Raw genomic sequence first — 72,089 nt, 5'->3', positions numbered from 1 at the left:
CATGGATTGAGGGGTGTGGGTAGCCAAGCATGACAGAAGTGGCAGCTCAGCATGCAATCCTCAGCAAGCAATTTGCGAAAGAGATCTTCCGTATGTGCACCAATATGAGACAGAGTGTCATCCTGCATAAAAGTCATACCTTCCAGCAAGTGTTTATCAGACAGGCTGGGGATGATGCGAATCTGTAACATATGGATGTACCCCACACCCATCATACTGACGATTCTCATGTGGTGTCACTAACTTGTTGCTGCCCAGTGTTTTTGTTGGCTGGTATTTCCACTCTTTTTGGTTTCAATTAAACCCCACGTCACTTCAGACATGTGTGACAAGTTTTGCCTCTATACCCACGTTATTCCGCGAATTAGTGCATTTTCAAATGTTAACAGACTTCTGGGTCACCCTGTACTAGTGTCAGAGATAATTTATTATTATTATTAACACTTATTTTTCAAAGAAATGTAAGGAAGAAAAACTGTTTGGACTTCCAGTTGAATAAAAAACGCAATGGTGCTACATTAAATGCCAGTGTTGCTGTAGTAAAATGTGTGAATGAAACCATATACTTTGGAACGAATGTAGGCTCTCAGTTGAAATGAATGTAATACGTGTATATATCGTCAAGGAGAATACCTTCGAATCCTTGTTCCAGAGTGCAACATTTCCTATCTCAATGTGTCATATATAGGACAAGTATATTCAATTCTCAGTTTTGGGACCATGTTTTGGCAGTATGTAAGTGTTGGGAATATACATACTGTCTTCAAGGAACAGAGAAGGGCTGTGTGAACAACAACAACAAACAGCAGCGGTAGGGCCCATTGGGGTGAGCTGCTGAAAATGCTAGAAATTCTAACTGACCAATGAGAATATATCTTTCAGGGTATAATCTACACTCCTGGAAATGGAAAAAAGAACACATTGACACCGGTGTGTCAGACCCACCATACTTGCTCCGGACACTGCGAGAGGGCTGTACAAGCAATGATCACACGCACGGCACAGCGGACACACCAGGAACCGCGGTGTTGGCCGTCTAATGGCGCTAGCTGCGCAGCATTTGTGCACCGCCGCCGTCAGTGTCAGCCAGTTTGCCGTGGCATACGGAGCTCCATCGCAGTCTTTAACACTGGTAGCATGCCGCGACAGCGTGGACGTGAACCGTATGTGCAGTTGACAGACTTTGAGCGAGGGCGTATAGTGGGCATGCGGGAGGCCGGGTGGACGTACCGCCGAATTGCTCAACACGTGGGGCGTGAGGTCTCCACAGTACATCGATGTTGTCGCCAGTGGTCGGCGGAAGGTGCACGTGCCCGTCGACCTGGGACCGGACGGCAGCGACGCACGGATGCACGCCAAGACCGTAGGATCCTACGCAGTGCCGTAGGGGACCGCACCGCCACTTCCCAGCAAATTAGGGACACTGTTGCTCCTGGGGTATCGGCGAGGACCATTCGCAACCGTCTCCATGAAGCTGGGCTACGGTCCCGCACACCGTTAGGCCGCCTTTCGCTCACGCCCAAACATCGTGCAGCCCGCCTCCAGTGGTGTCGCGACAGGCGTGAATGGAGGGACGAATGGAGACGTGTCGTCTTCAGCGATGAGAGTCGCTTCTGCCTTGGTGCCAATGATGGTCGTATGCGTGTTTGGCGCCGTGCAGGTGAGCGCCACAATCAGGACTGCATACGACCGAGGCACACAGGGCCAACACCCGGCATCATGGTGTGGGGAGCGATCTCCTACACTGGCCGTACACCACTGGTGATCGACGAGGGGACACTGAATAGTGCACGGTACATCCAAACCGTCATCGAACCCATCGTTCTACCATTCCTAGACCGGCAAGGGAACTTGCTGTTCCAACAGGACAATGCACGTCGGCATGTATCCCGTGCCACCCAACGTGCTCTAGAAGGTGTAAGTCAACTACCCTAGCCAGCAAGATCTCCGGATCTGTCCCCCATTGAGCATGTTTGGGACTGGATGAAGCGTCGTCTCACGCGGTCTGCACGTCCAGCACGAACGCTGGTCCAACTGAGGCGCCAGGTGGAAATGGCATGGCAAGCCGTTCCACAGGACTACATCCAGCATCTCTGCGATCGTCTCCATGGGAGAATAGCAGCCTGCATTGCTGCGAAAGGTGGATATACACTGTACTAGTGCCGACATTGTGCATGCTCTCTTGCCTGTGTCTGTGTGCCTGTGGTTCTGTCAGTGTGATCATGTGATGTATCTGACCCCAGGAATGTGTCAATAAAATTTCCCCTTCCTGGGACAATGAATTCACGGTGTTCTTATTTCAATTTCCAGGAGTGTACATTAAGAAATTGCCTCTGCACATGTCCCGCCGTCCCACATCTATAACACCTCACATTGTTGGAGAACACTCCTCTTAACCCACATCCCTTTTACTACATCAGTTTCTTCAAACACTGTGACTAATCTGACCACAGAGTATAAATCCTTCGGGGTACCCCTTCTTACTCTCCTTGACATATCAGAGGGTAAGCTCCTTAAAATGCGTCGACTGCCATCTGTTATGGAGTATGACTCTTTTTGCCTTGTCGCTCTCCTCTAATTCATGCGTCAGTACATACAGTTTCCGTACTTTGTCTGTAAAATTCTCTACCGACTCATTAAGCTTATTTGACAGATTACCCAACCGCTCGAGAAAAAAAACATCGCACTGTTTTGTTTCTCATACCTTTGTAGCAGCCCTTTTTTCAGTTCATCAAATGTCTGTGCACTTCTTAGTCCCTCTATACAACTGACATACGTCTTGGCTTCCCCTGCCAACCATAACTTTGTCATCGATAATAACTGATCCCTTGACCACATCCTAATATTGGTTGCACACTGCGGGTCATCCAAAAGAGACATTATGTCATCAGTCATCTTTCCAGAGAAGGGTGCGATCAAACTGGTTGTGGCTGGGTCTAATAAAGAAGTAGCTTGCTTGACTAATTCCAGTTTTTCATCCCTAGCTGCAAGCCTATTGCCCAACTCAGTATTATCTGCTCTGAACTGCGCTATTTCATTATCCAATGCTTGAAGTGCCTCGTGACTAGTGACAGCCAGCGTTTAACACTCTTCTGTTGCAAAACCTTAATCTTCAATGCACACTAACAGACACAAAATACTCTCGCAAAAGGTCACAGGACAAATACACACTTACATCTTACATACATCTACATCTACATAGATACTTAGCAAGCCACCGTGAGGTGTATGGCGAAGGGTATTTTGTACCACTATTTGTCATTTCCTCTCTCGCAGGCAGAGCGAGTGAAAAACGACTGACTATACGCCTCCGTATGAGCCCTCTAATTTCTAATATGTTACCTTCGAGGTCCTTACCCACGAGGTATGTTGAAGGGAGCAGAATCGTTCGCGTACAGCTTAAAATGCCGGTTCTCTAAATTTTGTCAATAGTATTTCCCGAAAGAACGCCGCCTTCCTTCCAGGGATTCCCATTTGTGTTCACAAAGCATCTCCATAACAGTTAAGTTTTGTTCGAACCTACTAGTAACAAATCTAGCTGCCCATCTCTGAATTGCTTCCATGTCTTCCTTCAATCCAACCTGGTATGGATAACAAACACTCGAACAGTACTCAAGAACAGATCGCATCAGCGTCCTACATGCAGTCTCTTTTACGCGTTAACCACTCTTTCCTAAAATTCTCCCTGTAAACTAAAGTCGACCATTTTCCTTCCCTACCACAGTTTTCACATGCTCGTTCCACCTCATATCACTTTGCAACGTTACGTCCAGATATTTAAACGACTTGAGTGTGTCAAGCTGGACACTAGTAATACTGTATCCGAACATTACAGGTTTGTTCTTCCTACTCATAGGCATTAACTTACATTTTTCCACACTTAAGGGTAGCTGTCATTCATCACATCAACTGGAAATTTTGTCTAAGTCATCTTGTATCTTCCTACAGTCACTCAACATTGACACCTTACCATACACGAGGGGTCTCCAAACTACGGCCCGCAGGCCGAAACCGGCCCGCGAGGGCCGGTAAACCGGCTCGCGTTAGCTGACCGGACATCCCCGGTATCCGGCCCGCCAAATATTTGCGGTGGTACCTACACTGCCAACAACTGAGTTTTGAGGCCTATCGCGACCAATACACCGCGACATTGTCGGAGCTCTATCTTTACAAAGCAGAAGGTCATGGTTAAACTTGTGGCTATCCACAATAAACAGACAGACCATTCTCCGTGCGATAGTGAAAAAAAAGAACGATTAACAGAGTAGTTTGGCGAAAACATTTTACGTAAAAATATTCTTTGCATTTTAATCTACTCGCGAGTCTGGTGCAAGTCTTTTAAATGGACGCCACTTCGGCGACTAGCCTTAGTGATCAGTCATTATGGAAGATGCTTCTTAAGCGAGGTTTCACTTTCTTTTGATTACATTGTAAAATACACATAGCAAGTAAATTGTATAAAATATTTTTATTGAAAGACAATTTAAAGAAAATACAATACCTGGTGTACATAATGATATTGGATATTTTAGTTGTAACTGATGTATAAAAATAACTGTAATTAATTAATATCTTGAAAACTCACAGTGTTAGAGTATTCACGTAAAGATATTTAACATCTTAGTAATAATTAGTGACTTTTATGTAGCTGTAACTTTCCTTTCATAATTACCTCCAGTTGTGGATCAAGTTTAATGTAGAGATAATCATCAGCGACTTCAAATGCTCATCACTTAATTTTGATCTGTAAATACTTTTTGCATGTTTCATTTTGGAGAAAGTTTTTTCACACAAATAAGTAGTCCCAAAAGCGGAAAAAAAGTCACGGGCAAATTTATGTAAATTTGGAAACTGTGTGGATGGAAGACACTTATAAAATTCTTGTGATGTTGACTTTGAATGTTTTTCTTTAAAAAAATCACTACATTGCAAATCAATAATTTGAAACTGAAGTTCTACGGGTAAGGCTTCTATATCGACGTCAAAGGGATTTTGAAATATCTTGAAATCGTTTGAATTTGCATCGATATCTGAAAAACGTGATTCAAAATTAATTTTTAAAGCAACCAAAGCTTCAATTGCGGAAGTTACAGGAAACGGAATCTCAGTTTGCTGACTGAATGTTTGTCATATATTAAAATGCGTGAAACATACTTTGTTCAAATGAGATAAAAAAAGCAATCTTTTGTCGAAAGGACTTAACATGCGTGTATAAATCAGGCAGAAGCTGGTTTTCACCTTGCAATTTTAAATTAAGGTCATTCATATGTTTAGTTAAGTCTGTATAAAATGTTAGCTTCCATAACCACTCACCGTTCCGGAACTCAGCCAGACGGCGATTCCTTTTGTTCAAAAAAATTTCAGTTACTGTTCGGAGTTCAAATAAACGGGTCAGAACATTAGCGCAGCTAAGCCAGCGCACTGTAGTATAATATGGCAAGTCGCTTTCCTCAATATCTTCAAGAAACTCGCGGAACTGGCGATGACTGAGTGCATGAGATCTGATATAATTAACAACTGAAATAACTGGCTTTATAACTTCTGACATATCTAAATGTTTTGCACACAAAGACTGTTGGTGAATAATACAATGCACTACTAATGGTTTTGAGCCACCGTCATTTTCTACGGCCTTAGAAAGTGGTTCAAATGGCTCTGAGCACTATGGGACTCAACTGCTGAGGTCATTAGTCTCCTAGAACTTAGAACTAGTTAAACCTAACTAACCTAAGGACCTCACAAACACCCACGCCCGGGGCAGGATTCGAACCTGGGACCGTAGCGGTCTTGCGGTTCCAGACTGCAGCGCCTTTAACCGCACGGCCACTTCGGCCGGCGACCTTAGAAAGGAGAGCAACAACACCTTTATTTTTCCCACACATGTTTTCGCCACCATCAGTTGTAATACATTTTAATTTCTTCCACTGAAGATTGTTTTCCTGAACTGCCCTTTCAACTCCTTTAAAAATATCTTCGCCAGTGGTCGTCCCGTTAATACCGTGTACATCAAGGAGCTCTTCATACACTTCATAATTTTTGTCAATCCCTCGAATAAAAAGTAGTACTTGAGCAATATCTGATACATCTGTTGACTCATCCACGGCCAAAGAGAACCAGTCAAAGTCGTGATTTTTGTCACGCAGTTGTGCTGATATGTTTTGTGCAATGTCATCTATTCTTCGAGCCACAGTGTTTGTCGACAAACTTATGTTTTTAAATAAATTAACTTTTTCTGGACACATTTCTTCTGCTGTTGCAATAATGCAGTTCTTAATTAATTCACCGTCGGTAAATGGCCTACACTGTTTCGCTACTAAATGAGCCACACGAAAACTAGCACGAGTTGTTGCATGTTGTTCAGCATTTACTTTCTTAAACAGCGACTGCTGGGTTTTTAGCCGGCGTTTCAGAGACTCATACATTTCTAATCATTCACATCCTGTAAACTTGGAGTAATTCTGAGAGTGCTTAGTCTCATAATGACGTTTGATATTGTATTCTTTGAAGACTGATGTTGCTTCATTGCAAATAATACAGATTGGTTTGTTGCCTGACTCCTCCACGAAATATTGACATCCCCAATGCTCTTCAAAAATTCTACATTCACTGTCAACCTTTTGTTTCTTTTCCACATTTGTACAGAACTTCACAAAAGATTGTAATCTGAAAATAAAATTGTGCTGTTTAATACTAATAAAACCAGGGAGTAGTCTGCCTAAACAAAATGCAATGAATTTTTTAAGGTACTTTAATTACTAAATTAAACATTCACGATTACACTGTAGTTCCACTAAAAAATACAGTGAAAAAATACTCAAGTCGTGCTATACGTATTTCGATTTTCAGATTTTACTTGTCTCTTCGAATTCAAACTTTGAATTGTCCCACACTTCGTTGTCTCACCTATTAGTACAGCGCATAAAACACTAAAAAACTCGTAAGACATTCGCAACATAGACACAATCACGCAACACAACTATCAAATATATGCTCTGGCTCTGCTACTCGCTACAAGACTACATAACTAAACTTATTGTTGCGCCGCTTGAAATGACAGTGCGTTGACATACTCTACCTCTGTTACGTCTTGCTGTAATAGTGTTGCTAACAATGATTTTGAGATTTCGTTAACTTTGCAGGACGCTTTCGTGAAGAATGTGCAGTAACATACTTTTTGCCGGTGAAATTCGCCAGTATATAATACGCCAGAATTTCGGTCAGGTACGTCCACCAATCAAAATTATGTAATTAAATAAAAATCGTAGTTCGTTTCAGTGCTGGCTATTCCCACAACCTGAGATTTTTGCGATTTCATTTTTCCTTTAGCCTTACATTACGGTGATCGTGGAGTGCTAGGGTGCTTTAATCCCACTTTGTAGATCTCGGCCCTTATGACTTTGTGGATGAGTCAATGTGGCCCGTGGACTAAAAAGTTTGGAGACCCCTGCTATACACCACGGCATCACCAGTAACTGCAGACTGCTGGCGACCCCAAATAACTTATGTATACAGAGAACAACAGCGGTCCTACCACACTTCCATGGGGCACTCCTGACTATATACCCTTGCCTCTGATGAAAACTCGCCATCGAGGATAACATATTGGGTTCTATTATTTTAGAAGTCTTCTAGTTACTCACACATCATATTCTCACACATCATATTCCCATGACTTTGTTAACAGCCTACCATGGGGCACTGTGTCAAATGCCTTCCGAAAATCTAGAAATATGGAATCTGCCTGTCGCTCTTCGTTCATAGTAGCTAATATGAGAAAAGGGCAAGCTGAGTTTCGCACAAACGATGCTTTCTAAAACCATGCTGATTTGTGGACATAAGCTGCTTAGCCTCAAAAAAGTTTATTAAATTCGAACAGAGAATGTGTGAATTCTGCAGCAAACAGTAATTATGGATATTGGCCTGTAATTTTGCATGTCCGTTTGCGGCGGGGAGGGGTCGATCGTATCCTTTTTTGTTAATGCTACCGTGCAGTATACGTAACTCGATAGGATTCTTGCCGATGTCCCTTCACTCTGTGGTAGCAGATACGTGCTAGGCAGTGTAAAGCAGCGTTGATGAAACCACCACCTAATACTAATCTCACAAAGGCCGAGTAACTCTAGTTGAAAGTCAGTTCTTCAAAGTTCATGATAAAAAATCGGGCATTTGGGATCTTCAGTCTGCTTGCAGAAAAGCGTTTAAAATTAGATTAACTCTGCCTTTTATTCATATTGAAACATATCAAATGGCTGTCAAGTCCGTATTTAATAAGTAAAACGTCATCATTTAAAGTTCACCGTCTGTATAACAAATATTCAACTGAAAAGCAGCCAGAATTTTAGTAAGTCCGACCTGACTAATTTTCACGTTCTACAGTCACAGATCCATAACTATTCGTGAGTTAAACATTTGGTCGTTTCAGTGGTCTTCTTTGTAAGAGGTGCTCACCAAAATATTCCGTACAGAGCACGAAACACGCCATGTGGAGTTGTTACGACGACCAGAAAGTTCACACACACGCTCATAGCTCTCAAACTATTTAATTTAGAAACACCAAACTTTCATTAAGATGTTCGTAACTTCAGTCGCTTCAGTCACGATATGTTCAAACCGAAATTAGCTCACTATTTCCTCATCTTACAGAGTATTTTTAGGGAGTGATCTGAAGGCGGTGGGCGCGACCACTTCTGACACCAAATCTGTAGGCGCCCCGGTGGTCCCGGTCGCCTACGGTGGACTGGATGGCCAGTTGTCAGGATGCTAGGAAATGGCTGTAGAAGCGTCAGAAACGCCAAAGAAACATTATTAATTCTTAACACCTTTATTCCTGCCGAGTACAATGTGGCTTGGTGATATCAACGACCTTCCCCGAGTCCTCGCTGACTCGTAGCGAAGACACCAGATCCGGGCCGCACAGTCTTGCTAGCGCAGCGCCGCGTGCTGTGACGTAGCAGAGGAATGCCCTTACTTCGGTCGCGCGTGGCTGGCGGCGTCCGGCTGAGCGGTCGGCCGGCTCGGCAGCGGACAGCAGATCGTTGCGCCTAGAGGCTCCGGGTTGGAGTCCCGGCGCTGTCGGCACGAGAGGCGTTCTCGTAGTGCAGAGTGTACTCTATCCCACCCCGTCTTCTTCCCTGCTCCTCCTGGTGGCTCGTCCGCGGTGGACGGGCGGAACGGGCTGCAGTCCCCCAGCGTCGTTGGCTCACCCGGTTGTGACGGCGGATGCACAGGGCCTAGGCCCCGCACGATCTCGACGACGGCTCACTGATGTGGTCAGCATTGGCGGCGAGCAAGTCTGCCGCAATGTCTGCTAACCCTGGGTTGATGATTGACAGCGGCAGCAGAGAGGACCAGAGCTGGTACTGTCCCCTCACGTCTGCTGCTGGATGGGCCGCCCTTACTGCAACATCTCCTTAATAAAGATTAACACGTCGATCACCGAGCTGAGCGCTACGCAGCGACTCAGTACACATCTAACTGCAAGTCTAAGTGCGAGTGTCTTGTTGCTGTCCAAGCTAGCGTATTTAAAGGAAGCACGAGCGACGTCCTGATGTCATGCTCGTTTGTAATGAACGCATTCGTTCCACTTATACTGCTGATTCATCTGTCGTACTCGCCCCTTAGGTGTTCTTGCGACAGAGTTACGTGTTGTTGCGGCAGACTTTCGCGAAGTTGTGAAATGCAGTACAGCTGACGCTATACCTCTGTCTTGCACTATACGAAAGTCTCCGTCTAACCCAAACCCGCGTGCTAAGCAATTCTCTCTTGCCTGTTGTGCGTAACCAGGCCATTGCCCCTGCGTGACGACACATTCCGATATATGTGCAATCCTCTTAGCTCTTGGCTAACCTACTGCCACTGGCTCTCGGCATAGGCAACGAAACTTTGACAATGTTCCACGTTTCCAAGTCTTTACTATTCCGCAACACTACAGATCTGACATCATGTTATCTGTAGACCGCCTAGCAAGCGACTCTTCCCGAGGTACTCTCCTCGTTCCGTGTGGGAACAGCTTAATTCTGATTGGCTGTTGATCTAAACGACCAAGCAGAACATTCCTTCCAGATCATTCTCGTGGAAAATCTTGTCTTATCCAATCACTAATTTGATAGTAATTAATGTCAGCAAAACTTCAAATTCTTGTATTTTGATTAATCAAAATAAACTAAATGCGAAATAGTCTTCAAATTGATAAATAAACTTATTCCGCCTCTAACTTTCATTCTGGTTACTTTTATACAAAAGCAAGCACACACCGACATACGTCACCTGAATCGTTGTTGCAACATAACTTTCTCATGGTTTGTTTGTACAAGGTTATACGTAAAATGAAATATTAAATTTTAACGTATGTCCGAAATACACCCTCTCAATCATTCTCACGTACTTACGTGGCAAAATATAATCAAATAATAATTTTGACGTATTTTTGTATTACATAATCCACAGTGACTAAAGTTTAAAAAAGAAAATTCTAATTAATTGGTTTTCATGCACTGATAACTTTGGAATGGCTTGAAATGACAGTGAAAGTCAATCTGTGGTTGTTCCTAACTTGGTTTAAGAAAAAGCGTCGGTTTTAGGAGTTTTACGTAATTCTTTTTATCTTCAGAACTATAATAAATAAAAATCTGAAATTCTGACAGCATCATTCCATTAATAGCAAAATGCTGTGTACCAAATTTGAACAAAATCGAATAATAACTAACATGGATTATTTAGATTCCTAGAGGGTATGAATCTTCGTATCGACTGTATGTTACGCTATGCAGTTTTCATGGCAGACAGCGTCAGCTGTGCTGTGTGCAAAGCGAAAAAAAAAAAAAAAAAAAAATCCACTCTACAGCCGCCGTACTTGACGACTGCGTGCCCTACTGCAACGAACGTCATCTCGTGATAACTTGCTGGGTTACACATTCTTATACCTTTCTTATATACTAGATCCACCTGGGCTTTTTTCCAGTCCCTTGGGACTTCGTGCAGCACGAGAGATTCACGACAAATGCAAGGGGCCAGTGCCGTTGAGTACTCTTTGTAAAATCGAACTGGGATTTCATCCGGACCTGGTGATTTATTTGCTTTCAAATCTTTGCCTCTCTACGCCAGGTATGCTTATTTCTATGTCGTCCATATGGGAATCTGTCCGACGGTCAAAAGACAGTATGTTCGTATGGTACTTCTGTGTGAACGATTTCTTGAACATGAAATTTAAAAGTTCGGCTTTCATTTTGCTATCTTCTACTGCCACGCCAGGTTGGTCAACAAGGGCCTGAATGGAAGACTTAGACTCGCTTAGTGATTTTACATACGACCAGAATTTTTTCGGGTTCTTTGCCAGACCTTTTGCTTAGGTGTGACGGTGTAGTTGTATGCTTCGCGCATAGATCTTTTCACAGACGGACAAACCTCTACTCTCTTTCGCTTATCGTCGTTTGTGCGTCCCCTTTTGAACCTAGAGTGCAACAGTCTCTGCTTCATCAGCATCTTACGAATTTTGTAATTAAACCATAGTTGGTCTTTTCCATCCATTACCTACTTACTAGGCACGTAACTCTCCAGACCACGATTTACAGTCCGCTTAAACTTTGCCCATAATTCCTTTACACCCATCTTACTGGTACTAAGGGATGCCATTTCACTGTATAAGTAAGATGTTAATAACTGCTTATCTGCTCTATTTAGCAGAAACACTCTCCTAGCTTTCAAGACTGTTGTATTAACTTTCGTAATGAAAGTTGCTATAATGACATCATGATCGCTGATTCCCGTTTCTGTACTGATATTATCGATGAGATCCGGCCTATTTGTAGCTACGAGGTCTAACATATTTCCATATTATGTGAGCTGCAGAGCTAACTGCTCAAGACAATTTTCAGAAAACGTGTTCAAAAGTATTTTGCATGACTGACTGTCTGCACCCCCAGCTGTGAATCCATAGACATCCCAATCTATACTCGGCAGGTTAAAGTCGCCTCCAACTAGTGAGCATGGTCTGAGTATTTACATGCTATTGACCGCAGACTTTTCTTGAATGACTCTAGAGCTGCCATAGTGGAATCGGGTGACCGGTAAAAACATGCAACATTTGACTTAGTTTCACATACACCTGTTACACGCGACCAGACGACTTCACTGTCACACTCAACTTCGAACTCAATAGAGACAATATTTTTGTCAATTGCAATGAAGACTACTCCTCCTATGGCCTTAAATCTGTCTTTCCGATATACGTTCCACAACTCGCTAAATATCTCAGAGCTTTCCAGTTCGGTTTTCAGCTAGCTCTCAGTGTCAAGAATAATTTCGGTGCGATAATTTTCCTGGTTTGCAGCAAACTCGGAAACTCTATTAGGAACACTTCGACAGTTTACTGATAAGATTTTGGCAGTCGAAGTGCCTTTATTTGACTTGTCTTGCTGTGAATCGACTGGCGAGTGTTCATCAGACCACCTCAAACTACCGCCTTGCCTAAAAAACGCTCATGTGCACTCCACAAGTTCTCTGCTACCCGAGTAGCCGTTTCCTTACTGTAGAGCACCCCTGGCATATCAAAGGGAGTCCTACAAATCCCCACACGATAACGCAGCTCCAGAAATCTGCAGCCAAGACCATCACAGAGTCGACGAAGCCCTTGGTTGAGATCTCCTATTCGGCTCCAAAACAAATAACCTCGATCAACTCTGGAAACGATCCTGCAAATTACGAGCTCTGCTTGCATCCCTCGGGCGAGGCCAGCAGTCTTCACCACCTCTGCCAGCCGCCTGTACAAATTGAGGATCGCCTCAGAACCCATGCAACAGGCGTCGTTGGTGCTGGCATGAGCCACGATTTGGAGATGACTGCACCCTGCACGCTCGATAGCCACTGGCAAGACCGCCTTCACATTTCCAATGAGGCCTCTCGGCAGACATATTGAGTCTTGGCTTTCTTTCCAGTCCTGAAAGCTATCTGCTTAAGGGAATCCATAATGTGCCTAACATTGGAGCTCCCAATAATCAGTAAACCCCTCCCCCCATGTGCCTGCTCGGAATCAGGGAGTTGCCACCCGTCCACTCACAGAATTAATGTGCGACGCCAGGCAGTCAGTCTCCACAATGGCCTCCTCGAGCAACTCGTTACCATCCGCCAATCACCCTACTGTGAGGGCGGAACCACTGAATCGTGTACTCGACGAGGTGCCTCGGATGCAGAACTCATGGGCAAAACAAGTGACACCTGAGGTGTTCCATGCGACACGCTAGATTCTCTGCCACCACTACACCCTGAGGCATGCAGCATGAAGGTGACAGACCATAGCCAACAGCACATTCAGCTGTTCGCGAACTGTGGCCAGCTCTTTCTACGTCCGCACACAGCATGCACACATCCTACTCATCCTAGCAAGACTAACTGAAGAAGTGAACTATAAAAGCAGACAATCCTAGATATGCGACTTGCTACCCTTTTTATGTGTCACCAATGTACACTGATGCGTTAAAGAACTATGTAGCTGCCTGTTCAGTCAGCAACTATTACGCTAAAGACTGAATAGATTTACACTTACAAAAACGCGAGATTAACCTTCTTAAACAGAGAAACACACACGAAATTTTATAAATATATTACGTGGAAAACACAGAAAAGGATAAACACTTAACTTGCCGCTCTGTAGACGCGCTCGTATCACAGTCGAGAGCTGAAGCCTTATCATCGTCCATCTTGACTCTATGCACCGACTAGCTATATGTCCGTACCAACAACAGTTAACACAAGCTACTGGTATTAACTCTGTACAATGTCCAAAATGCCTTGACAAATTAGACTGACCACACCTCGCATCTTGTAAATATTGTCCCTTTGTATTATAATGGAATTGTGGAAGATCAGCTGGTTCCATGGCTGCACAAACGTAACCCTCAAATCCCTCTTCATCTCTTAGACTCCATGCCCTTTACACATAAAACAGGGAAAACAACCGCGAAACCGCCTATCTACTGACCCCTCAGTTTGACGAAACTGTGTGCTGTGGTAGCGAGGCCCTGATGTGTGGAGGTCGACTGTACTGGCAACAGCTGCCAGATCAGGTCCACTGATACCAAAATACTTCTGACACCACTCTACAGTGACCCAGGGAGAATGGGGCTGCTAAGGTGTAGAGAGGCGTGTTGTGGAGTTGGTGGTGCTGGTCAGCAAAACTCCACTGCAAGATAAAACTTATTTAATGTAGCCTTGAGCAACAATGTTGAAGTGCTGCAATGCCCCAAAATATGCCCCCTGCAATCGTGTGTTCTACCTGTGGTGCCACTGATGTTGGCAGGCCATGGTGGCAGGATGGCCTCTTGACTTCTTGCTTGGCTGAAACCGTGTACCCCACCCAGCAATGCATGCCTGAGTTAGCACTATGTGGCCCTGAGTGAGCAGTACCTGTGATGGTGACGTCCGCTGAATTCTCATAGGAGTCTACCAGTACCAGGTTAGAAGCTCGCCCTCTGCACACAGATGGTGGCAGTACTGCCCTGACTGCGAACTGCTATCCTCCAAGGTAGGAATTAGGCTGCTGCCATGGAGCCTGGGGATGGCTTATCCATCTTGTCATTCTAAGTCCACAGAGGTCTGGTGAGTTGGTTGCCCAGACCAGCACCAGTTGCTGGCTGGCCCGTAACGTGATGGAGACTTCTGTGGACCCAGTGTTGTGGAGTGCACTCCCAAACTGCGTATAACTGTGCTAGAATCAGAGGGTTTTTATGGTAATTAATTGCTGTGCCAATACATTACTTCCTGGTAATGTCTCAATGGTGCAGAAATACAGTGTAGGCTGATTTATAGTGGCGTGGCCTTTCTGCAATGTCACCATGATTTCGCAGCTTGGCCTGGCTGCCTTGTGGTGTACAAACAGCCTCACTTGTGAAATTACATATCAGTGCCTTTGTGCTTGCCTGCTTTCCTCACACAGAGCTGCAGTGAAGTTACTTTTCACCCAGTAACGCCCAAAATTAACAACAGCGTACACTAGTATTGTCAAAGTGTTTTCCAGTATTTTAGTGACTTATAGATCAGCAAGCCTTCATCCACATGAAGTGGCAGGCCTGTATCGCGTGTTACAGTGTGGAAACTGCGTCTTTCCACGTTCAGTTGCTCAGTTGTCAGAAACTGTACAATTTTTGATTCCAACAATGTGGTGATCGAGTAGATACAGACTCAGATTGCAAACGATATTTGAGTCTCTTAAAACAAATTCTTTTAGTTTCGCCATGTAAACTTCTTTCACATTCCCACTGACGAGTGCATTATTAAGTTCAAACTGGCTAATTTCCATATCTTGCGAAGCTGCTGTTGCTAATAAAACACCGATCGAGTTGTATCGGACCATAGGAGAGAAAAACTCTTCACAAACGATGCCTTCCCCTTGAAAATGCCCTTTTGCACATATTCTAGCTTCAAAGCGATCAGTTGCTCCATCAGAATTCTGCTTCACATGGTACACCCACTTAAACTTCCCCTGTGCAAAGGAAATGTTTTACAGCAAATTTTTACAGGCAAAATGACTTTATAGAAAGCATGTAGAAGAAGCTAAAAAGATAAGAAGTTATAGGTTCATTGAAGGGAATCACAGCCTGTGCAAGGCAGTCTGGGACCTGATCAATGAACACAGGAGAAAACGCACCTCTCCATTAAGCTTCTATAACTATTCTATTGACATTGTGAGAAACACTGTAAGTCCAATTCCTGCTTTGAATATAGAGCCTGCAGCTGCTGTTGGAAACAGAAACAGGTGCACCTTCAGGAACTGGAGGAAATGAGAAAAAAATGAAATGGTAAGGATTGTAAAATCTTATAAGTTTTCTGACAGGCAGGATATATATGAGATGCCCACTAATGGCCTCAAGAAAGTTATACATAATAGTAATGAATCATGGATTATGGTAATTAATAAGTGGTTATCCGCTGGTGTATTTCCAGACTTTCTGAATTTTGGAAGGAGAGTATCAGTTCATACAAAGCGTGACCCAGTCATGGTCACAAGCTTCAGACCAATCTCAATAATTCCAATCTTTGCTAAAGTAATTGAGACTGCAGCGAAAGACCAAATCTCAATTTACTTCAAAATTAATTAACTCTTCTCAGATGCACAGAATGTTTGGAAAGGCAAATCTACAACAACAGCAGCGCTAGATGTGGTTATTATGATAAAGCATAGTTTTGAAGAAAAAGGATCTCAACACTGATATTTTGTGACCTTAGTAAGACGTTTGACTGCATTTCTCATAAGGTCCTTCTAAATAAGCTCAGTCAGTGCCGAGTTGGAGTTACTGTTCTAGCAATCATAAAATCTTACCTGGAAAACAGAAGGCAGATCGTATCAGTCCAAGAAGCGCTATCATGTGAACAAAAGTTGGGATCCGACGTGCCACAGGGATAGGTAATGAGCCCGTTCATATTCCTAGTTTTTGTTGATGACTTAAGCTCTCATGAACAGTTCTTGCAATTTGTGGATTGCACATCTTTGTACTCAAAAGACATCAACTACTTCTTCAAAAGTTTGAGGTTCACAAATATTGGCACAACAGACTGTATCTTGGTCCCAAAAGTGAGCAGTGGGTTGAAGATTAGACTGAAATCTCAGATCCATCGTTTTATTTTCGCGGACTTGTTCACTATTAGCATCCTCTTCAGATTCCTGTGCAGCATGATCTCTCAGGTAAAATCCAGCATACATCTGTTCCACATCTAAGTTATAGTATTCTTCTTCCTTGAAAGAGGCACTGCAGGAGATTGTATTTTTCTTCGACTTAGGATTGTAGAGACGATAATGGGTACAACATTCATTATACCCAACCATGATCAGTTTCTTCGGTTTTCTGTCCCATTTGTATCAAAACTGATCAGGAACGTGTATGTATGCTACTGAACTAAGCTTCCTCATGTATTTTAAACGTGGATGTTCTCCAAACTAATTTTCTTGCCACGTAATATTACTACTTGCTTTACCATGGGCGTCGATTTAAGGTATACGAAGCACAACTTACTGCTTACGCCCTTAATTCGAGAGACAAGTGTGTACACAATAACACAATGTGTGCTCAATCAACAGTAGTTGTCTTGATCAATTTAGCCACTCTGCTATGGTCTGTAGGGACTTGTTTTCTCATGTGTTGTTCCATTTTGCTTGATATTCTTCAAATTGCTTATTTATGCAGTTCAGCCATTCTGCTGTGGTCTGTAGGGACTTGTTTTCTCATGTATTATTCCATTTTGCTTGATATTCTTCAAATTGCTTATATATGAATTCGGTCACTTTGTCACTTCTCAGAATTCTGATTTTGTTTCCAGTTTGCCTTCCAATCAGTATAAAAAATTCCAAACACAGGGAAAGTATCATATTCAAATTTAAGAAAATACACAAATCTGTGTGAAGCATAATCATCTTTGAAAACTGTACAAATGTGCACCTGCAAGAGACTCTTTTCTCATCCATCCACTCGAATCTACATGAATAAAATCGACAACAAATTATCATCTTGAATTCAAAGTTAAATTAAACGATTTGCTCTTCATCTTGACATACTGACATGATTCAAAATGAGGATTTCATCTTCCTTCGTTTTTAAACCAGGAACTAAATTCATATCAGCCACAGTCTTCAGACATTTGAAATTGATGTGTCCAAGTCTCTCATGCCAGATGATTGTGAAATTCAAGGAATCAGGATTCGCCTGTATTACATCTGAACATTTAAACCACGTTTAATAACTATAGTTCATCTTAATTCCTTCCGCAACTAGACTTGAAATGTGAACTTTCAGTATCTTGTCGTCGAAAAATAACTTTCAACCCTCCTTATCATGACTATTCCCACTGAAAATCTTTAGCTTAGGAATGTATAACGGATTCTCCAAAGTGCAAGGTTGTCATTTTCCCTCAAAAAACAATACTTCAATGGATCCAGTATCTTCTGTTTTAAAAATCAAGTTGTCTGCAATTTGAACATAGCAGTCATCAGACTGAATTGACTTAAAGGTATTAAACCAATATTTGTGTGGTGTCATACGTTTTGACGCAGCACTATCAGTTAAACAAATATTTTTGCAACCTAGAGCAAAAACGAAACTTCCTAGCAGATTAAAACTGTGTGTCCGGCCGAGAATCGAACTCGAGACCTTCGCCTTTTCTGGGCATGTGCTCTACAGACTAAGCTACTCAAGCACAACTCACGACAACGCCTCACACCTTTACTCTCGTCAGTACCTCATTTTCTACCTTTCTAACTTCACAGAAGGTTTCCTGTGAACCTTGCAAGACTAGCACTCCTGGAAGAAAGGACACTGCGTAGACATGGCTTAGCACAGTCTATGGGATGTTTCCAGAATGAATTTTTCACCTTGCAATGGAGTTTATATGAAACTTTCCAGCAAATTAAACCTGTATACAGGACAGGGACTCGAACCCAGGATGTTTGCCTTCTGCAAGTAAGTTCGAGCCTCCGTCTGGCATACAGTATTAATCTGTCAGGAAGAGTAATATCAGCAGACACTCCGCTGCAAAGTGAAAATTTCATGTCAGAATAGAAACATTCGGTTGTTCTGCACTCAAAGTCTGGTGCTCATAATTATCGGTTTTTGTAACGATTTTTGCTAAAATTTTTCTGTACATAGATTTAAAATGGCCCATTTTGACACAAAATTTTTAATTGGCCATGTTAGAAAATTTGTTATTCTTTGATTTTTGTCTTACCTGTCTTGTCCTATAAATTATGTGTCCTTTGGAAGTCAGATCTAAAAGCTGGAGAGCGCTGGAGAGATTGAATAAGAGTCTCTAACCGTTCTTTTCATCAATCTGTCGTCTTCCCCAGCGCAGAAGACAGTTCGTCGGTCGTGGGATCTTCTTCGGCGGAGGCTGTTATGCTGTCATCTCGAACCTCTGATTGTGCTTTTTATATGGGATGTCACTTGCGCAGAATAGTCTCTGTATTTACAGAGGGGGAGACCGGTAGAACTGATAATGATGGTAGGCGACACTTCTCATTAATGTATCCTGTTTGGTTATTATTTAAATATTCATACAGTTTACACTGGCTTTTACAACGCTCGACATAGCTTTGTTAATTGTACGGTAACTTTTCCATCCAACTTCCGATATAGAGTACGACATGTACGTCCCTGCAGAACTCCAAAAACAGAGTGAGTAGCACAGCCAAAGCACTTCGTCTCCCAGGCGCACCAAAGCGACCCGAAGATGTCCGAAATACTTCGGTTGTAATATCGTTACTCTTATGTTTCTCAAAATTAGTGAAATATAATAAACAAAAACGATAGACTCGTTGGGTAATCATGAGAGATCGTCATATTAAAAACTCGGTTAAATACGGCGAAAAGTATACTAATAATTAATAAGAGAAGTTAGTCGTTTTGGCCCCTAACACTCGAACGTGCCGACCAATCAGAAGCAAATTCAGTACAATTGGAGAACTCTCCCACGGGACTGGTACATACTGTACTATTTGTCGCTTGTACCTCACTCCACTTTTGTATTATATGCTACTTCACGTGTATCAAGCTGCATCCAGGCGAGCTTCTAACAACATAAAATACAGGCGTCCACAGCCAGGAATATCATTGTTGACTTTAGTTGTTGGGAAGGCCGTTGACGTTTCATCACGTTGTAAAAGTTCTTGTTCCTCTTTCAATAACACTGCAGTCAAATCACCGAACGTTTATTAATCTTTAGCAGATGAATCCCAAGCAGTGGAGAAAGCTCAAATTTTTCTGGCAGACTTCCCAAAATTTTAACCATTTTGTCAGCGTCTGTAACAGATTGTACCAAACACTCAACTTGACTAAGATGATGTGCGATTGTGTCTGTTGGGGACCTCCAATAAAATCAACTTTTGGTTCACTCAGCTGCATTTGTGCATGTTATAGCACACTGCTATTGACCAAATTCCATCAGAATAGGTAGAATGCCCATCACGTTTACATTTAAGTCATCACAGCTGTTTCATTCTCAGCAGCTTTATTTGTCCTCATTGTCCCCTTCACGAAATCGAGAACTTTTACATAAAAAAAGATTGGTAGCAGATATTTTCATCGATGAAAATTCTCACCATCAGATTTCTGGATACTATAAGTTTTCGCTTTATCCATATTTGTATAATTCTGAATGTAAATCAGACTTATGGCACTTTGTTTGGAACAATGAAGAATGTTTTCCATATAAGAGGAGTAAAACATGACGGTTCAAGAATTTTAACATCAGAAGTTGAGTGTTCCAACTGATTATCAAAATGTACAGGCAATTTATTTATATAGCATCTGTAATCAAGAGGATCATTTTTCCATAGAATGTCTAATTGCAGCATCAGACAGAAATGAGACAAATTAAAAACCCAATCATACAGAGGCAGGAAGTTCCAAACTTAGAGGGTTAGCCATTGTTTCATTATTTAATCCAATATAAATGTGATTCGATCAAGGAAAGTTTCTAATTTGGAAGCAGCTTTATCTTTCTTGTGCAGAAAATAAACAGCTAGGAAATGGGAAAATCATGCTTAAATGACAAAAAATACCTTGTGCCCCTCTATCAACAAGAGATTAGGCATGAAAGTCAACATGAATTATATCCAGAGTATACACTATTCTGGCACTCTTTGCATTGAAACCTATAGTACCGTGATTGGGCCACCATGCAACACGTTGATTTCATCTGGTGACATTTCTGTAGAAACTTCTTCCCCTGATGCAAGTAGTGCAGCAAAGGGAGTGTGGGAACACTTTTGATATGAATGTCATATCAAAACCTACTGTGTGTACATGAACCTACTTTCTGCTAAGTGCTTTTTCGTGTAACCTCTGCTCCTCCTTGCCCCTGGGGTCCCTCAACCATTGTCCTGCTGATTTCCCTGCATTCTCCCCTTCAACCATCTTCTTCCCCCACCTCTCTCAGAAAAAGGACAGTTGTTCAGATCTGAGTCACTTGCACCTCTCCTGGGAAGTCTTATAGCCCTCCCTTATCCCACTCCCCCCCTTCCCCAATTCCCAGTGTGTGCTGAGCTGCTGGAAGGATGTAAGATAGTGTCTTTATTTATTCACTTTACTTGTATTTGAGGGTGTTGGATTGTCCACCACACACCGCTGCCCCTCACCCCTCCCTTTCCCTTTCTCCACCTCAAGCCACTTGTTCAATGCTGATCCTCTTGTCCCGTCCTGGGAAATCCACCTGCTCTCCTGGTCCCTCCCCCACTTCCTCCCTTCCCTCCCCCACTTCACTTGTGAATTGATGGAGAAAAGACTCGGTGTGTGCTGGAGAGGAAGGATGTCATGACACAAAATTCAAATCAATGCTAATAAGATATTATTCAATTCAGTTTTCATATTATTTATTTAATCAGTTTGTAGGAGACAGGGCCCCCCAATTTCCTTGATGTAAACACCGAGGAATGGAAGGAATGAAGTGTGGTATATTAGCTGCTGTTTTGGGTTGCCCACATGTGTGTCAGCTGGATGGGTGGTCGGCCCACTGTCTTCCATGCCTGTCAGCTGGTCATGGAGTGCCGAGAGCACACATGTCAGACCACTACTTAGACTAGTTTCACGTGTCATCGCCAGGTGGCAGCAATGTTGCAATTGGCTCACATCCCTAAATCTCTCAGTCTGTGTTGAGCCGTCAGACAGGAAGGATATCACTACGGAACACTCATGTGATGATGAGAAAAAAAGAGAGCTATTGTGATATAGTATGCATTTAGAGGAAGAAACAGGATCGCTGTAGAAGAGATAGGGGTCCTGGTACTAGAGTCAGAACGTAAAAGAGCTATGGAGGACTTACTGTAAGATAAAATAAGGCAGAATGGATAGATAATATTCCAGCTGAATTTCTAAAATCATTGTGGGTGTGGCAACAAATCGACTGTTCACGCTGGTATGTAGAATGTATGAGTGTGGCGAAATACCATCTGACGTTCAGAAAAATATCATTCACACAGTTCCGAAGACTACAAGAGCTGACAAGTGCGAGAATTACCGCACAATCAGCTTAACAGATCATGCATCCAAGTAGATTAAAAGAATAATGTACGGAATAATGGAAAAGAAAAGTGAGGATTTGTTAGATGCCAATCAACTTGGCTTTAGGAAAGGTAAAGGCACTGAAGAGGCAATTATGACGTTGCAGTTGATAATGGAAGCAAGACAAAAAAAAAAAAAAAAAATCAAGACACGTTCATAGGATTTATCGATCTGGAAATAGCGTTCGATAATGTAAAATGATGCAAGATGTTAGGAATTCTGAGAAAAATAAGCCTAAACTATTAGTAGAGACGGATAATATACAATATGTACAAAAACCAAGAGGGAATAATATTAGTGGACGATCCAGAACGAAGCACTTGGCTTGAAAAGGATGTAAGACAGAGATGTAGTCTTTCGCCCGTAACATTCAATCTGTACATCAAAGAAGCAATGATGGAAATAGAAGAAAATTTCAAGAGTGGTATTAAAATTTAAGGTTTTAGGATATCAGCGATACGATTCTCTGACGAAATTGCTGTTCTGAGTGAAAGTGAAGAACGATTCGTATTCTGCTGAATGAAATGAATAACCTACTGAGTACAAAATATGGATTGAGAGTGAATCGAAGAAAGACGAAAGTAATGAGAACAGCGAGAAACTTAACTACAGGATTGATGGTCACAAATTAGATGAAATTAAGGGATTCTAATACCTAGGCAGCAAAATAACCAATGACGGACAGAGCAAGGAGCACATCAAAAGCAGACTAACAACGGAAAAATGGCATTCCTGGCCAAGAAAAGTCAACTATATCAAACACCTTAATTTGAAGATTTAATTTCTCAGAATGTACATTTGGAGCACAGCATTGTATGGTAGTGAAACATGGCCTGTGGGAAAACTGGAACAGAAGAGAATCGTAGTTTTTGAGATGTGGTGCTACAGACGAATGCTGAAAATTAGATGACTGAATAGATAAGGCATGAGGAGATTCTGTGCAGAATCGGAGACAAAAGGAATATGTGGAAAATACTGACAATGAGTAGGGACAGGACATGAGGGAATGACTTCCATGGTACTTCAGGAAGCTGTAGAGGACTAAAACTGTAGAGGACTAAAACTGTAGAGGAAGACAGAGATTGGAATACGAAGGCCTTCCCGGCGTAATAACTGATAATATTCTTCTCGGGTGTGCAGCCGGATCATAACGTCATCTTCACACATATTTCTTCGTCCAACTGACCGCAATCTTCAGATGAGAGTGGTGGTACACTATCTCGCCGGAACTAACTTCTCAGCGCTTTTTTTTTTTCTTTATTGTTATTTTAAACCTGTACAACAGGCAGGCTGTCGGCAGCATTCTACGCCGCTCTTCAGCCAGAGGATACACAAAGAGAAGAAACACTGAGAAGACACATAAGTTACAGAACGGTGGGCAATAAAACAGTAGACACATAAAGACAAACACGGAGCCGTTCACACTCGACGATAATCCACACTGCAAACTGTTGATACGACGCACAAACACTGAAGAAGACGATGGCACTGGTGAACGATGGAGTGTGACGGTGAACACTGAACACTAAACATGATGGCACACACGAAACACTGATGGCGGTGATCTCCGGCGCGCGAATGTCCACTTAGCATGTGCGAGTCCGGGGACCTGCCAAGAGGGGAACAGGGGTGAGGTGGGAGAGAGGGGAGAAAAAGGATGCCAATGGCTGAGGAGACAGGGGCAGGAGGAGAGGGACAGGGGAGGGGAAGCCTGGGGGAGGAGGGGGGAGAAATGGAGGAGGGAGGGAAAAGGGAGAGAAGGGAGGGAGGGTTCCCAGAGGAGCAAGCACAGGAGGAGGGCGGGAGGATCAAAGTTGGTAGGAGGGGTAGATGGAGGGGAGGAGGGCATCATCAGGGAGGGGGAGCTGGCGGAAGCCACCTTGGGAGAGGGTAAGGAGGGTGGAGAGATGGAGACCGGGTAGGACGAGTGAATACAGGCGCGGCAGCGGGCGGGGGTGGGAGAGGATCGGGGAGACAAGCGGGTGAGGAGGATCGAGTTTGCGGGAGGTGTACAGGATCTTCTCAGCGCAGGGCGGCGGCCCCTATATAGGGCGCAGAAGGCCCACAACGCGTGCGCGAGAAGGTGCCGTAACTGCCGTCTAGCGCAAGTAAACATACCGCGCCGCCAGTGGTGGAAACAGGCGAAATCGAGATATCGCTATCAAAAATTAAAAATTATTCCGACAATCGAAACACAGACCGTTGTTTTTTAATGTCTGATAACACCGGGTTCCAAGTCGTACTTAAAAGGTAACCCTTGTCTCTATTAATAAGATTATCAGATAAACTAATCTCTATGGATTCTTTTAAAACACTGTCCCAATAGCGAGATGCAGAGGAGAGGAAAGAGTTCAAACCCGTGTCCAGCCATCTACGCTGACGCGGACTCTTCGAGTATTTGCTGCAATAAATAATTATAAAAAGCGTTGTTATTAAGATGTTTTTAAACGTTTACAGTTGTTATAAATATAATCTAAGTGTTGTTAAATTAGTGGAAATGTTAGTGATGTATAAAATAAGATTAAACGGGGTAAGAAGCGTATTTTTCTTCTCGCGCCTGTAGCACGAATCCTAGGCCTAATTTCACGTGCTGGAATCGTGAGTAAGAAGTGAATTAAACTTATAGGTAAACGTTTCCAGTTGGTATAAATATGCCTATAGCACGGATTTTAGGCTTAATTTCATGCACGCGTATCGTAAGTAAACAGTGAGTTAAACTTATATGTAATCACCAGTCTTTTTATTCAGTACTCTTTCAATTTATTTATATCTGCCTGAATAGTTTCTAGGGTCCTTTGTTTACGTTTTAGTCAGTACTTAAATCAGTTTATACGATTTCTGTTTTTACCATGAGTGAGAAGTGTGTGACATGCCGTAGGATCGTTAGTTCTGGGGTGTGATGTGATGGGTGCTGTAGTTTCTTTCATTGGGGCGAATGTAGTGACGTGGGAAATGAGACTCACCAGTGGTATTGTAGGATCTGCAATAGAGATAGGAAAATACTGGAACAGGAAGGGAAAATTGCAGCTCTTCAAGCTGACTTAGACAAGGCAAGGGAGGATCTGGACAGGTTAAAGATGGAGAAGGGTGAACAGAGGTGGGAAGTAGCAACAGGTAATAGGGCGAACAGGCAAAGGAGAGCATCAGACAGCTTTGCCATAAATCTTGAAAATAGATTTGACATGTTGCCTCAGTCAGTATCAGATGAGCCTCATGTAGCTGAAGCTGTAGGATGGGTAGGATGTGTGACTGCTGTGTACGGATGCAGGAGGAGCTGGCCACTGTTCGCGAACAGCTGAACGTATTGATGGCCGCGGTCAGCCGTCTTCAGGCTGCTGCCTCAGAGTGTAGCGGCAGTGGGGAGTCTGGTGCGTCCCATGGTACACCCCACGTGTTACATGCTTCACCCACTGTCCTTGCTGTCGAGACATCTTCACGTGTACCAGGCGCAGTTGGGCCACCCTCTCCCCAAGGGGAGTGGCGGGTTCAGCGGCGTTCGCGGTGTACGAGGCGGAGGGTCAATGTGGAGGCTGGCCATGTGGCATCGCCCGCTCTGCCTGTGAGTGGACATGTGGCCACTCCTTCAGTAAGGTCCGAGCAGGCACACGGGGGAGGGGTTTATTAGTTATTGGGAGCTCCAACGTTAGGCCAGTGATGGAGCCCCTTAGGGAAATAGCGGAAAGGTCGGGGAAGAAGGCCAGTGTTCACTCTGTCTACTTGCCAGGGGGTCTTATCCGAGATGTGAAGGAGGCTCTGCCGGCGGCGATAGAGAGCACTGGGTGCACCCGACTGCAAATTGTTGCTCATGGTGGCACCAATGACTCCTGCCATCTTGGTTCAGAGGTCACCCTCAGTTCATACAGGTGGTTGACAGAGTTGGTGAAGGCAGAAAGCCTCGCTCGCGGGGTGGAATCTAGGCTAACTATTTGTAGTATCGTTCCCAGAACCGATTGCGGTCCTCTGGTTTGGAGCCGAGTGGATGGCTTAAACCAGAGGCTCAGACGATTCTGCGGAGATCTGGGGTGCAAATTTCTCGACCTCCGCTATCGGGTGGATAAATGTAGAGTCCCCCTGAATAGGTCAGGCGTGCACTACACGCAAGAAGCGGCTACAAGGGTAGCGGAGTACGTGTGGAGTGCACATGTGGGTTTTTTAGGTTAGAGAATTCCCTCCCTAGGCCCGACAAAACGCCTCCTGAGATGCGGCAAGGTGGGAGTAGGCAAAATGCAACAGGGAATAACAATATTAATGTGCTAATAGTAAACTGCGGGAGCGTCTATAGAAAGGTCCCAGAACTGCCCTCATTAATAAACGGTCACAATGCCCACATAGTACTAGAGACAGAAAGTTGGCTGAAACCAGACGTAAACAGTAATGAAATTCTAAACTCAGATTGGAATGTATACCGCAGAGACAGGCTGGACAGTGAAGGGGGAGGCGCGTTTATAGTGATACGAAGTGCAATAGTATCGAAGGAAATTGACGGAGATCCGAAATGTGAAATAATTTGGGTGAAGGTCACGGTTAAAGCAGGCTCAGACATGGTAATTGGATGTCTCTATAGGCCTCCTGGCTCAGCAGCTGTTGTGGCTGAGCACCTGAGGGATAATTTGGAAAATATTTCGAGTAGATTTCCCCACTATGTAATAGTTCTGGGTGGAGATTTTAATTTGCTGGATATAGACTGGGAGACTCAAACGTTCATAACGGCTGGCAGGGACAAAGAATCCAGCAAAATTTTTTTAAGTGCTTTATCTGAAAACTACCTTGAGCAGTTAAACAGAGAACCGACTCGTGGCGATAACATATTAGACCTTCTGGTGACAAACAGACCCGAACTATTTGAAACAGTTAACACGGAACATGGAATCAGCGATCATAAAGCGGTTACTACGTCGATGATTTCAGCCGTAAATAGAAATATTAAAAAAGGTAGGAAGATTTTTCTGTTTAGCAAAAGTGACAAAAAGCAGATTTTAGAGTACCTGACGGCTCAACACAAAAGTTTTGTCTCAAGTACAGATAGTGCTGAGGATCAGTGGACAAAGTTCAAAACCATCGTACAATATGCGTTAGATGAGTATGTGCCAAGCAAGATCGTAAGAGATGGAAAAGAGCCACCGTCGTACAACAACCAAGTTAGAAAACTGATGCGGAAGCAAAGGGAACTTCACAGCAAACATAAACATAGCCAAAGCCTTGCAGACAAACAAAAATTACGCGAAGCGAAATGTAGTGTGAGGAGGGCTATGCGAGAGGCGTTCAATGAATTCGAAAGTAAAGTTCTATGTACTGACTTGGCAGAAAATCCTAAGCAATTTAGGTCTTATGTCAAAGCGGTAGGTAGATCAAAACAAAATGTCCAGACACTCTGTGACCAAAATGGTACTGAAACAGAGGATGACAGACTAAAGGCCGAGATACTAAATGTCTTTTTCCAAAGCTGTTTCACAGAGGAAGACTGCACTGTAGTTCCTTCTCTAGATTGTCGTACAGATGAAAAAATGGTAGATATCGAAATAGACGACAGAGGGATAGAGAAACAATTAAAATCGCTCAAAAGAGGAAACTCCGCAGTTCGATTTTACACAGAGTAAGCGAAGGAACGTGCCCCCATTCTTGCAGCCGTGTACCGTAGATCTCTAGAAGAGGGTAGCGTTCCAAAGGATTGGAAAAGGGCACAGGTCATCCCCGTTTTCAAGAAGGGACGTCGAACAGATGTGCAGAACTATAGACCTATACCTCTAACGTCGATCAGTTGTAGAATTTTGGAACACGTATTATGTTCGAGTATAATGACTTTTCTGGAGACTAGAAATCAACTTTGTAGGAATCAGCATGGGTTTCGAAAAAGACGATCGTGTGAAGCCCAGCTCGCGCTATTCGTCCACGAGACTCAGAGGGCCACAGACACGGGTTCACAGATAGATGCCATGTTTCTTGACTTACGCAAGGCATTCGATACAGTTCCCCACAGTCGTTTAATGAACAAAGTAAGAGCATATGGTCTATCAGACCAATTGTGTGATTGGATCGAAGAGTTCCTAGATAACAGAACGCAGCATGTCATTCTCAATGGCGAGAAGTCTTCCGAAGTAACAGTGATTTCAGGTGTGCCGCAGGGGAGTGTCGTAGGACCGTTGCTACTCACAATATACATAAGTGACGTAGTGGATGACATCGAAACTTCGCTGAGGCTTTTTGCGGATGATGCTGTGGTATATCGAGAGGTTGTAACAATGGAAAATTGTACTGAAATGCAGGAGGAAGTGCAGCGAATTGACGCATGGTGCAGGGAATGGCAATTGAATCTCAATGTAGACAAGTGTAATGTGCTGCATATACATAGAAAGATCATTTAGCTACAATATAGCAGGTCAGCAACTCGAAGCAGTTAATTCCATGAATTATCCGGGAGTACGCATTAGGAGTGATTTAAAACGGAATGATCATATAAAGTTGATCGTCGGTAAAGCAGATGCCAGACTGAGATTCATTGGAAGAATCCTAAGGAAATGCAATCCGAAAACAAAGGAAGTAGGTTACAGTACACTTGTTCGCCCACTGCTTGAATACTGCTCAGCAGTGTGGGATCTGTACCAGATAGGGTTGGTAGAAGAGATAGAGAAGATCCAATGGAGAGCAGTGCACTTCGTTACAGGATCATTTAGTAATCGCGAAAGCGTTACGGAGATGATAGATAAACTCCAGTCGAAGACTCTGCAGGAGAGACGCTCAGTAGCTCGGTACGGGCTTTTGTTGAAGTTTTGAGAACATACCTTCACCGAGGAGTCAAGCAGTATATGAGGATAAAATCAGAGAGATTAGAGCCCACACAGAGGCATAACGACAATCCTTCTTTCCACGAACAATACGAGACTGCAATAGAAGGGAGAACCGATAGAGGTATTCAACGTACCCTCCGCCACACACCGTCAGGTGGCTTGCGGAGTATGGATGTAGATGTAGATCTAGAATGGCACAACAAGCTTTCAAGGACTTGAAAAAGGTAGCGTAATTTGTAAAGAGAAAGTACGGTTTGTTGTTAAGTAGCTCCCATGGTAGATGTGTTGGCCAACTACTGCAGGAAAATCTAGGTCCAGAGTACCAGGTCACAAAGTTTTTCAAGCCTAGTGCAGATCTCGGTCAGGTAACAGATGATGTAGGTTCTTTATGCAAGGATTTCACAAAGGAGGATGCCGTGGTTATAGTGGGTGGTCCAGGAAATAGCACTGACATAGACTCAGAATATTCCATAGAGAGTGACTTGGTGAAGATAGCATCAGCAACGAAGCATACGAGTGTGGGATTTGTGTCTGTGTTGAGACGCCATGATCGGCCTCATTTGAACTCTTCCGTCGGAAGTGTGAACTTAGGACAGATATAGGATCCCATATTGGTTTGATTCCTGTGGATGCTATCGATAGGTGGGACTACACTAGGCATGGCCTTCACCTCAATAGGAAAGGGAAGGGAAAACTGTCTGGGTTGACTGCAGAAAACTTAAGGGGGGACACTGTCACAAGTGGTAAAATACCAGTGGTCACAGGTGTCAGAGGGGTGCCTTTTTTAGGACAGGGAAGGGGGAAAGAAAACGAGTTTTAAGAGAGATTGACAGACACACTCAGTTTGAGAAAACAGATGAACTAGAGTCAGATTTTAGCATACAGCCTCCATTTAAACAATGTTTAACAGAAAGTAATCAGAAACTGGAAGTTCACCTTCGCCAAAGCAGTTATAATTCCATTTGTATGCAGTATCAGTTATCTTTATTACACCAGAACATTCTGGGACTCAGAAATAAAGTTGATGAACTACTCATTTGTATTGATGAAATGAATTCATCTAACCAAATTGACATAATCTGCCTCTCTGAACATCAAGTGACCACTGGTATAGATATGTTGGACATTTCAGGATTTAAGCTAGCTTCCTACTTCTGCAGAGTAGATATGGATGGAGGAGGAGTTGCCACATTTATTAAAAACTGCCATAAATTCAAGAACATTGACATTAATAAATTCTGTTTAGAGCAGCATCTAGAAGCATGTGCAACAGAAGGAGAGTTTCATAACAGATCCTATATAATAGTAACTATTTATGGAGCACTTGCAGGAAATTATAATCTATTCATAAATCATCTAGAAGCTCTTTTGTGTTATTTAACAGGAAGAAACAAAGAAATTTTGATTTCTGGTGACTTTAATACAAATTTTCTAATGCAATCTTCCAGTAAACATTTACTGCAGTTAGTAATGTTGTCTTTCAATCTAACCCACACTGTAAACTTTCTAACTAGGATCACTAAATCCTCAAGGACAGCCATTGATAACATTTTTATAGACAAATCAAAGGAACAAAATCATATCATAAAACCTGTAATAAATGGACTATCAGATCATGACATGCAGCTCCTTGTTTTAGATGTAAATTCTAAGCAGATTATCAAGGCTGCTAAATCTGAGTACAGGAGTGTAGTCAATCAACCAAAAATTGAGTGTTTTAGAAAACTGCTCAAAGATATGAACTGGAAAGATGTTTATAGTGCTCATGATATGAATTAAAAATATAACACATTCATGAACAATGTCAGTACCATGTTTGAAAACTGTTTTCCTGTAAAAGTTACTCAAATTAAACAAAAGTATATAATAATACCTTGGATTACACAAGGAATTAAGATATACTGTAAGACAAAAAGGAAAATGTATCTGTCGACCAAGAATAGCTCCAATGCTGATGATTTAGCTAAATACAAAGAATACTGAAAAATATTAAAAAAAGTAATTGAGACATCTAAACAAATGCACTACGAGAAGAAGATAGCAATGTCAGGGAACAAAATAAAAACAATATGGCATATAGTGAAATAGGAGACTAGTAGAACCAGGAACAGGAGAAATAACATTTAGGGTAGATGGCACATTAGTAACCAATGGGCACAGTGTGGCAAATCTATTTAACAAGTACATTATATCCGTTACTGATAGAATGAGATTGTCAGGATCATTAAATAATGCCCTTGAATATCTGAAACTAGCCTTTACAAATAGCTTCAGGTACATGAATATGCCACTCAGTTCACCAAAAGAAATAACTTCCATAATAAAATCTTTAAAAACAAAGTATTCTAGTGGTTATGATGGAATATCAAGAAAGTTAATTAAGGCATGTTCTTGTGAGTTTAGTACAATTCTAAGTTGCTTGTGTAATCAGTCAGTTATAACTGGGACATTTCCTGACTGGCTAAAATATGCAGATGTTAAGCCTCTATTCAAGAAAGGGGATAAAGAGATACCATCAAACTACAGACCGATACAGGCAGCTTCTCAACCATCTGACCACAAATTACATATTATCAAGAACACAGTTTGGATTTCTGAAGGGTTCTAATATCCAGAAGGCTATTTAAACCTACAGTGAAAATGTACTTAATTCATTAAATAATTACAAGCAGCAGTTATTTTCTGTGATTTGTCAAAGGCATTTGATTGTGTGAACCACAACATCCTTTTAAATAAATTAGAATTCTATGGTGTCATGGGCAGTGCTGCAAAATGGTTCAAGTCATACCTCGCTTACAGGAAACAAAGGGTGTCAGTGCAAGGGACTAGTGAATTAAGTCATCAGTCATCATCAGAATGGGAAGAAATTACATGTGGTGTCCCACAAGGATCCATCTTAGGGCCATTGCTTTTTCTTGTGTACATTAATGATCTCTCATCAGTTACACTGCCAGAAGCAGAGTTCGTTTTGTTTGCAGATGACACAAGTATTGCAATAAATAGTATGTTGAGTGCAGTTCCAGAAAGATCTGCTAATGATATTTTCATGGATATTAATAAATGGTTTAAAGCGAATTCACTGACATTAAACTTCGAAAAGACTCAGTATATTCAATTCAGAACCTTAAGAGGTTTCCACCCAGCATATGTATAAAGTATGAAGAAGAGCAGATAGAAGAGGCTGACAGTCTTAAATTCCTGGGATTAAAACTCGATAATAAATTCAGTTGGGAGGAGCACACCACAGAACTGGAGAAACGCCTTAACAAATCTGTACTTGCAATTCGAGTGTTAGCTGACATAGACGACATAAAAATGAAAAAGCTTGCATACTTTGCCTACTTTCATTCCATAATGTCATATGGTATAATATTTTGGGGTAACTCTGGAAGTCAAACAAAAGTTTTCTGAGTCCAAAAGCGTGTAATACGTATTATTTGTGGAGTAAATTCACGGACGTCCTGTATAAACCTCTTCAAAGAACTGGGTATACTAACTACTGCCTCTCAGTATATTTACTCCTTAATGAAATTTGTCCTAAATGATATATCTCTTTTTCCAACAAACAACTCAGTTCATACACACAACCAGGAACAAAAATGATCTACACAAGGGCTTAAAAGCACTTACTTTAGTTCAAAAAGGGGTCCACTACTCAGGAACACTCATCTTTAATAATTTGCCAGCAAACATAAAAAATTTAGTTACAAATAAAGATCAGTTTAAAAGGAGCCTGAAAGACTTACTAGTGGCCAACTCTTTCTACTCCATTCACGAATTTTTTAATAGAAACAAATGATGTATTGTATATGTTCATACAATTAGGATTGTTATTTAAGCTTAAAAAAATATTGACATGTTCCACATCCACGAGGATCTCATCAGCACGGATCTATGGAACGAAAAACAAATCTAATCTAATCTAATCTAAGGGGCAACCATTTGTGTCTCGTCATACAGCATTCTATGTCCCTCTGTGAGACAGTGCTCCGCAATTGCAGATTTCTCTGGCTGAAGCAACCGTGTGTGCCCCTGGTGCTCAACACATCAGTCCTGAATGGTCCAGATTGTCTGACCAATAAAAGCCTTCCCACAGTGGCAAGGGATATTGTACACACCGGGCTTCCTCAAAGCCAAGTCATCCTTAACAGAGCCAAGAAGGGCTTTAATCTTGGCTGGTGGACAAAAAATACCTTTGATATGATATCTTTTTAGAATTCTTCCTATCTTCGAGGAAATGCTCCCAGAAAAAGGTAGAAAAGCCACCGATTTGCAAGTATCTTCTAGTGGTTCAGGCCAAGGTCCAAACTAGAAAGCATGACAGATCTGTTTATCTGTATAGCCATTCTGCTGGAACACAACCTTAAGATGGTTCAATTCTTGTGTCAAACTTTCTCCATCTGAAATGGCATAAGCTCTTCTAGCCACCGTCCACAGGACCCCCTTACGCTGGAACGATGGATGACGGCTAGAAGCACGCAGGTAACGGTCCGTGTGCGTAGGCTTTCAATAAACACTGTGTCCCAGTGTCCCATCATCCTTCCTGTACACCAGAACATCCAGAAACGGAAGCTTTCCACCACTTTCCACCTCCATGGTAAACTGGATGCTAGGATGCAGGGAATTAAAATGATCTAGGTGGCGGTCAAGAGCTTCTCTCCCATGAGGCCACACCATAAATGTATCGTCGACGTACCTTCAGAAACAGGTTGGTTTTAAAGACGCTGTCTTCAGCGCCATGTCCTCAAAATCCTCCATAAAAAGATTGGCGACTATTGGGGACAATGAACTCCCCATAGTCACTCCGTCAGTCTGTTCAAGATATTTTTCATTGAATAAGAAGTACGTTGACGTCAGCACATGGCAACAAAGCTTGGTTGTTTCCTCATCCAGTTTCTCACCAATTAATTGCAAGGTTTCTCCCAAAGGAACCCGGGTAAAAAGCGACATGGCATCAAAACTCACAAGCAAATCCCAGGGACTAAGAGACAAGGACTTCAATCTCTGAATAAACACCATAGAATTAGGAATGTGATGTTCGCATTTACCGATGTGAGGGCCAAGAACAGATGCTAAATACTTGGCTAGATTGTAGGTAGGAGCACCCAAATTACTCACGATGGGACGAAGCTGGACCCCTTGCCGGCGAGATCGCGTACCAGCACTCTCACCTGAAGATGGCGGCCAGTTGGACCGCGGAAATATTGTGTCAAGATGACGTTATGATCCGGCTGCACACCCGAGAAGAATATTATCAGAGATTGGAATACATCCAACAAAGATATGAATTTTGCTGGATATTTTAGCTCAGTTCGGAATTATGTCACTGTAGTATCTGAGTGTGTAGTGTCCTCCCGAAAACGTATTGTCATAATGTGTTCAACTGACGAGACGTTGGTGTTGGACAGAAAGGAGTTTAATAAATGTATTACCAGTGAGCATACAGCTGAGGACTGCGTCCAAGGCCCCCTACACAAGGAATGGGAGGAGGTGATAATGGATGAATACTTTTCAACAGATATTGGAGATGCAGTGGGATGCATTTCGTAACTTATAGAGACTACTACTACCTGTGCTGGAGCTGTTTATGTTTTTTTTTTTGAAATGACCAGTCAATCCATGGTGCAAGTTACAACCTCCTCCTATTCCTCTACCCTAGACAGAACGAACCAGAAGTGCTTGCCTTGGTGCGTATGGGGATCGACTGAAACAGGTTTTGTTTCCTGGGAACCAGAAGTGCTTGCCTTGGCGCGTATGGGGATCGACTGAAACAGGTTTTGTTTCCTGGGAACCAAGGGGAATTCGGCATTCACCTCACCCCCCTCCATACCTGAAAATTGGTTGGAACAAATAGGAATGATGCATCCAGTCATATGATCATGACTCATCAGTCAGAGGGAGAACTGAGAAACACCAACAGCAACAGAGATCCTCCCCAGCCTCCGCCTCGCAGAAGGAGAATAAAAGTGAGTACAAGTGGTTTCGTTCCACGTCTTTTCTCAACTTCATGTCTTTATCTGTGGTTGCTTATTGTTTCTCCTTCTTCTTCCTTGTTCAGCGTCCTCCTCCATTGTGGCCCAGCAGGCAGCCTCCCACCTGTCAGAACCCGCAATGACCTCAGGCATGTCAGGACCAGCGACCTCCAACTAGGCTGCGGCAGTAGCACCGTAGGATCCTGTAGAACACCTGGTCAGGACTCTGGAGCAGGACAACAAGCTTCTATGATTCATCCTGCTGATTGATAAACAAACCCAGCCAGTCCCTGACTTTCAGAAGAATTGAGTGGGGGGGGGGGGGGGAGGGGCCTGCATCACACAGTGCAGGTCAGTGTTGGTCTCTGACATATGCACCATCCCAGAACACTCCTGTGTTAGTGCAAGAACAAAGTGTTGATGTGGTGGATGAGAAGCTGTCGATTCCTCCGAGTGCTCTACTGCATTTCACTTCAACTTATAATTTAAAGCTGGCGGTTCAAAGCCCTTAAATATTGGTATAAGAGAATCGGTGAACAGTGACTGGCTTCTTGTGTACATCCATCAACAGATGACCTCCGAGTATTGTCCATCTCGTCCTCACCCAGACACTTACTGTGATCGCCTGACGCTATCGATAACATCATTGTACGACAGCGCCGCCCTCATAGTGATATCTGTAGATCGGTCCATTTATTTATAGCACTCTGCCATTACAAACTTGTTCGGCCTATGGGTAGTGCTATTTCTTGTGTTGAGAAGACTGAAACGTGGGCTGCCACGTATTCAAACTACGTATGAGGACATTGCAAATTGTCTCCATATGTATAGTGTGCATGCAGATAATTTAGAATATTGCATCGATACAGCATCAAAGGAAGAGTCTAAAGGAACACCCATCGGACTGAAAGAAATACACCTTGAATTTTAAGTATTCAAGAAACCCTTATTTGCCAAATAATATACCGTTGTGAAGATTGAATCAGTGAATTTTTACTGTTGTCTACCGTTGCTGACATGTAAATAAAAAATATTATCGTAAATCTTTGTTGTTTTTCTTATTTAACTACGCCATCATATAATATAAGGTGCAGCCACTGTAAGCCCTGTCAGTAAGATGATTGTGCTATAGTGATTACATGTATTACTATTATTATTATTAACAACATTATGAGAAGGAAAGTTGCTACTCACCATATAGCGGAGTTGCCTGAGACTGCAGTCGTGTGTGTGAGTTGCGTTTGTGTGAATGTGTGTGTGTGCGTATGTGTGCCTATTGTTGACGAAGGCCAATGGCAAAAATCTTTAATTGTGAAGTCTTTCTGCTGCGCCTATCTGCAACTCAGCATCTCCGCTATATGGTGTGTAGCAACTTTCTTTCTCATAACATTGTTACATTCCATCCTGGATTTTCCATTGTTTGATTATTATTATTAATATTATTACAAGTGTTCATTTTTCTATAAAAGCCTATTGCACACCAAAACCTGATGTAGTCGGTATCGTAGTCGGATGGGTGAAGCTTCAGGACATTGCTCTGACTCGTCCTGTGATGGTGTGGAAGAAGACCAGAAGAAGAAGGAGAAGAAGAAGAAGATTGGGATACTCCTGCCCGATAATATTTGGGCGATAATTGTAGGTCCATCCAACTGTGACAAGACAGATGTTCTCATGCCACTGCTAACATACCTGGATGGAGTCCCATTCAGGTGTGTGTATTTTCAAAAACGCTGTTTCAGCCCAAGTAACAGCTGCTGCAAAAGATACTTCAGAATGTCTATGGTGTAACATATACTGCATTCAGTCGAAGCAGTCAACTGCATCTGCCAGGAAAGTAAAGCCAAGCACCATATTCATATTTGATGATGTTGCTGTATAAAGCCAGGATCAGAGTCTGCAATTTTGGTCATCATATGGGTGTTGACGTATTTTATTTGAGTCAAACATATTCCAGAATCATGCAATAGTTGGTGTGGGATGATGCAAATCTCATTATGGCTTTCAAACAACATTTACTCAAGTGGGAACTAAAATGTCACTCAATGAATTTGTAAAGATATGTGGAGATTGCTAAAGTCATACACAGTAGGGGTTTCTTGTCATCAGTAAATCAAGAAAACTGAATGACGGTATGTATAGATGGAACTTTTAGGAGTTTCTTTATATGTAGCTACGAAAAAGAGGTGGGTAAGTTAGTATGCATCGCACCATGGACCAGTCCACAGTCCACAGCTCGTGGTCGTGTGGTAGCGTTCTCGCTTCCCGCGCCCGGATTCGATTCCCGGCGGGGTCAGGAATTTTCTCTGCCTCATGATGACTGGGTGTTGTGTGATGTCCTTAGGTTAGTTAAGTTTAAGTAGTTCTAAGTTCTAGGGGACTGATGACCATAGATGTTAATTCCCGTAGTGCTCAGAGCCAGTCCACATGTATGTCTGGCACTCAGTCATAGAGGATATGTATACATAGAGTATGCATCTGTACATACATGGAAAACTTCAGTCTCTCAAACGGTACAGTTAACGATCTAGAGACATATATCTAGACCCTTCTGAGACTGGTTAACGAATTACATACCAGGGTTACTCTGCTTCAAGAAAACGTAAACGACTTAACTGTAGAGGTTGATAAGAATTTATATAAGCCGCAGCCTGTCAAGCATCCCACTTACAGGGGAAACTTCCCATCTCACCTCCCCCCTCCCTCAGATTTAGTGGTAAGATGGCCCACTGGATAGCCATCAAGAACTGAACACAGATCAAGCACGAAAACAGGAAGAAGGTGTCTTTTAAACTTACAGGCTGCGTCCCCAACATGTATGGTTTCGCACTACTGACACAAAATTTTTTATCTATCCTATCATCACTTCGATGGTTAAAGAAATTGAAACAGTGAACGGTCCAAGCTGAAGATATGCAACATCGAGCGAAACTATGTAAGTAAGATATCATGGTTGTGTGGGCACGGTCATGAACTGTGACAGGGGAAATCCATGTGCAAATTTCTCTCTCGTGGCCTATTCTTTTTCCACAAAATTATGAACATTATGTCTGGTCATTGACGTATCTGTTCTCTGTATTCAAATTTGTGTTTGTGTTGTGATGCAGCGTCCGTCTCCAGTAGTGAGGTGTAAGGAAGGGACCCCCAGACAGATATACCTCCTATTTGTTCTACAAAAGTACCACACGGTATGACTCGTGCATTCCGTTTCGGAAGTTTTGATCCTTGAATTCCTTTGTTATTTTATAGTTCACACCCGTTTATTTGTTGTTTTCTGTTCTGTGAGAGGTATAAGTGGTACTCGCCTGCTCTCACTATTCTTCACATTTACTTGCGACAGCAACATATTTTTACCACATTACTCATATTATATAATCAGTGTGTAGTATAACAATTATCAAGACTACAGAAGGAGAACAACCACATCGATGACCAGGCGGAAGGTTCATAATTTTGTGAAAAATGATGTATGGCACGAGGGAGATTTGAACATGGTCTCCCCCTGTACATTCCAACACTGTGACCACACAACCACGACATCATAGCTATTCAGATTCGCACATCTTGATTTGCATCCTTCACCGGTTCTATTTTGCTTTTTTTTCACCATTCAGTGCACTTTCTTCGTGTTTTCATGCTTTATCTGTGTTCTGTACTTGATGGGCTATCCACTGGTCCATCTTGCCACTAAATCTGAGAGGGGTGCGATAGGGAGTTTCCCTCGTTAGTACATAACAGAATGCTGGCTAAGCATCAGGTCACGATGGCATGGAAGGCTGTACGAGAGAAGTTACGGTGGCTAAGATTAGGACATTTGGATTGAGAGCAGACACTGAGAGAAACCATTAAACCACTTACTGAATCTCTCGATGAACTCTCAGTAAAATTACACAACGATGATGGCGTTGCTGATTTCATTAACCATCGAAGTGATGATAGGATAGATAAAAATTTTTGTGTCAGTGGTGTGAAACCATACATGTTGGGCACGCAGCCTGTAAGTTTAAAAGAAAAAAAAACAGTAGAGTTAGGCGTTAGGAAATTTCAAAGAACAACTAATCTAATGGACCTTGTTTTCCTAAATCCCACAAAAATTGTGAATTATTCACCCAAAGATCAGGAACTGTATGGTGAAATACTCCAGCAGTGTACATAGGAAAGCGGGAAACCATTACAGAACCTATATTAGATGCTCAATATAGCATTGGTGATGGAATTAACATCCAGAATAATACAGTCAGTAATCGACCCCCGCAGGTTATATGCTATGACGATCCCAATGAGCTAATACAGTAGATCGACTACGATTGCTAATGGCATCAGCTGCTGCTGGTAATACTGCTCATTTGAGTGAGTTTGTTTCAATAATTTCCGAGCTTAGAGAAAGGTGTCATCAAATAAGTATGGGGACAGTAGTTTGAGAACTGTACAAACCAGCATGCAAACATATCCTCTTGGGCATGTTATGATTGAAGGTTTGGATAAGTTATGGTAGGCTGATCTTGTAGGTGTGAGGATATATTCACATGCTAACGATGGATTCAAATATGTTTTAATGGTCATTGACACATACTCTAAATTTCCCTGGTCTGTACCTGTTAAAATAAAAACTGGGTAAGATATAAAAAATGGTTCAAATGGCTCTGAGCACTATGGGACTTAACATCTGTGGTCATCAGTCCCCTAGAACTTAGAACTACTTAAACCTAACTAACCTAAGGACATCACACACATCCGTGCCTGAGGCAGGATTCGAACCTGCGAGTAAGATATCACAGTGATGTTTGAGCGTTTGTTGCAGAGAGGGACGAATCGACGCCTGGACACTCTTCAAACTGTTCATAGTGGAGAGTTTTACAAAAGGTATTTTAAGACCGTGATGCAGCAGTATGGAATACGTCACTACTCAATATTCACTCACATGAAGGCGAGTATCGAGGAATATCTGAACATAATAATGAAAGCTCAAATGTCGATGTGTTTTAATCTTCGTCATTCATACAAATGGAAGGATATCCTCCCAGAAATAACTGCACAGTGTAATCGAACCAAATACAGGACAATAAAAATGAGACCAATCAATGTTCGTAACAATGGACTCATGGAAACGGAATGCTATCGTATTAAAATGTGGGCTCCACGTCAACAGAAATTTAAGGTGGGTGAGTTAGTATGTATCTCAAAACACAAGGCAGCATCTGAGAATGAAATTTTCACTCTACAGCGGAGTGTGCGCTGATATGAAACTTCCTGATAGATTAAAACTGTGTGCAAGACCGAGACTCAAACTCGGGACCTTTGCCTTTCGCGGGTAAGTGCTATGGCAGGAGAGCTTCTGTGAAGTCTGGAAGGTAGGAGGCGAGCTACTGGCGGAATTAAAGCTGTGAGGACGGGTCGTTCGTCGTGCTTGGCTGACTCAGTCGGTAGAGCACTTGCCAGCAAAAGGCAAAGGCTCTCTGTCCGAGTCTCAGTCAGGCACACAGTTTCAATCTGCCAGGAAGTTTCAGCACCTGATAAGTCATCCATCCCAAACTGGTCTAGTGAGATATCCATTGTCTCCAGAGTGTAGAAAACAAATCCCAGAACTTACATCTTAAAGGATAGCGGTGACACAGAGGAAATGCAGAAGAGCTCAGAACCATGTGTGTTTCTCATAGGGTGCGTCATAAAACGTCGAGGAAATAGCTTGGTTTCCCTGCAGCACAAAACAGTTGGATTGACGCTGACGATTTGGTATTTGATGAGATTCATGGAGCGCAGCCATCACAGTATTATAATATGTGCAACAGGGGACACATTAAAGGAGTATTGGTATTCTCGACAAACTTCTAGTCGAACTGCACATTCCGCGGTATTATTGCTGTGGCCCTGGTTCAAAGCGTCAAAGACGTTCACTTCGTGGGGATAATGGGGTTAACTTGCATGATGAGGCGTGTTTGCATGATGAGGTTAGCCGAGAGCGCTAATGCGCTGCTTCCTGGACTCGGAGGCGTGCTTGCATGATGAGGTTAGCCGAGAGTGCTAATGCTCTGCTTCCTGGACTCGGGTAGTGTGCCAGCCCCGGATCGAATACGCCCAGCGGATTAACGACGAAGGGCCAGTGTGCTGGCCAGCCTGAATGTAGTTTTTAGGCGGTTTTCCATATCCCACTATGTGAATACTGGGCTGGTCGCCGCGTCCCGCCTCAGTTACACGACTTGCAGACATTTGAAACACATTCTCATTCTTTCATGGTTTATGCTCTATGCAGACAGCTGGGGTGCACTGATTCCGTCCCAGGGGGTACGGAGTGGCGACAGGAAGGGCATCCGGCCACCCCTTCCATTAACCATGCCAACTCAGACTGAACTATGCCGACCCTGCGACAACTGTGGGACAACGGCACAAACAAAAGAAGAAGAAAAAGTAGAAGAAAATGAGGCATGTTTGGAACAATGACATTTCACATGCAAAACATAAAAATCTCCCAGGACGTCAAGCAGCAGACCGAATTGTAGCTGATAAAGCCAAGGCAATACATGCGAGAAAGGATATTGATATTGGGCAGTGCATTGTAGAATTTGTAGTTGATAAAACCATGCATGGCTAAATTAATTTGGCTTGGGTGTGAATTTCAGTGAAGTTATGAACGCCAGAGGTCGTGTACCAAAGTATAAGATAACGATGATGAGAAGAAGCCAGGGCAAAGGTGCTAAAAAATATGTATCCTGACAGCGATGTAAGCAGTTAAAAGCGTTCTGAAGCATTAAGGACTGGTTAATGCACCCTAGGTTCTGCCGATACCTAAGACATCAGGCGGAATTGTCTCCTTCCTCATTCCTGCCCTCGGAGGTCTCTCAGCGATGGGTTCACTGGCTGATGGTGCTGCAGCTGTTGCCAGAACAGTCAAGAATGCACAGAACCCCCGGGAGCAGCTAGAGAAGGCAAGGAGACATAACCACGTGACAGAAGTAGTAGCCATTGGAAAAGGGCTATACTTGAAGCCATACAAGAAAGGAGTAGTCCTCTCTTAAATAAAAAAAGATTATTAGCTATTCTACCGGATAGACTGCTTACAAGTAGATATCTGCTCAAGTTGTTACCGTTTCTTTTAATACTGATGATGTAAACGATGTTTTAAAATGGTCTGGAAAAGGGATTGTGTTACAACCAACCATCAGTATACTTAAATCTGATATTAAGACTTTCACTTTAACCAGAAAGGTTCAGTAGGATGGCTACTGGATTTCACAGAAGGACAAGTTTTGAAGAAGGACGCTAATAAATTTTATAGATCCGACCAGTCAGTGGATATACTCTGTCAGTACAATCTGTGCCGAGCGTACCTTTGCAAAAAACTCTTACCTCAATAACAGATTGATTCACACAATTTATGGATTCTCCCCATCAGTTGGAACAGGGTATAAGATCATTGAGAAACCTTCAAACGCTATTTACCTTGCAGTAACAGTTCAGACGTTGGACTATCTGAAGCTGCATATTGTGGATTAGGATAACAGACTCACTTTCGTTGCGAGGAAATCATTGTATGACTACATCTAAAGTGGAGCCAGCACTGACCTGGAACATGCTGAAGCCCGGAAGCGGTGGTGGCGCCCATCAACCAGCTGGGGCCTGTCTGGAAGCGGTGATGACATTCTACCAGCCAGGACTTACAGCAGCTTCTTAGCGTCCTCATACTATCAACGAAGACAGTATGACATAAGATATAAAATCAATGTGGACAACGCAAAGTGCGGCACTTTCCAATATAACGGCAAGGTGATAATAAGCGCAGACTGCGAGTTTCTTAAGTCACTAGGCTGAAACTTCGCAATGATGCAGTTAGATATAACTAGCACAATGGAAATGACATTATATGCCAACAGTACTTCTCGCATAAACATTATGCCTTAACCACGATCAACAAGAACGATGAAATTAGGATGTTCATTTAGCAACAAGATGCTTTAACCCTTCTGTGCAGGAGTTTCATATATCTCGATCGATCATTTACAAAAAGGGATGGTATTGCTACAGTGGCATAGAACCTTACACACAATGCTCTAGCGTTCCTGTTACATGAGACACAGTATGAAATTAACGGGGTCGAGATTGACCATACATGCAATGTAGGCATAACATCAGCTCATAAAACGTATGTCTCTGCTTCTCCATCGGATTTGAACGATTTATGGGTAGAACAGTGGCAGAGTATAGGAGATTTACTGCATTTATATCTCTAGAACTGTTTCTGGTATTCTTTGAGGACATGCTGCGAATTGTTCTAAATGGTAAACGGGAAAACGGGACTGGAAGAAGGCCCAGGTCATAGCAATCTATAAGAAGGGTAGAAAATCGGATGCACATAATTACCGACCAATTTCACTGACATCGATTTGTTGTAGAATCATAGAACATATTTTGTGTTCTAGACTCTGAGAAGCTCATATGCCACGGTTTTAGGAAACAGCGGTCATGCGAGACTCAGATGACTCTCTTTGTGCATGATATACAACAGGCTCTAGATACTGGCTCCCAGGTTGATGCCATATTTCTCGACTTTCGAAAGGCATACGACTCAGTTACGCACATTCGCTTGCTACAAAAAGTGCGCGCTTGCGGTCTATCCGATGACATATGCGGTTGGATAGAAAGTTTTCTAACAGACAGGGAGCAGTATGTCGTCCTGAACGGGATGACTTCAACAGAAACAAGCGTTACTTCAGGTGTGCCCCAGGGCAGCGTAATAGATCCTCTGCTTTTTACGATTTACATAAACGATCTGGTTGATAGTATCGACAGCGGCCTTAGACTGTTTGCCGATGAAGCTGTAGTCTACAGGAAAGTAGTATCACACGAAAGTTGTGAACAAATTAATGAGGATTTGAAGAAAATAAATGCCTGGTGTATTGACTGGCGCCGCGCTGGATTAGCTGAGCGGTCTGGAGCGCTGCAGTCATGGACTGTGCGGCTGGTCCCGGCGAAGGTTCGAGTCCTCCCTCGGGCATGGGTGTGTGTGTATTTGTCCTTAGGGTAATTTAGGTTAAGTTGTGTGTAAGCTTAGAGACTGATGACCTTAGCAATTAAGTCCCATAAGATTCCACACACATTTGAACATAATGACTGGCAGCTATCTCTCAATATTAGTAAGTGTAACCTACTGCGTATAACAAGACGAAAATCCCCATTAATGTACGAGTACAAAATTAATGCCCAATCTTTGGAAGCGGTAACGTCCATCAAGTATCTGGGTGTGACTATTCGAAATGATCTCAAATGGAATGATCAGATTACATAAGTAAGGGGTAAGGCGAACTCTAGATTGCGGTTGATTGGTAGAATCCTGAAGCGATGCAGTCCTTCAACAAAGGAAACAGCTTACAATACGTTAGTTCGTCCAGTCTTGGAGTATTGTTCGTCTGTATGGGACCCATACCAGTTGGGTCTGATTCAAGAGATTGAGAAGGTTCAAAGAAGAGCGGCAAGATTCGTGACTGGTACATTTAGCCATCGCGAGAGCGTTACAAATCTCATAGAAAGTTAGACAGACTGCGCGCCAAACAGAAGGGGCTGCTCACTAAATTCCGAAATCCTATCTTCACCGAGGATGTAGAGCATATATTATTACCACCAACTTTCAAATCGCGCAATGATCACGATTCAAAGATAAGGGAAATAAGAGCTTGTACTAAGGCGTTCAGACAGTCGTTTTTCCCTCGCGCGATCCGCGAATGGAACAGAGAGTAGCGAGGTGGGGTAGGGGGTGGGGAATATGACTTTGGCGCGAATTGTCCCTCCGTCACACACCGCTTGGTGGCTAGCGGAGTATATATGTAGATGTAGAACTTATTCCGGTACGAAGTGCAACAGATAACAGCTCATACATTCAAGGCTCTCAAGAGTAGAATGAGATCACAATCAATAAAACAATATGGAAAATGCCACACATCAGTGTATCGGATGAGCAGTGTTTGAAACTTATAAAAGTTCTGGATGCCAGTGTATTTCTACAGTTATCTTTCCATTCATGGGAGGTTTGCGAGTATTCAGTACTACTGACTGCAAGCAGACAAATGTGGTATAATAAAACCTCTGCTCAATTGGAGACGCCCAGGTTCATCATAATTTCATTTCAGACCATTAGAAGAGGTAATATAGCAAATGATTGCAGATTAACTAATACCAGAGACTACCTGAAGTCCTAATTCTACCCATATGATAATTTCTACATGCGATGGGATGAAAGTGTATACAGTCTAACATATGATAGGTATGCAAGGTTTCGTGCTTCTTACGACGAAGAAGAGGATGTCTACTAAACTCATGCAAATTCAAGGAGCTGGAGCCAGTCGTCAGAATAGACTGCTCAAAACAGAGCGAGACAGTTAAATCTGGGCTTATGGATGTACGAACTAAACCTGAATCTTTGGCAAATTTCCCAGAACACTCTCCAGTGTGTGCTCTAGTCGTACATGAAAGTATCATTAACTATTGCCCGTTCACCAGTGTTGTGCAATGAGCTGTATAAACGCACAGGTACTGAGCCATACTTAGAGCACTTCACAATGGCATCTCAATATGTGAACATCATTTTAGACGTTCAGGGTTCCAATACTGATGAACTTAGACAGTTTATATTTAAAGAAGTTGCATTCATAGCATACACATAAGATGCTGGTATAATAGAGACAGTCTCAGCAAACATTGCATCGCTGAGGTCTTTCAAGGACGTGAAATGTGCTAAAACACAGCAGTGCAATGTGGTTAACACATTTCTACCATGTAATCCACTGGAATGATATGGTGATGTCTCTTCAATTATTTGGCCACATGGATACCATCATTTACGTCAAAAGCGAGGATGAGACCACGTGGATGCATCGAATCTTCAATTTTGCTGCCATTCAAGACCTGGAATCCCACAGGTGTCCTGCTCTCCATCGAATCAAGAAGAAGAAGAAGATGTGTGAAAACTATGTTGTGTCTACTAATGAAACCCTTTTAAGTTGAATGAAAAATAAATGAATTTTTATCTCACAATCTGTTTATGATTTCTTTTCACCCTGCTTCCACCTTGATAGTATATAGTTTTGCCCAGATACCACATCAATACTGATGATATCATGCTGCTTGATACTCGTAATCCCTTACAACCATTCTATGTATTTTGTTATCGTCCAAGTTAAACTACACCTTCAGATTCAAAACTAATGTCGTTAGTATCTTGCACACCCTTTATATATGGCAATGGAGATAGGTTTTTTGTAAATAATGACAAAAAGATGTATGGTAACGAATTCATTTAAATTCAGTTCTCACATATACATTTTTTTTTAAAGTCACATCTCAGATGAGAGATACAATTTGATACTTAAAAAAAACTACATAATAATATTTGTAATGCAAAGATACATTTTTAGATACAGTTACACAATTTGGTTCTTAAGAAAAAAAATGTAACGTAATATTCCTTTAATGCACAGGTACTTTTGTCTTCTTGCACTAAAAACTATGTAAATCCACAGTCCACCTAACAATAGCACTGGTTGACAATCGTTTTATCTGAACGATCAGTTTGATAGTTCACATAACAGCGCTGGTTCAACAGTAATAATTTCGATGGACTACCAAGTAAGCATACATCTACACTTAAAAACGCTAATCAAACTTGAATGACTAGCTTTGCAGGTGAAACTTAAAAACTAATCTGTTTTCATGACGTACAATTTTTGTCAACACACATTGTGTGCTGATATTTTATGTTGTTGTTGTTGTTGTAGGGGAAGGAGACCAGACAGCGAGGTCATCGGTCTCATCGGATTAGGGAAGGACAAGGAAGGAAGTCGTCCGTGCCCTTTGAAAGGAACCATCCTGTCATTTGCCTGGAGCGATTTAGGGAAATGACGGAAAACCTGAATCAGGACGGCCGCACGCGGGATTGAACCGTCGTCCTCCCGAATGCGACAGATATTTTACAGGTACAGCTTTGTTGATGCACATGGTGTACAGACTTTGTTTAGAATATATATATATATATATATATATATATATATATATATATATATATATATATATATATTTACATGTATACACAGCACACATTCCTCACACACATCGTGTACATAAATAAATAAATATTTAGATGACTCTCTCTCTCTGTCACACACACACACACACACACACACACAGAATTCTTACACTGTGATAAAAGGACCACACTGTTGTGCAACATTTACAACCAGTCTCATTCTTCCCTCTCACTGAATCAGAGTCTCTTCCACCCCCTCTCTCTCAACAGGTGAATATTATGAGTATGGAAGAGTTTCAGTCCGATCATCACAAATGATCCTTTTATAGTCATGAGGAGACAGGCCGATTATAGATTGCAGCATAGTGTACTCCTCATGTCCTCTTGATTCTATACTAGTTTGTCGCACCATATGTTGCGGCTGCGGTGGAGCACACAGACACTACAAATAGTCTTCGATAAAGAGGGCTCTTGATGGCTCACGTCGCACACCCCTAGACCACCTCTGGGTGGCACATTGCAATGTGTGACATGAATACATTTTTGCTTGCAGACCTACAAATTCAACAAACGGTGATCCATTCGCTCGTCTTTCGTTAGACTGATAACAGTCTTGTTGTGTGGAACAATTCTACAAGGATTATTAGGTGTGTATATAGAAACGTCGAAATCTTCATTGTGGCACCTTATTACTTCATATGGATCGCTGTTCTTTCAGCAATAAATCAAGCTACCTTAGAAAACTTAGAATCAGCGAAATGAGATTTTGCAAACTGATAATGAAAGTGCTACATTAGGAATTTGGATCGGTCTAATGTGCACATCTCCACATAGGTAAGTTTATTGAAGCTTACTGTAACCTTCAACTTCTCCACAGAAACAAAGTTATCATTGAGTATTGTGCCCCATATAAAATTTGGTCTGGCAATACATTTTGTTACGCCATAACGCCCATCCCATTTGGTTGTAATCAAAATATTGCAATGTTCTGTCAAATTCTCCATTGTTTTGCCAGAATGACTTGTTCATTAATTTAATAAAATCTTTTCCAAAGTCACACGCCACAGAAGCCATCAGTGTCGTATTCAAATCAATATACTCCTTCAACCAGGGGTATTGCTTGAAGAAGATAGTCTGGGTGATTCTAAACAGTTTTATCGCCAATCTGAGACACTGCTGGAGATTACGATAACAAATAATGTATGTCTGCTTATTCTCCAGAGGTCAATGGCATTGCTGCAGTGGTAACACCGGTTCCCGTCAGATCACCGAAGTTAAGTGCTGTCGGGCTGAGCTTGGATTTGGATAGGTGAACATCGGGTCTGCCGAGCGCTGTTGGAAAGAGGGGTGCACTCAGCCATTGTGAGGCAAACTGAGGAGGTACTTGATTGAGAAGTAGCGGCTCCGGTCTCGGAAACGGCCCAGAGAGTGGTGTGCTTACCAAATGCCCCTCCATATCCACATCCGGTGACGCCGGTGGGCTGAGAATAACACGGCAGCCGGTCGGTACCATTGGGCTTTTATGTCCTGTTCGGGCGGAGTTTAGTTTTTAGCTTATTGTCATCAGTTCTGGGGTGGGGTCTTCTTGCAGAACTAGTTGCTCTGGACACAGTGGCAAATTGGCGTTCGCATCATGTTAATTAACATGTTATGTGAGTCCTGCCTCAACCACATACCCTACATCAGAATCAGCCACAACACACCTACTATGTACAGTTTCACCTAATCCAATGCATTCATCATTGGACAGCCATCGAAATTCGCGAATCGGCAACTATTGTTGCATGGTGTGCCTGTATAAATTATTGACATAAAGATATAAGATGTAGCTTGAATTGTTGGATACACTGAACCTCTCACCTATAAGTTGGTTATTTGCCTTGGCGTGCCTATGTACATGTTGGCAAAGTTACCCATGGATCCCTTACTCAAAGAAAACAAGCATATCAGCATCAGTTAATAGTTCGATGTTGCGCTTCGTTTTCTTGAGCATAGCATCCCAAGACAACGCAGGTGCTGTGCACTAAAAGACGGGATCCAAGGAATATGTGGTAATGCGTAGACGCCGGAATTTCTCGTAAACGTCCAGAAGCAACACATCCATGTCCATGTAAAGTCTTGTGTAGTCTCCTAAATCATGAATATTGAATGAGTAAAAATTTCTCGGTGTACATGCCGCGTCAAATCAGGATAAATCTCCAAGCTTTCGACCACTACCTCCATGGTCGTCGTCAGGGCTAAAACTGACTGTCGTGAACTAGCGAGGTTCCCACTTTTTATATGCAAAGGACGGCTTCTTATTGGCTGGAATACGTCAGCGATATGGCGCGTAGCGAAGTGGTGTCCTCTACTTCCATAGATGTAGTTGCTATCCCGCGTTGCTTGCAGCGCCATCCCTTGAATCAGGAGGTAAAGTGCGAGAAGTTTTTTCTCTTCTCTTTTTACTCAAGAAATACGTCGCGAAAGACTTCGTAGCTATGAATATTGAATTCCATCCAAACGTTCAGAATATGCTCATACTCTGCATCCACTATGGTATCGCCAATGGGGTTGCTAGAGAACGCAGTTATGTCTGGTATTCCGGTTTCCTTGAGTTCTGGCATACTATCTAGATAATCATATGGAGAATACCCCTTCTTAGTTACAAGTGGACACTTTTCCTCGAGTGATATGCATATGCTTCAGCAGTAGGCTTTCAAATAAATTTCTGGAGTGGCGTTTGCATATATCAGAGTGAGTCAACGAAATGAAGTGTAATTCTTGGCGCCATTCGTTTGGGGAAAGAAATATATTTCTCGACGATCACAGCAGGCCATTGACCTGATCTTTCTCCATACCAAAATTGGTCAAGTCCTCAACAAGAAAGTAATTGTCATACCCACTTTAATTATGGAAGAAAACATGCATGTGTCGTGATAATCGATACTTCAAATTGCATGTGTTGTGAGCTGCGCCATTTAACTTCCCTGTAAGATGACAGTGGTCTCTATGAGGAGTTTCTGCTTCTCTATCTAATGGCAGCCCACAAATATGACAGTCAACTTCCTTATCATTCAGAATCTGCGATTTGATCTCGGAAATGCTTTTCAATCTGCCATGCAAGTTTTTCGAGTTCAGTGAGCAACTAAAGTGCAGGATTATCCCCGACATAATATTCGTAGCGGTTATAACTAGAATCATAGGGTGACACCACTTGGTGGACTGTCGCATGTGGTATGTGTTTTTCTGTGAAGTAGTGTGTGATGTTGGGGTCACCTTCACTGTGGCTCACAGGAGTGTGAAGGCACTTGAAGTTAGCATACACAACAAATGGGAATCGCTCCTGATGGTTAGCATTCTTAAACTTCATGAATTTCTTTTGCTCAGTAGGCATGATAACATGTACTGGGTCCTTGGAACTGCACTCTACTGGATGCTTTGCTAGAAATTCTACTGCTGAAAAGGCAATGAAACACCTTAAGCAAATATGATTCACACATTCCTGTATGCTCAGTTGGAAATATAGGACTCAGGATATGTCTTTGATCGAAACATAGTCTTTTCTGTCTCCATCTGAGATTAGTAGCATGTTTACATGCAGCTTATGCTCAACGACAAAATCGTATATAGGGGTCCAATGACAACATGCTTGTCCTGTTCATCTGACTCGCGTTTCAGGCCATAAACATTAACCAAGATACTGGTATTCTGTGCATCAAATTTAGACATGTCCTTGATCTCGATGGGCGATACCATCAAAGTTATACACCCCCTCCCCCCCTCCCCAGGGATAGTGTCTTTATGCACATGGTACCTACCTGGATGCTAAAGTTCTCTCACAAGCCAGGAATGATCATATATGTCATTGGGAAGCTTGCTATAGATAGACCCTCCATTCACAGGATCACAGACATTTGTATAGATGTCGAGGTGTGGTATTCGGCTGAGTGCTTTTGCTAACCATCGAATTTTCATCTTGGAAACCTGGATCTGTATAGCACTCAAAGTGGATTTTTCGAACCATTTGGCGTTTGATCTGCTCTGCAATATCACGTTATTATCCCCCCAAAGATAGTGAAGGCTCGCCTGATGAACACCACTGTTACCTTGTTTGATAGTCAACAGCATAACACTGTGCTGCATTTAATGGCGGAATACCGTGGATCGCTAATGACTTTGAGTTGCTCTGTTTCCAAAAGAGGAAGGTGCGTTTTGAGAAACAGTATTGGGACTTTGTATCCCCTGATGGATTCGTGATCTGTGAAAGACATCTGCTCCGAAAATGCATCCGCAATCACAATGTAATTTAATTCTGGAATGGCATTACTGACTTGATGCTGTCCACCAAAAGAATGGGAGAGGGCGCTGCCACTAGCCATAGGGTTACTACTATTACTATAATTAGTCGAGATGGTGCTGCTGATGATGTCTGCATGGAGAAGCAGGGACTTGCACATTACTAGTAGTTCAGGTGAGAACGTGAGGGTATGTTGCGTTGCACAAGTGCGAGCACCCTGTCTGCATAGATGGCTGTTGCTAAAACCCTGAACCAGTTGCCAGATGGAGGGTGGCTCATGGACGGCAGAGCGGTGCTGATGCAGTCGAGTGGCTATGTAGGTGGCTCCCATGGCTTCTCATGTCACAACAAGACATGTCTTCCAGGGCTATCTGTATAACAGTTCCTTCGCTCCCCTCTGTACCTGTGCTGTTGTGTGGTGTGGTGAGACACCTGCTGGGAAAAGAAAAATAACAAAAAAAAGTAAGTACAACATTTCTTACTGCTACTGCTGCAAGGAAAGAACACTGGTTATATGTAAGCAGACTGAGTACGTATAAAAATTATGTATATTTCTCTGGCTCCATGACGTATCCATCATGTCATTGGGAATCAACTCTGGCATCTCCTCATGGTGATGCAGCTCCCTCTCCATCTCTTCCACCCATTGTGCCATCTCGTCATTCTCACCTGAACCACCGTGGGTCTATCAATCGAGGTCACCAAAATCACCTACAACAGTAACATATTTATTTAATAATAAGAAAACATACACACACAAAACTAAAAAAAAATAAATTAGAATGTGCATGTACGTGAGAGCTGTGATGAGGAAGGTATCACAGCCTCTGTCCACCCTGCTCCTGCTCTTCGAAATCATCTACAACAAAAAAGAATATGTCTCAGACAATGACATGCTATGTATACACACAACACTATGATGAAATTTTTTTAATGAAACGAATATGGCTCAGCAACATGTTATACATGCAGACAGTACTATAAAGAAGAACATGATGCTGATGCTACTGCTGCTGCTGCTTCCTCTGAGCTTCCATTTGATCCACTGTTTCATGGATATGCGCTGAAACACCAAGAATAAGACATGTATTCAATACTTTGAAGTTATTAGTGAAAGAATTCTGAGAAAAAAGGTACAGTTATTGATCTGAATGTGTACTTACCAGGTAATTCTCCTGGCCTAGGGCGTTTGTCACTGACACTGCTGCTGTTTGCTAATCTCTTTGTCTTGCAGTAGCCAACTAGTGTTGTTGTTGTTGTGGTCTTCAGTCCTGAGACAGGTTTGATGCAGCTCTCCATGCTACTCTATCCTCTGCAAGCTTCTTCATCTCCCAGTACCTATTGCAACCTACATCCTTCTGAATCTGTTTAGTGTATTCAACTCTTGGTCTCCCTCTACGATTTTTACCCTCCACGCTGCCCTCCAATGCTAAATTGGTGATCCCTTGATGCCTCAGAACATGTCCTACCAACCGATCCCTTCTTCTAGTCAAGTTGTGCCACAAACTTCTCTTCTCCCCAACCCTATTCAATACCTCCTCATTAGTTATATGATCTACCCATCTAATCTTCAGCATTCTTAGTTATCGTCCATGTCTCACTTCCATACATGGCTACGCTCCATACAAATACTTGCAGAAACGACTTCCTGACACTTAAATCTATACTCGATGTTAACAAATTTCTCTTCTTCAGAAACGATTTCCTTGCCATTGCCAGTCTACATTTTATATCCTCTATACTTCGACCATCATCAGTTATTTTCTCCCCAAATAGCAAAACTCCTTTACTACTTTAAGTGTCTCATTACCTAATCTAATTCCCGCAGCATCACCCGACTTAATTCGACCACATTCCATTATTCTCGTTTTGCTTTTATTGATGTTCATCTTATATCCTCCCTTCAAGACACTGTCCATTCCGTTCAACTGCTCTTCCAAGTCCTTTGCTGTCTCTGACAGAATTACAATGTCATCGGCGAACCTCAAAGTTTTTATTTCTTCTCCCTGGATTTTAATACCTACTCCGAATTTTTCTTTTGTTTCCTTCACTGCTTGCTCAATATACAGATTGAATAACATCAGTGAGAGGCTACAACCCTGTCTCACTCCCATCCCAACCACTGCTTCCCTTTCATGTCCCTCGACTCTTATAACTGCCATCTGGTTTCTGTACAAATTGTAAATAGCCTTTCGCTCCCTACATTTTACCCCTGCCACCTTCAGAATTTGAAAGAGAGTATTCCAGTCAACATTTTCAAAAGCTTTCTCTAAGTCTACAAATGCTAGAAACGTAGGGTTGCCTTTCCATAATCTTTCTTCTAAGATAAGTCGTAGGGTCAGTATTGCTTCACGTGTTCTAACATTTCTACGGAATCCAAACTGATCTTCCCTGAGGTCGGCTTCTACCAGTTTTTCCATTCGTCTATAAAGAATTCGCGTTAGTATTTCGCGGCTGTGATTTATTAAACTGATAGTTCGGTAATTTTCACATCTGTCAACACCTGCTTTCTTTGGGATTGGAATTATTATCCGCTATATGCAATCGATTTTAGCATAGTGTATTGAATTAGAACACCTGCTTTTTAGAACAGTGTTACTATCAATGGCGTCTGTTTATGAGACAACAACTTAGAAGTGATGAGCTGTATGGGGTTTTGTGCGTTTAGTCAGATTTTAACCTCCATTATTGTTCTCGTTTTTTTTCTAGCACTCTGTGACTTCTAAGAAGTTTTTCAATGTGTAGACCAGTTTATAGGATTGTTTCAGTTATCGTTTTAGTAGTATCTTACCAATTTCGAGTGATTTTGTCGACTAGGGCACACAGCAAGGTGAACATATTTGCTTGTGATCGGAAAAAGTCCAGAGCTCAGCACACACAAAGTCTTTTTCCTGCCAATTCACAAGTGAGGGAGGGGAGGGAGGAGAAGTGGGGGAGGGGAGAGGGAAAGTGGAGGAGGGGATTGGAGGGCTAGGGGATTTGCCAGGTGGAGGACAAGTGTCTCAGAACTGAACAAGTGTCCCTTTTCCCAAATGGGTGGGGGAGGAGGAGAGGAGGGCGGGGGTAGGGGGAACAGCACTTAGTAGAACGACAGGTTCAGGTTATAAATCAATCAGCTTTCACAATTTAATTAATTTGCATATGAATTTGGTATAAAAACTACCGTCTTTGCCCCACTACCAACACATATGTCTTTATATGTAGAAGAGAAGTAAAGTACCAGTTTTCGCAGATATAGCTTTACAAATTCTTTAACATAACAAAATATTTTCTTAAAAATTTTCATCCCCTGTTTCACCTCCTTAGAGTTTGAATTTCCAAAAGCAATGAAATATGTCTTTTTTAATTTCTAACAAAGAAGCCAAATACAAATTTTTGCAGATTTAACTTTGAAAATGTTTTCATAATGAAATAATTTCACAAAAACTTTCATCCTCTACATCATTCCCTGAGGGGATTGAATTTCTAAAAACACTAAAACCCATATTTTTTTTAATTTCCAGCCGAGAAGTCAAATATCAGTTTTTGTATATGTAGCTTTAAAAAGGCTGTAGTAGTTCTTTATTAACGATTTATTTTCAAAAACACTTTCACCATTATAGCTTCTTAGTGGCTGACATTCCAAAAATGCTGCAACACGTATTTTTTTATTTCTGACTGAGAAATCAAATATCAATTTTCGTTCTTCTAGGTTCAAAATTACCTCAATAGCGACACATTTTCAAAATGCCTTTCAGCCCCAATTTCCCCCCCCCCCCCTCTAAGAGTGCAATTTCCAACAATCCTTTATTAAACGATGCCTACACTATAAGATCCACATCCTCTCCAAACTTTAAGTTTCTGTTTTCAGTGGTTTGGACTGGGTCTGTGAATGAGTCTAGACCTGTTTTACCCCTTAGCGATTGATTTTACAAAATCAGCAAAATACGTATTTCTTCATTTCTAACTGAGAAGCTAATAACAATTTTCAAAGATTTAGCTTCAAAAATGTTTACACAATGAAATATTTTGATAAAATATTTCACTCCTATTTCAACTCCTTAGGGGTTGTATCCCCCCCAAGAACCATGGACCTTGCTGTTGGTGGGAAGGCTTGCGTATCTCAGCGATACAGATAGCCATACCGTAGGTGCAACCACAACAGAGGGGTATCTGTTGAGAGGCCAGACAAACGTGTGGTTCCTGAAGAGGGGCAGCAGCATTTCAGTAGTTGCAGAGGCAACAGTCTGGATGATTGACTGATCTGGCCTTGTAGCACTAACCAAAACGGCCTTGCTGTGCTGGTACTGCGAACGGCTGAAAGCAAGGGGAAACTACAGCCGTAATTTTTCCCGAGGGCATGCAGCTTTACTGTACGGTTAAATGATGATGGCGTCCTCTTGAGTAAAATATTCCGGAGGTAAAATAGTCCCCCATTCGGATCTCCGGGTGGGGACTACTCAGGAGGACGTCGTTATCAGGGGAAAGAAAACTGGCGTTCTACGGATCGCAGCATGGAATGTCAGATCCCTTAATTGGGCAGGTAGGTTAGAAAATTTAAAAAGGGAAATGGATAGATTAAAGTTAGATATAGTGGGAATTAGTGAAGTTCGGTGGCAGGAGGAACAAGACTTCTCGTCAGGTGAATACAGGGTTATAAATACAAAATCTAATAGGGGTAATGCAGGAGTAGGTTTAATAATGAATAAAAAAATAGGAGTGTGGGTAAGCTACTACAAACAGCATAGTGAATGTATTATTGTGGCCAAGATAGACACGAAGCCCATGCCTACTACAGTAGTACAAGTTTATATGCCAACTAGCTCTGCAGATGACGATGAAATTGAAGAAATGTATGATGAGATAAAAGAAATTATTCAGGTAGTGAAGGGAGACGAAAATTTAATAGTCATGGGTGACTGGAATTCGAGCGTAGGAAAAGGGAGAGAAGGAAACATAGTAGGTGAATATGGATTGAGGCCAAGAAATGAAAGAGGAAGCCGCCTGGTAGAATTTTGCACAGAGCGCAACTTAATCATAGCTAACACTTGGTTCAAGAATCATAAAAGATGGTTGTATACATGGAAGAAGCCTGGAGACAGTGACTGGTTTCAGATAGATTATATGATGGTAAGACATAGATTTAGGAACCAGGTTTTAAATTGTAAGACATTTCCAGGGGCAGATGTGGACTCTGACCAAAATCTGTTGGTTATGTAGATTAAAACTGAAGAAACTGCAAAAAGGTGGAAATTTAAGGAGATGGGACCTGGATAAACTGACTAAACCAGAGGTTGCACAGAGTTTCAGGGAGAGCATAAGGGAACAATTGACAGGAATGGGGGAAAGAAATACAGTAGAAGAAGAATGGGTAGCTCTGAGGGATGAAGTAGTGAAGGCAGCAGAGGAACAAGTAGGTAAAAAGACGAGGGCTAGTCGAAATCCTTGGGTAACAGAAGAAATATTGAATTTAATTGATGAAAGGAGAAAATATAAAAATGCAGTAAATGAAGGAGGCAAAAAGGAATACAAACGTCTCAAAAATGAGATCGGCAGGAAGTACAAAATGGCTAAGCAGGGATGGCTAGAGGACAAATGTAAGGGTGTAGAGGCTTATCTCACTAGGGGTAAGATAGATACTGCCTACAGGAAAATTAAAGAGACCTTTGGAGAAAAGAGAGCCACTTGTATGAATATCAAGAGCTCAGATGGAAACCAGTTCTAACCAAGAGAAAGCAGAAGGGTGGAGGGTCTATACAAGGGCAATGTACTTGAGGACAATATTATGGAATGGAAGAGGATGTAGATGAAGATGAAATGGGAGATACGATACTGCGTGAAGAGTTTGACAGAGCACTGAAAGATCTAAGTAGAAACAAGGCCCCGGGAGTAGACAACATTCCATTAGAACTACTGACGGCCTTGGGAGAGCCAGTCATGACAAAACTCTACCATCTGGTGAGCAAGATGTATGAGACAGGCGAAATACCCTCAGACTTCAAGAAGAATATAATAATGCAAAATACTAACGCGAATTCTTTACAGATGAATGGAAAAACTGGTAGAAGCCGACCTCGGGGATAATCAATTTGGAGTCCGTAGAAATATTGGAACACGTGAGGTAATACTAACCCTACGACTTATCTTAGAAGCTAGATTAAGGAAAGGCAAACCTACGTTTCTAGCATTTGTAGACTTAGAGAAAGCTTTTGACAATGTTGAGTGGAATACTCTCTTTCAAATTCTGAAGGTGGCAGGGGTAAAATGTAGGGAGCGAAAGGGTATTTTCAATTTGTACAGAAACCAGATGGCAGTTATAAGAGTCGAGGGACATGAAAGGGAAGCAGTGGTTGGGAAGGGAGTGAGACAGGGTTGTAGCCTCTCACTGATGTTATTCAATCTGTATATTGAGCAAGCAGTGAAGGAAAGAAAAGAAAAATTCGGAGTAGGTATTAAAATCCATGGAGAAGAAATAAAAACTTTGAGGTTCGCCGATGAAATTGTAATTCTGTCAGAGACGGCAAAGGACTTGAAAGAGCAATTGAACGGAGTGGACAGTGTCATGAAAGGAGGGTATAAGATGAACATATACAAAAGTAAAACGAGGATAATGGAAAGTAGTCGAATTAAGTCGGGTGATGCTGAGGGAATCAGATTAGGAAATGAGACACTTAAAGTAGTAAAGGAGTTTTGCTATTTGGGGAGCAAAATAACTGATGATGGTCGAAGTAGAGAGGATATCAAATGTAGAATGGCAATGGCAAGGAAAGCGTTTCTGAAGATGAGAAATTTGTTAACATCGAGTATAGATTTAAGAGTCAGGAAGTCATTTCTGAAAGTATTTGTATGGAGCATAGCCATGTATGGAAGTGAAACATGGACGATAACTAGTTTGGACAAGAAGAGAATAGAAGCTTTCGAAATGTGGTGCAACAGAAGAGTGCTGAAGATTAGATGGCTAGATCATATAACTAATGAGAAAGTTTGGGGAGAAGAGAAGTTAGTGGCACAACTTGACTAGAAGAAGGGATCGGGTGGTAAGACATGTTCTGAGGCATCAGGGGATACCAATTTAGTACTGGAGGGCAGCGTGGAGGGTAAAAATCGTAGAGGGAGACCAAGAGATGAATACACTAAACAGATTCGGAAGAATGTAGGTTGCAGTAGGTACAGGGAGATGAAGAAGCTTGCACAGGATAGAGTAGCATGGAGGGCCGCATCAAACCAGTCTCAGGACTGAAGACCACAACAACAACAACAGGGGTTAAATCTCCAAAAAAATTAAAAGATTATTTTTTTTATTGCTAACAGAGAAGCTAAATTTATGTTTTCATATATACATCTTAAAAAATGCTTTCATTGTCAAATATTACCATAATAATTTTCATCTGCTGTTTCCAAAGACAGTGAAACATCTATTTTTTATTTCTAACTGAGAAGTCGAACTCAAGGTTTCATTGATGTAGCATTAAAATGTTTTCATAAAACATTTCATCTCCTATTTCACCTCCTTTGGGACTGAATTTCAAAAAACACTGAATCATGTAATTTTTTATTTCTAGCTGAGGAAACAAATACCAGTTTTCGTAGATGTAGCTTTAAAAGTACTTTGGTTGTTCTTCATTAATGATTTATTTTAAAAAATTCATCCACTATTTCACCTCCACAGGGATACAATTTCAAAAAATGCTGAAACATGTATTTCTTTAATTCTGACTGAGAAACCAAACACCAATTTTCGTAGGTCTGGTTTCCAAATTGTCTTAACAGCAACGTATTTTCAAAATACATTTCATCCCCTATCGCTTCTTAAACGACGCCTACCGTATAAGATTGACACCCTCTTCCAATTACAAGCTTCTGCCCTAAGCAGACTGGGCTGGCTGATGACGATTCAGTTGGTCAGCACAGTGCCACTTTGGATATTTCACAAATTTAAAAGATATTTACCAGAATATATATATATATATATATATATATATATATATATATATATATATATGTATATATACATATATAATTTTATCTTTTAAAGTCGTGAAATATCCAAAGTGGCAGCGTGTTCCCAATCTGTGTCTCAATTCGTATTGGTCTACGAACTGTTCTAGGTGATCTGACAGTTTTATTTTGTGCATATAAGGTGGGAAATGTGCATGTTTCCCGCATTATATGCTCAAAATAAATGTCAGCATTTCCAGAACATTTATAACATTTTGTAAACCAATTCACAGATTGTGAAGACTCTGCCGATTCAGACATTTGGCAAATTTAAAAGATATTTATTACGCAGTGGCTTCATAAGCCGAAATCAGTAGCGAAAATAAACAAATAACTGGCTAAGTGAAGAAAAAATACTGCGTTCGGTAAATATTTGGCTTTTGTATCATCCATGAAGAATATACATAAAATTAAGAAAGAACAGGTTAATAAATTATTTGAAACTAAATCAATGTATGGAAGAATGGACTGGTATACTGAATTAGAAAGTACTGGAGTGGGAAAAGTTGAATTAGAGACTTTAGATCTGTGGTCATGAAAGTATTCATGCGGACTGTGGTTCTCAGCTGTTTCCTTTAGTGGCCGAGCGTTTCTAGGCGCTTCAGTCCGGAACCGCGCTGCTACTACGGTCGTAGGTTCGAATCCTGCCTCGGGCATGGATGTGTGCGATGACCTTAGGTTAGTTAGGTTTAAGTAGTTCTAAGTCTAGGGGACTGATGACCTCAGATGTTAAGTCCCATCGTGCTTAAAGCCGTTTGAACCATTTGTATCCATCGATAGAAGTTACAAAATTGGATGTACATACACTGATAAGCCAAAACATAATGACCACTGTCTACCGCGGCGCTGGATGTCGCCTGGTGACGTTGTGGATGCGTGACGTGGTAACAGAAGCATGTAAGCGGAGCAGATATGAACGGGGATTACCCTTGCAAAGATATGAGCTGCAAGTGGGAAAATCCGTTGAAATATGCGACACTGACAAAGGGCAGGTTATTATTACGCAGAGCCTGTGAACGAGTATCTCCAAACCGGTGAAGCTTAGCGAATGTTCACGAGGTACTGTCGTAGAAGGACAATGAAATTACCGCTAGGTGCTAAATGTCTGGACGTCCGCGACTCCTACAGAACGTGTGTTTCGGAGGCTTGTCTGCTCTATAGAATAGGACAGATGTGATTCGTGGCATCTCTGCCGAAATACCACAATGCTGGTATGTGTTGCACAAGTGCTTTGGAGCACACCGTTCATTGCACATGATTGAAGATGGAGCTCCGAAGCAGACCACCTGTGGTGTGCGTACTGTAAGGCCTCCAGTACACACACCATCAGATTATTTGACTTGTCGCTCTAACGAAGTAGGTGAGTGTCAGCAATATGTCTCGTGGTCTTATCATGGCGTGTTTATCTTCTGCCGTTAGGTCAGACGACAGAAATACCACTTGCACGCTTAGAGTAGCAGATTGACGGTGACCAACTTTAAACAGAACTTGATTAATTTTCACACACATTTATTAAAATAATAACAAGTATAAAAATTACTTAACTTGGTTCTGGCTGCTATTTACAATTGACAATCTGATGTTCCTTTGGTATTGGTACGTTAATCTTATTCTCAGATATATCTCTGATACTTGACAAAAATGTCTATACATTTATCTTCATGGCTATGTACAGGAATATGGTAATCTTGTTAGGCGCAGACTGAAACTTGACTATAGACTGGTACAGACGAATGTAGAACTCATACAGACTGGTAGAGACTAATGCAGACTGGTACAGACTGGTGCAGACAATTGCAGACTGACTAATCAGAGGTCTGTACACTCGTTATAATACATCACGCGTTCATGTATCACTGCGCAAGTGTGATCCATGAGGAGAAAAGGTTCTATGTTAGAAGCAATCTCATTGGCTGCGTTACATATTAATACGTGGATCAGCGGAAGTATAATTTGGTCCGTCTCTATGGCAGGGCCATCTCGTAGTGCGGAGACAGATGAGCGCTGCGCCTGCGCTGTTGTGCGTAGCGTGGCGCGCTCTAGTAGGAAAGTTGTGTACGCGCTGACTACGCGGAACTATGTACACAACACCACCCCTACGTGTTCACACGTTGACCCAATGACATCATCAATTAAGATTGCAGTGCGAAGGGGACCCTCGGGATTCCACCGTAGATCAATGGGAATGTGTCGGCTTGTGGCGAAATAAATAAAAAAACATTTTACATTTTAAATTCCACGTCATTGTTGATTTAATCAGAGTTCTCACCTTAGACGTAGAATTAGTCCTTCTGCCACAATATTAATTCATTAGTCGCCATCGATGTTCTTCTCTTTGTTGACCGTGTGTACCATCATGAGTCGGCATCGGTTCACTTCACGAAGACGGTGGAAACCAAGGAATACTATGCTACGTCGCTATAAATAATTTTCGTAACACTTCGATACTTTTCACTATTTTTTATTCACAACATAATAAGACTTGCTGTGCTCATCGCACAAACCATAATTACCAACCACATGGCTGCCTTTCCGCACAGTCCAAAATCACGTCCATCCTCCACAAGGCAACAATCGAAAGTGTCCCTTAGCTCCTTGGAGTATCAAACAAAAGAGAATCCAATGTGAACTTTACAAAGATTATAATATACATGCCTCTCAATTTATCTTTGGCGCAGCTTTTAAGATATCGTATGTCTCTGCATAGGAATGTGTCATTACAACTGCCCCCCTACTGTATACTGTCACTAGAAAATTTTATTTGATTGACAGGATACAGTAGTCGACCTTGCAATTGATAGGTTTGGGGGTCTTTTATTTACAAACTTCATTTTTATTGTCTTATTTTCATGGCACTGTGAATTCTTTGGTATTTCTGAGTGTGTGTGTCAGTTTTTTGGTATACTTATGCTAATATTTACAAACCTTAATCCTAATATACAAAGTTCTGGTTAATACTGAGAAAATGACATCATGTAGTAAAGTTTGTACAATAAAATATACACTGAATACAACGTTACATACAAATGTTTCCTTCCTCATCAGAGGTGAAAATTAAGTCCTTGTATTGCCTTCTGTATTTATTCTGGGGCGACGAGCTTTGTTCGCTAGCCCGTGTTGAATATGGGCGGGTGATACTCGCGCCTGATTGTTTGGTCGTCCGTTAGCTGGCGACGTTGGTTGAATGCACGCGCCCGTGCACTGAATATACACCGACGTGCAGGTACCGTCGAGACTTCCGAACCTCAGCATGCGTGTGCTTTTTGTAGTTCCTTCCAGTACTTAGACTGGATACGACGAGGTACACTGGAATATGTGCCCCGAAGAACACACCACACTATGTGCGAGGCGGAGGACGATCCCGTCGATGCAGCTCCAGGTAAGAAGCGTACCCTGTCAAACTTGTTTGGCATTGTCCTTTCCTATTGCGACGCCATGGGTCGTTTGACGATACAAGCTTCAATTTTCGATGTCACTTGTTTAGGCTCACTCACACTTGCAACGTAGCACTACTTTGCACAATTTTAATTTCTACACACACACCACTTTAACCGCGAGTATTGCGATCGAAACTTCCTTTTCACTACACTTTTCTTTTCTTCGCATTAACCCCTTTTCCCTATTGCACTGAGATTCATTCCCCTCAATACTTCTGGTCAATGCACATAATTTGTAAGTCACGGGACTTGGCATGAAATACAAAATACATCATATACAATGGAATAACATATAATACATACAATACATTGTTTACATTAACTGCAGGAAAAAACTATCGACTAAAATTGAAAAAATTTTTGACCACTCATAGTGGCTTCTTCGTCTTGGATTTTACTGACACACACACTCGCCTTTTCCCATTAATCTGTTAGAAGGAACAAGTCCTTTGTTTTCCTTCTTGAACTCGAGTATAAGTTAAGGTTTACCTCCATTACGTATTCTTCATACGCAACGACATGCATCAGCATGCAGAGAATACAGCTGTAGCCGCTCCACTGAAGCTTGGGAAGGGAATTTTCTACCTTCTACTTAGGGTAGTGGCAACGACTACGTGTATTCTACGGTTTTTTGCGTATAAAATCTGAAAATGCACGAAATAATCATTTATATGCAGCATAACCCTAATATGTACAGTGTTTTGTGCTCAAGCACGTTCTGGTGTGCTTGTAAATCATTACCTCTAATAAAATTTCCTACATTAACATAGACATATAAACATACAATCTTGAAGTTCAGGGTCTAGCTACTCTTAATATGTACAGTGTTTCACAATAGCGGCACGCTCTTGTGTGCGTGTATCATCTTCAATTAAAGTGCGCTTATAGGCGTCTTGTGTTATCATGGGAGAAAAAATACAGACATTTTAATGCATCGGTTGTCATGAAAATCTATGTACACGAACAATCAGACTTTCATAGCTTCGGTGCAGCATGAAATTCTTTATGACGTTTTGTTCATAATTCATTTTATAGGCGATTCCTTTGCTTACAGGTCGTCGATCACACTACTTACCTGTTTCTCGTATAGCGGCATGTCATTTTCATTCTTTGTGACCGTTAATCGTTATATGTATGAAAGATATAATTTTAACATGATTTATCCTTTCATGTTTCAAGTGGGTAAAGTAATTCATACCTTCCTTTTGCATACATGAGTGAAGCATCGCTAAAGTTACACTTTGTATCAGGTTTTTCGCATTTTCTCGTAAACTCGTAGAGTCTTACGGTTTTAATTAAGTTGTTTCTTGACGTTAGGTATACCTCTTTATACGAGGTTCTCTTAGAGTTTAATTTTCCTTATACACTTCTACGTTGTTTAAGTTCAGTACATGTACAGGGCTTCTTTCGCCTTTCACACATTCATACATACGTTTATACACAAAAAAATATCTACCACTATAATATACACTTTGCTGGTGGGGCCCTTTTTCGGTACCCTGCACCATTCCTTCAATATTCCAAAATAATTCAGGGTGTGCTGAGCATCGTCCCTTATACTAATAATACTTACAACTAAATATTTCTTCTTACATACATAACTGCCTTACAGTCCATTAATGTGCAACATTCCCTATTTTCCTCCTTTACACTTTAGCTTTCGTACATGTACCCTCGTGTATAGCTTATATATTCTACAAAGTTGTTTGCTGAGTGCTTCAGGTGTTTCCTAACGTTAATGTGTGTCTCTCTCTCTATAAACCCTAGGTATTTGTTTTGAGAGCGATTCAGTTCATTACTCACGCTGCATAGGTCTGTTTATTATTACCCTATTTTAAAGCTTGTGTCACTCTTTTCCTTAGTCACAAAATTTCCCGCGTTTACCTTGTTGTTCATTCTGAAAATCGCTAGCTACTGTGTAAAGTAAATGTATGCGTTATCTCTTTGATTTCCTCTTTGCTGCTTTTTCCCTATATGTAATTGTGTGCTGTTCTCGTGTACATAGCCTTTCTTCCGGTTATATATCTGCACTATTTATTTATTTATTTATTTTTCCATTTTCTTTCTCCTTCCGTACAAGCTAAGATTTTACTGAGTATAATATAATATTACAATACCGTCCATGACCAGTATGTACTTGTATGTTCACTTTTATTACGTAGTACCAGCTTATAATTAAATTTTCTAAGTTACTATTTACAAGACTTGTGTACCCTTTCCTTTCTTGTTTTTGAATGACTTTCGTCTCTGTGTCTCATAGTAAGAGTGGTCTCAAAACTTTTAAACTTTCCGCGCATGCGCGCTTACGTACCACGACTGGACTGTAGGTGCGGGGAAAACTCTGCATTGTTGGTGAACATTATTCGTGATAGCCACCATCGTGTAATAGTCACGTGACACCTGGACTCGACCGCGCATGCGCCTTTGCGCTTAGTATACGCTCAGCTGATCGGACATGGAAGGGGGGAAGATTTCTCCCCGGCTCGCTGCCTACAGCGCGGCCAATGACCTCGTCTTGACATGCAGCTATCGCGTGCTCATGAGCTGAGCGTTGGATCGCAACTTCGACGTGTGGTTTGTTGCTCGTCTCAAGCGAACAAACTCTGACCTTCGCGCTAATTTGTCTTTGTTCCCCTCTCTTAAATAACTGAGTTAGACTACAAAAGTACCGTATGGTTTATTTTATAGTGTTAAGACTCACAGTAACACATGTTTCATTAGGTTTGGTTAAATATGCGTTTTTAAGCTGGCATATGCCCCCAGTTGTTCGCAAGTTTCTTGGGTTAATGACAGCAATTTTACTATGTGACCCAAGATTGTACAATTTCAATTTTGCTAAAATAACATATAACCTTTAATGAAAAAATTCCTTGATGTCCTTGTGGGGGTATAACCCTTTCACCTTGCCCGTTCGTGTGTTATCTAACGGATAACATCCTGGGTGAGGTTTGTCTATTATAATGAAAGAGCCATCATACAACAACTGCCACTTTTTGTTTAATGCCTTAATTTTAGAGGATTTTGGGTGGGTACGTAATATTACTGCCTGTCCAATGTTAAATTCTGTAACCTTTCTTATCTTTTTGTTGTTATTACAGCCTGCACGAGGTCACTTACCTTGTCCGGTGCTTTCATCTCTTCTTCACATAGATCATCTTCTACGGTCGCATCCTGATCATATCTTAAAAATAATTGTCTAAGATGTAATGTGTGCTTGTTTGTGCCCCCTGTTGTCAAATCGGTCGGCCGGTGGGGGCTCATTACGACCGATTGTTGTTTACCGGGGGAGACAAAGGCGTTGCTTCAGTACTGTCCGTTACCTCTACAAAGTGTACTGAGTGATTATTCTGTCGCCAATTAGTTTCCGGACCGCTGCGTGCAACATTTTCTTGCGACCGGCCTTCGCTATTCCTCCTTGGTCTGTCATTCCTATTACTGTAACTATTGTAATTTTCATTTGTGTGCCGCCTTTCATCACGCGGGCCTGACCAATCATTCACGTGATTTCTATCATTTCCATACCGGCGTGGACCGTAATCTGTACTATACCTTCGGTCTTCACGTCTCTGTGGCGCCGAATTCCTCCGATTTCCGTAATTCCAGGTTCCATTATTTGGCCTTGTCGCATACGGATGCCAACTGTGTGGGTTTTGTCCACTGCCATTAAAATGATATCCGTTACCGTTGTTTTGATTGGTTCCGGAATATTCATTCCGATTACCTGTGCTCGGCTCTTCTTCGTATATTAGATCAATTGAGTCAAGCACGGAAAGAAAGTATTCAAGGTCGTTCTCCGGTATGGTTACCAATTTTTCGCGTAAGTTCGCGGGTAGTTTGTTTTTCAGAATTTTGAGAACATCTACGTGCGGTATTGGATTGTTCCAATAGCGCGTCTTATTCAAGTACTTTTCGAAATACTTTCTCAACCCGCCGTTTTTTAGGTTGAACGGTTGTGGGTTGAATACTTCACGGCGCAGTCTTTCTTGGACCCCAGCAGACCAATATTTCTCCAAGAAAGCCCGTTCAAATTGTTCGTAGGTGACGCACTGTTCAGCCATGTCTGTGGCCCACAAAAGTGCGTCGCCTTGTGTGAAGCCTACTACATATCTAATCTTCTGTGCCTCAGTCCAGTTTCTTGGTAAGACATTTTTAAATGCTCTTACAAATACGACTGGATGAGTTTTTCTGGATTCTGTGGAGAAAACTGGAAACTGTCTATGTTTCAACAGGCTCTCATCGACTAGAATCGTCGAGATGCAAGGCGACACGCCTACTGCCTGTTGCAGCACCGCGTTTGGCGAATAGCCATTGTTTGCCTGTGCCGGTGCGTGCACATACGCCGGACAGGGCGCGTGATGTTCTGCGTTATTTACATCGCAATCTGGCACGGGCGAATAAGTGTCGCGCTGCTTGTTGCTTGACGTAGGCAAGTCATTTGAAACATTCAGTCTACCAGCAATTTCCTTGCGTATTCTGTCCTCGGCTACTTTGATTTCATTACCTAATTTTTCAAAAAGTTTTGTTTCCCGGTCAGTTATTGATTCATTTACATTACCGTTTTCTAAAGTTTCATTTATTTTGATAATGTCCGCGTTGATACGTCGAGTCTCCTGTTTCAGAAAACCGACTTCTTCGTTAACTTTATTAACTTGGTCAGGTATTTCTTCACATGCGGACTGTACTCTTGTTAAATTTAATTGAATAGCCTGTACGTTTTCATGTATTTCTTTTTGTACGGTTTGTGTTTGATTGTGTGTTTCTACTATTTCTGACAGTTCCTGTTCCTGTTTGGTTGTAAGATCTGACAATTTCTTTTCTAAGTCATTTGCCAATACATTGTACACACTATTGACGGTTTTGATGACTTTGTCTTCGATCTTTTGATCGATTTCATCAACCAAACTTGGTATACATATCGTTTGCTGTCCGGAGTGAATCACTGTGGGAGGTGAGAACCACCCATCTGTCAAAGGGGTGGGCGCGAAAAAGCAGTGTAGCCCACGATGTGAGATTACCTTACTTTAGTCGTTGTTGTTGTTGTTGTTGTTGTGGTCTTCAGTCCTGAGACTGGTTTGATGCAGCTCTCCATGCTACTCTATCCTGTGCAAGCTCCTTCATCTCCCAGTACCTACTGCAGCCTACATCCTTCTGAATCTGCTTAGTGTATTCATCTCTTGGTCTCCCTCTACGATTTTTACCCTCCACACTGCCCTCCAATGCTAAATTGGTGATCCCTTGATGCCTCAGAACATGTCCTACCAACCGATCCCTTCTTCTAGTCAAGTTGTGCCACAAACTTCTCTTCTCCCCAACCCTATTCAATACCTCCTCATTAGTTATGCGATCTACCCACCTAATCTTCAACATTCTTCTGTAGCACTACATTTCAAAAGCTTCTATTCTCTTCTTGTCCAAACTACTTATCGTCCATATTTCACTTCCATACATGGCTACACTCCATACAAATACTTTCAGAAACGACTTCCTGACACTTAAATCTATATTCGATGTTAACAAATTTCTCTTCTTCAGAAACGCTTTCCTTGCCATTGCCAGTCTACATTTTATATCCACTCTACTTCGACCATCATCAGTTATTTTGCTCCCCAAATAGCAAAACTCCTTTACTACTTTAAGTGTCTCATTTCCTAATCTAATTCCCTCAGCATCACCCGACTTAATTCGACTACATTCCATTGTCCTCGTCTTGCTTTTGTTGATGTTCATCTTATATCCTCCTTTCAAGACACTGTCCATCCCTCAGAGCTACCCATTCTTCTTCCACTGTATTTCTTTGCCCCATTCCTGTCAATTGTTCCCTTATGCTCTCCCTGAAACTCTGTACAACCTCTAGTTTAGTCAGTTTATCCAGGTCCCATCTCCTTAAATTCCCACCTTTTTGAAGTCTCTTCAGTTTTAATCTACAGTTCATAACCAATAGATTGTGGTCAGAGTCCACATCTGCCCCTGGAAATGTCTTACAATTTAAAACCTGGTTCCTAAAACTCTGTCTTACCATTATATAATCTATCTGATACCTTTTAGTATCTCCAGGCTTCTTCCATGTATACAACCTTCTTTTATGATTATTGAACCAAGTGTTAGCTATGATTAACTTATGCTGTGTGCAAAATTCTACCAGGTGGCTTCCTCTTTCATTTCTTACCCCCAATCCATATTCACCTACTATGTTTCCTTCTCTCCCTTTTCCTACGCTCGAATTCCAGTCACCCATGACTATTAAATTTTCGTCTCCCTTCACTACCTGAATAATTTCTTTTATCTCATCATACATTTCTTCAATTTCATCGTCATCTGCAGAGCTAGTTGGCATATAAACTTGTACTACTGTAGTAGGCATGGGCTTCGTGTCTATCTTGGCCACAATAATACATTCACTATGCTGTTTGTAGTAGCTTACCCACACTCCTATTTTTTTTATTCATTATTAAACCTACTCCTGCATTACCCCTATTAGATTTTGTATTTATAACCCTGTATTCACCTGACGAGAAGTCTTGTTCCTCCTGCCACCGAACTTCACTAATTCCCACTATATCTAACTTTAATCTATCCATTTCCCTTTTTAAATTTTCTGACCTACCTGCCCAATTAAGGGATCTGACATTCCACGCTGCGATCCGTAGAACGCCAGTTTTCTTTCCCCTGATAACGACGTCCTCCTGAGTAGTCCCCACCCGGAGATCCGAATGGGGGACTATTTTACCTCCGGAATATTTTACTCAAGAGGACGCCATCATCATTTAACCGTACAGTAAAGCTGCATGCCCTCGGGAAAAATTACGGCTGTAGTTTCCCCTTGCTTTCAGCCGTTCGCAGTACCAGCACAGCAAGGCCGTTTTGGTTAGTGCTACAAGGCCAGATCAGTCAATCATCCAGACTGTTGCCTCTGCAACTACTGAAATGCTGCTGCCCCTCTTCAGGAACTACAGGTTTGTCTGGCCTCTCCACAGATACCCCACCGTTGTGGTTGCACCTACGGTACGGCTATCTGTATCGTTGAGGCACGCAAGCCTCCCCACCAATGGCAAGGTCCATGGTTCATGGGGGGGTTACTTTAGTCATATGGTATTTAAGGAGAAGAACACTTAGACTTCCAACAAACGTTACATATAATTTCAAGCTTTTACGAAACTTTTCCTCGCGTGACGACCCTCAGAAAAAGACGAAAGTGAAAAAGTTTGTCACTTACTAAATTTTTGACGTTCGTGTAATAAAACTGCCACATCCAGCATAACATTTTAATTTAGTACTGTTTTATTACTAACTCTATTCACAGCACAGTTCACAGACAGTAGCCACATAGACCGCTGAATGGATGAAAAAAAAATTATATCATTGTATGACCCTTACTTGAGGAGATACGATGTCATAAACACTGAATGCGTGAAAAACTATCACATCATGCAAGACTTTTAAATTTACTACTACATTGTAACTAACTGTATTTGCAACACTTCTAGCAGACAGTATCCACATTTTCTGGTGAATGTACCTACAAAATACTGTATGTCATTGTAAGACACATAGTTTTGGAGATTTGACGTCAAATACTGAGATACGTGTGAAAAAATGGTTCAAATGGCTCTGAGCACTATGGGACTTAACATCGGAGGTCATCAGTCCCCAAGAACTTAGAACTACTTAAACCTAACTAACCTAAGGACATCACACACATCACACAACGGGCATCCGTTGGCTGGTGGTTTTTAAAGACACTTTTGTTTAGCCATTGACGCGTGGGTATCTTTGTTCTGTGGAACATGGTCCAGTGTAAGTTCAGATTACCTTGTGTTGTTTAAAATGTAGATTACTTTGAGGGGATCAACGTGGTTAGATGGATTTAACAATTATTAATGCTTCTGGAGAAGATCCCGTTTTGATTTCAGTAAACAATCATTTTATCCTGAAACTCTTGCATGGGTCCGCATTTGCACAAAAACAACAAAATGAGATTGCGTGGCAACCCCGATGCAAAACCCTTTTGATTTATTTATTTTCTTTGCCAAACTAGTTGCAGCGGCAATATCGCTACGAGCAATGGGTTTCCTTCACTCTAAAATACTCAAAATTATCATTGTTATAAACGTAACAAAACGTTACTACTTCAGACAAATTCAGCAGTGCAGGAATATACCAAATCACATGTAACACCTGCTAGGCCCAATACACAGGAAAACAAGCAAAAACTTCCGAACAAGGTACACAGAGCACGTGAGAACTCTGAAGAGTGATCTTGACGCACCGAGAACTAACAGTAGAAGAAAATTATTGCATACAAAAGGCTATAGTGGAAGAGAAAAATGTAATAAATGAAAGTACAACACTTTGCAACAACACATTCCTTACGGCTTTGAGAGAACCGACACAGGACACAGAACAAGAGCAAAACACTGACACACATGCACACACACATCTAATCACTCCCCCATGACACACAGAACGCACACAAACAAATAAATAAGGAACTTAGATCGTCAGAACGCCCACTACAATTTTCAATACCGTCTTGAATTGAATTTTATTTGATCCTACAATATTACATTGTGTACAGTAAATGTACGTGTAATATAGGAGATGTCAAAGTAGTTCAAAATGGTTCAAATGGTTCTGAGCACTGTGGGACTTAACATCTGTGGTCATCAGTCCCCTATAACTTAGAACTACTTAAACCTAACTAACCTAAGACATCACACACACCCATGCCCGAGGCAAGATTCGAACCTGCGACCATAGAGGTCACGTGGTTCCAGACTGAAGCGCCTAGAACCGTATGGCCACACCGGCCGGCGTCAAAGTAGTAACATTCATTATCACTTATTTTTCTACCCCTTAAGCTTAGATTTTTACATCATTGATAATGAATAACAGTATATACAAATTTAATGGCATAAGTATTCTGCAACACTGTAAAACTCTTTTTCAATGAGATAGTCTTTAAGTTTCTTTGGAAAGTCATTGTCACGTACGCTATCTTGCAGGTTATTAGGCAGACTTCTTAATAGTCTGATACTAGAGTACTGGGGTCCTTTTTCTACCATTGTCAGTCGGTGGGGTATGATCCGTACTTCATTTTTCCTTCTTGTATTGTGGGTGTGTGCACTAGCATTTGTAATCCAGGCCTCACTACCTTTTGTGATGTGCATTATTGTTTTGTATATACACAACGATGAAAAAGTTAAGATGCCTAACTTCTTGAAACAGTTTCTACACGTTTCAGAGGTGTTTCTTCTTAAAATGGTCCTAATTGCTTTTTTTGTAATGAGAACACTCGTTTTGTCTCTTGTTTGTGTGAGTTTTCCCACACAGTCACTCCATATTGTAAATATGATTCGAAAAGTCCATGATACACTGTACACAGAAGGTTCTTGTCTGAATACTGTGATAGCTGCATCATTAAGAATATGACAGAGCTCAGTTTCTTACAGACATTATTAATTTGTTTTTTTTTTCATTTCAGTTCATTATCCACAAGAATACCTAAGAATCTAGCAGATTTTACTTCTTCCAGCCTTGTTCCATCAACCTCTAAATCCATGTCTATAGTCTTCTCCTTGTTTTTAAACACTGCATACAA

The sequence above is a fragment of the Schistocerca americana genome, chromosome 3 (genome assembly GCF_021461395.2).
Source record: "Schistocerca americana isolate TAMUIC-IGC-003095 chromosome 3, iqSchAmer2.1, whole genome shotgun sequence".
Lineage (NCBI taxonomy): Eukaryota > Metazoa > Arthropoda > Insecta > Orthoptera > Acrididae > Schistocerca > Schistocerca americana.
Note: the sequence above shows the minus strand (reverse complement) of the source record.